Genomic DNA, 71,678 nt, shown 5'->3' on the forward strand with positions numbered 1-71,678 from the left:
GAACTTGGAGAAACTAGTTCAGACCTCTTTCACCACTGAACTTCTCTGGTTGACTGAAGTACAACAGTAGGCCTGTGTGAGGTGGAGGGAACTAAGACTGGCAGGACAGCTTACACCATGGCATTAACCCCTTCATGCATTAATTTAACTTAAGCATATTGCTTATATGAAGCTGGTTATCCCACAATACATTACCAGAATATAAATGACATTGAGTTCCTAGAAGTTGACAAAAGAAAGTTAGTTTATAAGTACAGCTTCAGCAACCATATGTATCAATACTTACTGTTTAGTATTATTTTTTTGCTCTGATATACCTGAATCACCCTTCCAAAATGAAACAAGCTGTCTAATTGTTGCTCTCAAAGCATCTTGAACCTGTTTATTCCTCAGGCAGTATATGAATGGGATCAGAAGAGGAGAGACAACAGTGTTTAGAACAGCCACCCCTTTGCTGAAGCCTAACTCACTGGTCCCTCTTGGTTTTATGTACATGAAAATGCAACTGCCATAAGTGATGGAGACCACAGTGAAGTGAGAAACACAAGTGGAGAAAGCCTTTTGCCTCCCTGCAGTTGATGGGATGTGCATGATGGTGCAGATAATATTGATGTAGGACACAATGTTTATGGCTAAGGTCCCAAGGAGAGAAAGAACAGCAATGAGGAAACTGAGGAGCTCCAGCAGACTTGTGTCGGCACATGCAAGTTTCATCAGTGGTCCATTGTCACAGAAAAAATGGTTGATGGTGTTTGGGCCGCAAAAGGGCATCCGAAATAATACAACTGCAGGAACGATGATCAGCAACAATGCCCCAGCCCAAGACCAGAGCACTAGCAATGAGCAGATCCGATTGTTCATGATGGTAGAGTAGCGAAGAGGGTTGCAGATGGCCACATACCTGTCAATGGACATTGCTGCCAGCAGAAGGAACTCTGTGGTTCCCAGGACAAAGTACAGAAAGGACTGTGTGAAGCAACCAGCTAGAGAGATAGTCTTCTGGCCCATGGCTATGTTGGCCAAAGCTTTAGGAACAATGGCACTGGTATACCCAATCTCCACAAATGCAACATGTCGTAGGAAGAAATACATTGGGGTGTAGAGCTGTTGATTTGCCAGTGTTATTAGAACAATCAGTATGTTTCCCATTATTGTCGAAAGGTATATCCCCATTAGCAGTAGGAAAAGGATAATTTCAAGTTCATGGTTGCCCGTCAAGCCCAAGAGTATTAATTCTCTCACCATGGTGTTGTTCCTCATTTTAGGCACATCTCTGTAAGTAAAGGGACACCAATCATTTCAATACTGACCATTTAAAATAAGGACAAATGGTTCAGCTTTGATTCTTGCATTGCCACTAATATCATGAAGTATTGGATCATCTCAGGGGTTGCAGTAATGGACTTTGGGCTTTCAAATTTCAGCAGCACCCTGTGTGATGCCAACATTTGGCACCCCACCACCTCTGGCCTTCATTATAAGTTATTGCTGTGGTGCCCTCTGTGCCATCCTCTCAGCTCAGCATCCAATGTGGATGAACTGGCTGTGCTCCCCTGAATCCACCTCTGTTGGTTGTCAGCCACAGGCAAGCTGATGGCTGTTCTCTGTTGTGTCTTTCCCTCCACCCACCCCATATCTGGTAGTCAATGATCTGCTGTCTCTGTCCAAAAGGACTCATAACTACCATGTAAACCAGCCTTCACTAATGTGGTGTCCTCCAGATTTTTTGGACTACAACTCCCATTATATCCGGCAAGCACATAAATGTACCATAAAGCCTTAATCAGTTTCTGTTCTCATTTATTCTTCCAGCTAAAGATGCAGGTTGTTTTTGTTTTGTATCATGCCATTCAGAATTTATTTATATATCATATATTTCAGAACAGTTTCTTTCATATAGAATGTGACAGTCCTTCAGATACTTTGCTCTCAGGCTATTTAGAATGGCATGGATTAGGGATGGGGAACCTGTGACTTTCTCGATAACGTTAAGACTCCCGCTGCAATCTTCCATGACTATTGGCCATGCTGGGTGAGGCTGACGGCAGTTGGAGTGTAGCAACATCTGGAGAAAAACAGGTTTCCCTTACCTGGAATCCAAAGCAGAAGATTTTCATTGCACATGGGGGGGGGGGTCCTGGAAATATTAAAAGTTGATGTTCCATCCCCAGCAGACCAATGAATTAGTGTAGGCCCCTCTAGGTCACCATCCAAAGGCTCATCATAATCAATTCCATACATGATCTAATCTAAATGATGTTGTAAATATGCATGCATGTACAATCAGTTCCCTTTTAAATTTTTTGCAATACTTCGCAACACTTCTTGCACTGCCAAAACATGAGGTTGTAGTGAAATACTCACCAATTACCAGTAAAATCAAATTAGGGAGGAGAGACTATGCTCTTATTTTCACAAATGCAAACCAAGTTGTTGGAACCTGTGGCTTATGATGGTGAAGAGTAAACCATCAGTTGTGATGGTGGCAATGTTCTCCTGCTAACTAAGTAAATGGACCTTAGGCTCCCACTCCCTGTTTTCACAACCCATGAACATGCCACATCCTTAACGCTTTGTGGAGGATTACTTGCTTGCTTTCTGCACAAACTAGTTACCTTAGTAATATTTTGCTGCATTGGTGAAGACTGAAGCAATCTCTAGGTGCTGGTTCATGTTCCTAAACACATGATGCAAGAGGTATTCACTCTTTGCTTGTTAGGATACACAAGGGACATGCATATTGCTTCTCTAAAGAGCAACAGACTTATTGTTACAGATAGGTAGCCGTGTTGGTCTGCCATAGTCAAAATAAAAAAAATTCCTTCCAGTAGCACCTTAAAGACCAACTAAGTTAGTTCTTGGTATGAGCTTTCGTGTGCATGCACACTTCTTCAGATACACTGAAACAGAAGTTGCCAGATCCTTCTATATAGTGAGAAGGCGGGGAGGGGTATTACTCAGAAGGGTGGTGGGAATGGGTGATTGGCAGATAGCTGAGATGAGCCTGTTGACGACTCTTAACGACTGCAATAGGTCTTACAGGAAAAGACTTATTGTTAGTTGTATGAAAATTGCTCAGGAGGGCTTCCCATAGGCACCTGGTTGGACAAGATGGGACTTTGGCCGAATCCATCACATGCTCTAATGTTCTGCAAATGACATGCAGTGTAATGGCTTGGGTCTCTCCGACACACGCAAGACGACTCTGGCAGTTCATTATTTCAGATTTATTAATCAAATAACAAACCCTGGGTCAGAGCTCAGCTAGGCTTTGGCATCATCCGATGGCACAGTTGCAGGAGCTAAGCTCTGCCCCCTTTTCACCCAATAGGAAAACCCCCACCTTCTCTTCCTTTCCTTTTCACGCTTCTCGTAAAGTCTCGTGACCCTATGAGATTTTTGAAAGAGAGCACTGCTGGTGTTCTTGTGTCCGAGTCCATGTCTGAGCTGACAAGCTGCATTCTTTCACTCTGGCTCTCCCTTCCGGTATCTCTGTGCTCAGAGATCGCTACTGCTGCTCTCTGTAGATTCTCTCTCTCTCCCCCCCCCCACATTCCATTCCTAGCTGCTCTCTCTCTCTGTTATTTTCCTCATTCCCTGTCAGCGAAGGAGCGTAGCTGACATGTAGATTGCCTACCTAAGCTTCACTTACCTATACTGAGCTTGTACAATATGATGTGATTCCATGAATATTGTCATAACCAGGCCTTCTATGGCCCACTGCATTCAGTTTTATAATCCTTCTCCAGGCCAGAAGTGAAATAGACATTAACAGAATAAATAAATAAAAATAAGATGAATCTGTTAGAATTCCTGCTCCATGATTGCAGTCATGGGATTGTTGTCTTTCACGTGACATTATATGTTTTGACTCCACAGAGTGGGAAGTGACAGAGACAGGATGTTTATGTTACTGTGTTCCGTGAAGTGGGACTATTGTCCTTTGTTCTTTTTTTCTCTCTCTTTGCTGTCTGATGCTAGAGAGAGCGGGAGCTATGTTGCAGTGCTCCGTGTGTGTTTATATGTAAATAAAGTAGATTAGCCAAAGCGCTGAGTTGCTGAGGTCTGTCACGCGAAATGCGCAAACTCTGCGGATCCCTAAGTGTGCCGGTGTCAGTTGGCATCGGTCGCTGTGATGTTTAGGCTGAAGAAAGCTTCATAATGATCGACCAGGAGGGAGGGAACATGCCAGTTGGGCATGTGTCTCTGCCAGGGTCCTACTCGAGTGTAGGCTGAACTCCTGACAGAATCTACCCCACACAATACGACACAGAGGGACAAATTTGGTGGTGGAGGATATGAATGTCACCAGTGGGTGTGAATGTCATGAGGAGAAGGGCTTATGCTTTTGGGCACACTGAAATGGATTGACTGTACCTGAATGTTCATAAAATGATGGCGGGGGTGGGGAAGCTGGTTATCCATAGGCAGGAAAGGACTGAATGGGCAATGAATGGTGAAGGAGAAACACAAGGGAATGTTTAGTGACTGAAGAGAAGGCTGGATTGGGAAGATGTAGGGAACTAATAGAGCAAGGGACCAAGAAGAGAGGGAAATCTGAGGGAAACTCACAACATTTAATGTCTGTAGGCATTATATGCTAAGGTATTTAGTTGCGAGAGGCAAGCGTATCAGAGCTACATAAGGCCACTCAAAGTGAGTGAGGTTAACTTGGACACAATGCATTGTGCATAAAAAGCAAGGGATTCCACAAATTTACACAATTTCCTATCTGGGAAAAGGAGAAGATGGGCCAACCAGATTCCACACACAGAACTTTATCAGATCTATTTCAACATTATATATGGGACAGCACCTTCCACCTTCCAAAGGGTGCTCATTAATGGTTCATCTTCATCCTGGAGAAGAGTGACTAGTGGGGTGCCACAGGGTTCTGTCTTGGGCCCGGTCTTATTCAACATCTTTACCAACGACTTGGATGATGGACTCAAGGGCATCCTGATCAAATTTGCAGATGACACCAAACTGGGAGGGGTGGCTAACACCCCAGAGGACAGGAACACACTTCAAAACGACAGATTAGAGAACTGGGCCAAAACAAACAAGATGAACTTTAACAGGGAGAAATGTAAAGTATTGCACTTGGGCAAAAAAAATGAGAGGCACAAATACAAGATGGGTGACACCTGGCTTGAGAGCAGTACATGTGAAAAGGATCTAGGAGTCTTGGTTGACCACAAACTTGACATGAGCCAACAGTGTGACGCGGCAGCTAAAAAAGCCAATGCAATTCTGGGCTGCATCAATAGGAGTATAGCATCTAGATCAAGGGAAGTAATAGTGCCACTGTATTCTGCTCTGGTCAGACCTCACCTGGAGTACTGTGTCCAGTTCTGGGCACCACAATTCAAGAAGGACACTGACAAACTGGAACATGTCCATAGGAGGGCAACCAAAATGGTCAAAGGCCTGGAAACGATGCCTTATGAGGAACGGTTAAGGGAGCTGGGCATGTTTAGCCTGGAGAAGAGGAGGTTAAGGGGTGATATGATAGCCATGTTCAAATATATAAAAGGATGTCATATAGAGGAGGGAGAAAGGTTGTTTTCTGCTGCTCCAGAGAAGTGGACATGGAGCAATGGATCCAAACTACAAGAAAGAAGATTCCACCTAAACATTAGGAAGAACTTCCTGACAGTAAGAGCTGTTCGACAGTAGAATTTGCTGCCAAGGAGTGTGGTGGAGTCTCCTTTTTTGGAGGTCTTTAAGCAGAGGCTTGACAGCCATATGTCAGGAGTGCTCTGATGGTGTTTCCTGCTTGGCAGGGGGTTGGACTCGATGGCCCTTGTGGTCTATTCCAACTCTATGATTCTATGAAATATATATAATAGCATAATAATATAATTTGTTACATATAATCAAAAGACAGAAAAAGAATTTTAGTTTATTATTTACTTATCATTTGCTATTTAAAGCCTTATCCTAATTCTGGCTGCATAAAGTTCCTTACAAAATATACAGGTCAATGTTATCTTGCAGTTTGTTCCACCCATAGTTAACAAAAAGGGTTCAATTTTTCAATAAATTGATTACTGTGTTGTCTTCTTCCTCACATGTTAACCAGATCTGCCAATTTAACCATATGAACACCCTCTCATAACAGCATTAATCGATCAGCCAGTGTCAGAAAACAAAGATTATTCTCACTGCAGCTGATTATTGTACAGGCAGCTTCTTGTAAATGAATGGCCATCTCTCAATGCAGTAAAATAAGTCAATAATAAACATAACCAAAAGGGATTAGTTGGCAAAACATAGTCTCTCATTTCATTTATTACATGAATTATCAACTTCCAAAAAAAATGTATGTTTTGCATTTGCAAAAAATTATATTGAATTTCATCTGTTTTTTCTTATTTTATTTTTCTAAACAAAGGTATATGTTTTACTCATGTATGGTACTCGAATATAACTGGCATTCAGATATTGAAAGAAATCAAGATTCAGATTTCGAATGGGTGTCTCCATGGTCAGTGCTTAATATTAATGTTTATTCTGGTGTCAATTGAACCCCAAATCATCTTGAGTCCTTCCTAATGGCAACAAGCTGTCTACATGCTCCTCTCAAGGCATCCTGGACTTGTGTGTTCCTAAGGCAGTACATGAATGGGACAAGAAGAGGAGCCAGTACAGTGTTCAGAAGAGCCACCCCTTTGCTGTAGTCCACTTCACTATCATGGTTGGGTTTTATGTACATGAAAATGCAACTGCTGTAAGTGATGGAGACCACCGTGATGTGAGAAGCGCAAGTGGAGAAAGCCTTCTGCCTCCCTGAAGTGGATCGGATGCGCATGATGGTAGAGATAATGTGGACATAAGACACAGTATTTACAGACAAGGTCCCAAGGAGGGAGAGGGTAGCAGTGACGAAATTGAGGAGATTCAGCAGACTGGTGTCGGCACATGCAAGTTTGACCAATGGCCCATTGTCACAGAAAAAATGGTTGATGGTGTTTGGGCCGCAAAAGGGCATCCGGAATAGTACAACTGCAGGAACGATGATCAGCAACAATGCCCCAGCCCAACACCAGAGCACCAGCAATGAGCAGACCCGATTGTTCATGACGGTTGAGTAGCGAAGAGGGTTGCAGATGGCAACATACCTGTCAATGGACATTGCTGCCAGCAGAAGGAATTCTGTGGTTCCCAGGACAAAGTGCACAAAGGACTGTGTGAAGCAACCAGCTAGAGAGATAGTCTTCTGGCCAGTAGCCATGTTGTCCAGTGTTTTAGGAATAATGGCACTGGTATACCCAATCTCCACAAATGCAACGTGTCGTAGGAAGAAATACATTGGGGTGTAGAGCTGTTGATTCACCAGTGTTATTACAATTATCAGTATGTTCCCCATTATCGTCAAAAGGTATACCCCAATTAGCAGGATGAAAAGTATAATTTTAAGTTGATGGTTGTCCGTCAAACCCAACAATATAAAGTCTCTCACCATGGTGTTGTTCATCGTTGTTGGCACTTCCCTAAAAGGAATGGGAAATCAAACCTTAGAGCTGTGTTAGCCTTTAAAAAATCAATTTTAACTCTCTGCAATCGCCTGAGTGTGACTGTTTCTGATATCATGAAGAATTGGATCAGACCAGTAGATCTGTTTCAGTCCTTTAGAGACCCTACTCCCAGACTATTTAAATCAGAGATGGCCTTCCAAATATTATTGGACTTAAACCCCCATGAACCCTGAGTTGGAGTCCAGTGACATGTGAATAATCACAAGTTTACCATGCCTGGAACAGAACCAAAGCAACATATTTTCATTGAACTTGGATGGGTGGGTTGACATGGGAATTGTCTGCACTGATATGTCCACCAAAGCAGGCCCTTGCCAGTTCCCATCCAAATGCTCTTCAAAGACATCTCCATATATGATGCATCACAATAACAATAAGCATAGCTAAATCTAAATGATTCTGTGAATAAGCATCTCATATGCAAAATCATTTTCTTTTACAAAAGCAAATACTTTGCATTACCTCATTTCATCACCAAAGGCTGTAGCAAAGTACTCACCTCTTAACATCAACTTAGAAAAGGGGGTGGTGTTATCATTTGTATAGATGCAAAGTTGGTTGCTAGAACTTTCAGGCCATGGTGATGACGCTGACATTCTTCCACTAACCAGGGAGATTGAACAATTGTAAAGATTTCTCTCCTTAAGCCTATTTTTTGTGTGGCCTCTGAACATGCCACGTCCTTAACACTTTGCCAAAGAGTCTTTGCTGTCTTGGCTCACAGACTAGTGACCTCGACGATATTTTGCATTTCTCCTTCTCTTTGCGCCAGGAGTGAACACTGAAGCAACCTGGCTCATGTCCTTAAGTGCTGGTTTGTGTCCCTAAGCACATCTCACAAGAGATATCCAGTCTTTGCTTGCTAACAATACACAGTAGACACGAATGTTGCTTCTCTAAGGTGCAACAAACTTATTGTGCGTCATATGAAATAGGGTCAGGCTGAAACCAATTGTGTGTGTGGGCTTCACATAGGAACCTGGTTGGCCATTGTGGGAACAAGATACTGGACCAAAGGGGACTTTGGCCTAATCTGGCATTGTTCTTCATAGAACTATCATATTTTGGAAAGCCAGATACAGGGCATGACCCCATAAATAATAAATAATAAATGATGATGATGTTGATGTAGTGTTGTGGCCTGCCATTGCCAATTGCAGCCCAAGGGAATCAAGAGACCTGAGAACTCTCTTGCCAGCTAGAGGACTTGAATTTGGCCCGCCTGCCACTGGCATCTTGCTGGGGAGGGGGCTGTGACATGGTGTTGGTGAGTGGGGAACCAAACATAATGGATACATAGACAAAATTGACACCATCTCCCCAGCACTGTGATGGATCCTCTTCCTACAGGGTGACTGTGGTGGGTCATTCGCATCCCTGATTCCTATTGGTTGGGTAGTGGACAGGGGCATGAAAATAACATAATTGGAAATTTAAAACAAAAGTTTATATGCCAGATCTGAAGTATCTGCAGTGGCCTTAAAGGGACAAGACACACTCCCCAAAACAAATCTATGTTCAATGGACCCTTTGCACGGGGGGGGGGGGTAGGAACCACACAGCACGACTCCATACATCCAAATGCGTAATGTATATATGGTAGACCCCCACCCGCAGGCATAGCTTATACAATACCATAAAACAAACAAAAATTAATATAAAATTTATTTATGAGAAATTGATATCAAGTGATATAAAATTTATATCAAAAAGTGAGAATTTGAGGGAAAGGGGTGGGGCTTCTGCTACTTTAAGTCTGATGACTGGTAATCCCTTTATTTTGCTTCCCATCCCTGCTGTAAATAAGATAAAAAAAGATCAAAAGTTAAGTGGCTTTTCTGCTCCTTCAGGGACCAAAGTGAAGGTCCCTAGAGCATCATGATGAACTAAGAGCTAATATCTGTTGCGCTAAATGCTTGCTTAGGGACATGAAGCTGCACCATTGCCTATAAGATGTTGCGTCTGAGAAGTAAAGACTAAATATCCTTTGCACTATCTGCTCAAGGACCTGAATGGGTACCATGGAGATAGCCAGGCAATAACATTACAGAGATTGCTGGAATGCAGATTGCTGAGAATATAGTTATGGTCCTTTTGTTTTGCTTAGACAGAAAGAGAAGGTCTCTCCTTCATTGGACCTGAGAGGTCATAGCTCCAAGGCAGAGCACATATTGCGTGCAGAAGGTCCCAGGTAGGCATAGATGGGCCTTTTTTTCATTCCATGTTGAATTTGTACATATCTCCCTGTTATAGTAGGCTATTCTTACATTGTTATGGTTTTATGTTCCTATGTTCTTAAGACTTTGCTTTTATTCTACAGAAAGAAGAATGTAGATGCAAAACTTTTGGAAACCAGGAAAAAATGAATGTGAACATTTCAGTTAGGTCAGTTGGTTAGAAGGTAAAGGTAAAAGGTAAAACGTAAAAGGTAAAGGACCCCTGGATGGTTAAGTCCAATCAAAGGTGACTATGGGGTTGTGGCATTCATCTTGCTTTCAGGCCAAGGGAGTCGGCGTTTGTCCACAGACAGCTTTCCAGGTCATGTGGCCAGCATGACTAAGCCACTTCTGGCACAACAGAACACCTTGATGGAAATATTTTAATGTTTCAATATTTTAATTGTTGTATTTTAATCTTGTTTTTAAGTTGTATTCATTATACTTGTTTTTATTATTGCTTGTTAGCCGCCCTGAGCCCAGCCTTGGCTGGGGAGGGCGGGGTATAAATAAAAATTATTGTTATTGTTATTGTTATTGTTATTGTTATTAAACCAGAGCCCCCAGAAATGCCATGGACCTTCCTGCTGCCTATTTATCTACTTGCACTGGTGTGCTTTCGAACTGTTAGGCTGGCAGGAGCTGGGACAGAGCAACAGGAGCTCAGTCCATTGTGAGGAACATGGTCATGGGTTCAATGTCCATATGGGCCTCCTGCATTGCAGAGGATTGGACAAGATGACCCTCTGGGTCAATTCCAACTCTACAATTCTATGATTCTATGATCTTCCTGTTAATGTGAAGTGCAAGAGGTGTGCAGTTTACTCTGGTTTCTCTTCAGATTGTATAAATCGTTGGCCTTTGCTGAGAATTTACTATTGAGTGTCAATGGAGATGACTTTAAACTTGTATTTAAATATTGTGATCCAAAATCAGTTACTGCATAGAAAATAGGACGTTCTTGTTTTCTTTCTTGGTAACTAATTGTGAAGCATATGATTATTTAAAGCACTGTTTAAAAGAGGCATTTTTGTGTCTGCACTGTGTCTTTTGCTATCAAATTGCATGCGATGAGCCAGGGTATGGCCAAACTAGATGGCATGAGAGAGATGTGAGGAAAGCATTCTGATTCTGACTTAACTGAAAAGCAGGTTGAGAGGTTGTGGTCAGGGGGAGAACAGTGGTGTAGAAGAGGCATCACAATTCTGGTTATAAAGTTCTAGAGGCTAACTAAGTATAGACACGGCTTAGCATTTAAATTAAAGATGGATCTGTGTCTGTTCCAGCAAATCACCTATTGAATCTCCTAGCAACTGTACAGCAGAGACCTGATGGCAAAACAAACAAACAAACAAACAAACAAACAAACAAACAGCTACTTGAATTTAAAATGACTTATAGACATTGAACCCAGACTCTTCATTTCTCTTCATTTTGCTTCTAGGAATGTGCCAACAATGAGGAACAACACCATGGTGAAAGAATTCACACTTTTGGGATTTACAGACAGCCGACGAGTTGAAATTTCCCTTTTTACCCTCCTGCTTGGCATGTACATTCTGACAATAATGTGGAACACTGTGATTATCACAATCACACTTGTGAATCAACAGCTCAAAATCCCAATGTACTTCTTCCTAAGACACTTTGCAGTCTTGGAGATTGGATTTACCAGCACTGTCCTTCCGAAAGCATTGGGCAATATGGCTAATGGCCAACAGACTATCTCTCTACCTGGTTGTTTCCTACAGGTGTATCTATACCTGGGTGTGGGAACCACAGAGTTCCTTATGCTATCAGTCATGTCCATTGACAGATATGTGGCGATCTGTAACCCTCTTCGCTACTCAACCATAATGAATCATCGAACTTGCTCAGTGCTGGTGCTCTTCTCTTGGGCTGGAGGATTTTTGCTCATGATGGCTCCTGCAATTACATTACTTCAATTGTCCTTTTGTGGCCCACATGCTATAGATCATTTTTTCTGTGACATTGAACCACTGATTAAACTTGCATGCGGGGACACAAGTCTCCTGGAACTCGTGTTTCTCCTCAGTGCTATACTCTGTCTCCTTGGCACCTTGACCATAAATATTGTCTCATATACCATTATTATTTTCACCATTTTGTGCATCCCATCAACCACAAGGAGGCAGAAGGCCTTTTCCACTTGTGCTTCTCACATCATAGTGATCTCAATCACTTACGGCAGCTGCATTGTCATGTACATTAAACCCAGAGGCACAGGTGAATTAGCATTTACCAAAGGGGTGGCTCTTCTGAACACTGTTGTGTCTCCTCTTCTGAATCCCTTTGTTTACTGCCTGAGGAACAGACAGTTCCAGGATGCCCTGAAGGCTGGATTTAAGGCGCTTGTTGGATTTTTTAGGACAAGGGAATAGAACCGACCTCAAATCACACATGAAAATCAGAGATCAACTTTGGAGCAAATTGGAAAAGCTTGCATTCGCTGGATTTCTTTCAGGGGTGAATATCAATTAGAGACTGATGTTGTATGTCAGAGAATGTCTAATATGGTCCATGCAGAGGTGGATTTAGGGGAGCACAACTTGTTCTGCCATACTGGGTGCAGAGCCTCAGGGGCACCACAGTGGGACATGGCAACTATGACGTAGAATGGAATGATGTGAGAGATGGGAGAACACAGAATTTTGGCATCACACTGGGTGCTACTGAAATTTGAGAGCCTAGGGTCCACCACTGGTCCATGTCAGCTGTTTCAATTTACGCTGGTGTTTAAGAGGATCCTATTTATGTGCCATCTGAGAAGCTTTAAAATATGGAATTTTTGTAATGTTTCTTTGCATTTTTGTAACATTTTTTTGAAAGTAAATCACGTAGAACAGATTTTTTTGAAGTATGAAAAATGCAAAAGAAATAAAATAAAAAAACCTATGTAGCCTGACTGTATCGTATTTATTACAGAAGGGCCCTAACTCAGGGGTGGAGCACTTGCTCTGTATGATGAAGGTCTGAAGTTCAACATCAGACATCTCTTTTTGACAATTTTTTTACTGATTTCCCCAAAATTTTACAAATTTACTTAAATTTCAATATATATTTTTCTTAAAATTTTGACTTTCCATCCTTAACTCCATGTTTTTATTCCCACCTTATACCTACTGCTTTATATAACATACTTTATCTAATACAATTATTCTCTATTTCACTTATCATTGTTTTCATTCTACTGCTCATAATTCATATATATATATATATATATATATATATATATCCATTCTCTTTTGTAATTTAGAATATTCATTTAAACAACCTTAAAATATCCATGACTTCCTTTCTTCTCGTTCCATAGTTTATTTTGCATATCATAAATCCCTGCATATTCTACATAAACTAAACCATTCAGTATTCCATTATTACATCCATCAAAATTTATATACACTATTGAATTTATCTTAATGCTGCCCATGTTTTCAAGTGTACACAATTTCCCCTCGTATATTCAATAAACATTTTCCAGTCTTCTTTAAATGAATGTTCTTCTTGTCCTCTCATTCTATATGTTAGGTCCGCAAGTTGCACATATTCCATCAGTTTAAGTCGCTATTCGTCTTTAGTTGGGAACTCTTTTTTCCCATTTTTGGCCTAACAAAACGTGGCCTGCCGTATGGCCTACATAAATAACCTTTTTTTGACACTTGGGAATTTCTGTCTGAATTATCCCCAGCACTCTGGGTTTTTCGGGGGGAAAGTACTTTTAGGCATTCCCCCCCCCCCAATTCATTATGGATTATTTCCCAATCCTAGGTGGGTCATAAGGAAAGGGTTAAAATGAGTGTGATGTGATTGGCCAGTGGAAACTGATAGGGGGAGTTAGAGTGAGAGTGGGAGTTGTGTAAAAGTCAGTTGAGAGTTGGGATTTGGAGAAGGAAGAGGGTGGAATAGTTTGTGGGTTGGTCGAGTTGTGTTGTGAGAGAGTGAGAGGAATTGTTAGGTGGAGTCAGATAGTTAGTTGGGATAATCAGTTTGAAGTTGTTAGGAACGAATAGGACAGTTAAGGAACTAAGATCAAGAAACTGCCAAGAAAAATTAACTGAAACCATAAGCTTGTTCATGCCTATAAAATAAACTTGATTATTTGTTAATGTTAACAACTGACTGGACTCCGTGTGTACCTGTGAGAAATGGGTTGGTGGCAGCGAAGAAAGCAATTACAGTGGTGGCACAGGGTCAATAGGCCGTCAAACGTCCGGGGACCCTGTGTGATCGCCACACTCCCCAAAGGGTCTCCACCCTTCCGTGAACAGTTCAGCTCTTTTATCTCTTATTTTTGCTGTCAATCTTGCCATTTCCACACAGTCCATTAACTTCTGAAGCCATTCCTCCTTGGTTGGTTCTTCTCCTTCTTTCCATTTATGTGTGTACAGGATTCTGGCTGCTGTTGTTTCATACATAATTACAACCTCGGGTATCTCCAGTTTGGGCTGAAAGAGAAACTCCTGCCTGAAATCCCAGAGGGTCATTGCTACTCAGTACAGTGGTACCTCGGGTTAAGAACTTAATTTGTTCTGGAGGTCCGTTCTTAACCTGGAACTGTTCTTAATCTGAGGTATCACTTTAGCTAATGGGGCCTCCCGCTGTCTCCGTGTGATTTCTGTTCTCATCCTGAAGCAAAGTTCTTAACTCGAGGTACTACTTTCAGGTTAGCGGAGTCTGTAACTTGAAGCGTCTGTAACCTGAAGCGTCTGTAACCCAAGGTACCACTGTATAGAATACTGAGCTGGATGGACCAATCTTACCAGATTGGGAAGCTGGTACTTTCTGTATCCAGAAACAGATGCTCTGCTACCGAAAAGTTGCTTGAGAACTGCCTCAATTTTACAAAGGGGTTTGGGGCATCAAATCCTTACATATTCCTCAAAGTGTGGTTGCAGTTTAGCTCTCTCAATGGGATGGTGGTGGTACGCATAAAACAGCTACAGACAGATTCAGGTCTACCTGACTGTATAACATTTTGAACCTTTAACAGCACAAGTTGGCACAATTCAGACTGAGCCTTTTTGATATTCAGACAAATTATTAATTAGTGTTCCATGGTGGCTGTCAAACGCAGTCAAGCGTCAAATGGCAGCTATCAGATATGCAGACTAATTCATTGGCTAAAAAGCACACCTATGGCGTGGTGTGGTGCGTTAGAATGTTTAGACTGTTGGGCTAGGACCTGAAAGTTCAGGGTTCAAATCTCACAGCGATGAAACTCCCTGGGTTCCTTGGTACAGAAAATTAACCTCAGCCTGCTCCACCTCACAGGGTTATTAGGAAGACAATTTGGGAAGGTTAGAACCATGTGCACCATCTTGAGGTCCTTGAAAGAAAGGTGAGGCAGAAAGGCAATAAATATATAAATAAATGCTCAGTGAACCTTCGGCAAAATATTCATGGGATATCCCAGCCAATATCCGAGATCGAAACTCAGAGGAGAAAGGAGACGGTGAGAAGGAGCAAAATGATTTCAACTCTAGATCACAGAATAATAATCAGCCACATAGTAGCCACATAGTAGCCACATAGGCATACCTTGTCCCTTATGGTCTAGTTTGTGGTTGTGTGATGTGAGCCTCTTGCATCAGATGTTTTTTAATGCTCTTCTGGGAAGCAAAGCTAAAGTCCTCCTTGGTGTATTCTGACAAAATTAGAGCTAATAGATCTTGTGGTGAATGCTGGCTTGGGGATCACCATTGCCTAGAAAAGGCCACCCTCAAGCATCAAATCTGCACTTTCTGCTTAAGAAACAGAATGGGTACCATTGCATATCATAAGATTCTTCATTGTAGTGAAGGTGGAGAAATGCATGACATAAAATTTGCAGGGCTTGTTTTATGAGGTATGGAAGGGGGGATTTTCTTGAAAGCATGGAGGATATAGGCACCACTCACCGGAAAATTTGTATTCTGTATTGTAATGTATTTTGTACTGTGGTTCTAACTTTATTTGAATGTTTCATTTTTAGTTGCTAGCCTCCATGGGCTCATGAGATAGGAAGGGGAGAGAATAAGAATTCTTAGTTAAAAGCGGAGTCCAAAAAGTTCTACTCCTAGGACAAGTACTTCTGCCTGTGCAAAATATCCATCTTGTGCTTTGAACTGAAAATGTATCGCAGAATTCAGAGAAGTGTGTCCTCTGATCAATAACTCCCCATGAATAAGATTGCAGAATTTCCCTACATCCGCAGCCCCAGATTCAATAGTCACCACTTCCTATTAAAAGGATCAGGAAGCAGATGACGTTAAAGACCCCCAGATAAGAGCTTTGAGGGCCATTGCCCTTCAACTTGCAAAGCACTGGGCTAGATGGAGAAAAAGTCTGACCTTGTATAGGGCAGCTCCCTGATCTGCTTCTATAAACTTAAAACACTTTACTGGAATAGATGTGCATGGTTGGAGGCAGTAATATTTTTGCCAGTTGCGATTGAGGGCCACTGACCTGATTCATCAGGGCTCTTCTTGTGTAGTTAAGACCTTGTTTTTATTCCACAGAAGGAATAAAGTAGATGCAAAACTTCCAGAAACTGGGAGTGGGAAGAAAATACAGTAATGTGAATATCCTCCGGTTAATGTGAAATGCAAGAGGTGTGTATTTAGCTCAGAACTGACTTTTGAGTGTGAATGTAGATGGCTTGAAACCTGTATTCACATCTTGAGCTCCTAATTTTTTTATTGTTTTCTTTTTTGCATATGTGCCTATAAGCTTATCCACCTTTGATTCCCACTCTGCCCTTGGCTCACCTGTGGCTCCTATAAGGGAAATGGCTTCTACTGGCTGGCTAAACAAGTGAGGGTAGCCAATGGGCTTCAATCCTCAAGGAGTTAGAAATTTCCCCTTCATGTGAAGACAGGTTCTGGTAGATTGAGCAGATAAGACCAACAGTGGATCCAAAAGTCAAGAAGGTGGTGACTGCATGTGTTGTAGAGGGAATTGAGTGGCAGATGGGGCTCATCCACCTGGGAAGATAGCCCAACCAGAAGAAGGAAAACTCTGGTCCTAAACCTCCACTGTCTTGGGGCTACATACGCATTCATGAGAAAGGCTTTGGGAATAAACCAGCGGAAATATTCATACCTGCTGCTTTGATGGACATCACTGGGCGATCCAAAGGTACCTTTGCCATTCTTTATGCTTTTGATGTTTTGAATATTATTAGCAACTCAGTCTGCCTTACTATTTCTGCCTTATGATCACAGCCAGCATATCTTACCTCATAAGAAATTCTTTCCCATTGCTGGAGTAATGGTTGGTTTACTTTCAGTTCTTTCATCTCTTCAGTGGCGAGCAACAGGAAAATGGTTAGAGATTTTTCACGCAGAGGATTCCCTCATCTGTTTATAATTCTTATTGTCAACCATAAATCAGGCATTTTGCTCTACCTTAGACAGTTCAATGTCCACTTTTCCATTGTGTACTTCTTAATGACAGAATGTGGTACATACAAATTTTCAGACTGTAAATTTTCACTAGCAGGTAGAGGGGTCTCTCCAAGTTATATTTTTCCTTGTCCCAGAAGTGTTTAAAGAAGGGAGGGTGTGGGTCTTTCTACCTAGAGAAGGTACCGGTATTTTTGTGACTCCTCAGCTTGCCAGCTCATTCTAACTTCTGTCTGAGCCACCAGGCACAGACAGCATAAAAAGCCTCAATTAAAGCATTTGAGGTTGCTCACAAATCCCTTCTCTTTCTGAGTGATTAAAGGTCAGCCCATCTCTCTGACTATTATCAATCACCACAAAATTATCTTCTGTCAGGGGTGAGCTAACAGACAGCTGAACCGCAATTCTTCTCTCTTGAAGTCGCCACCTGGAACTGATTGTATGTGAGGCATATTATTATTCACAACAGTTTTGACCTGATTTTTTTTTTTGGGGGGGGGAATCAAAATGGAGTAGCAAAATATATTTAAAGTGGATTTGAAAATTTTGTTCCTAGTGGTTGATTTCTATTCACTTTAGTTGCAGGAATGTGCCCAAAATGTGGAACCACAGCATGGTGAGAGAATTCGTACTTTCGGGCTTTACAGACAACTGAAGAGTTGAAATCTTGCTTTTTACCTTCATATTTAGCACGTACCTTTTGACAATGACGGGGAATGCTGCGATTGTTATAATCACTTGGCTGAATCGCCAGCTCAACACCCCAATGTATTTCTTCCTCCGACACTTTGCCTTCATGGAAATTGGATTCACCACCTCTATCATTCCTAAAACATTGGCCAGCATGGCCGCTGGCCAGAAAACCATCTCTCTACCTGGTTGCTTCACACAGACCTTTTTGTACTTTGCGTTTGGAGCCACAGAGTTCCTTCTTTTGGCAGTCATGTCCATTAACAGGTACATGGCCATATGCAAACCCCTTCACTACACCACCATGATGAATGCTCGGGTCTGCAAACTGCTGGTGGTCTGCTCCTGGGTTGGGGGGTTGCTGTTTACTATGGTCCCAACAGCTGTGCTGTTTCAGATGCCCTATTGTGGCCCAAACACCATCAATAATTTTTTCTGTGACAGTGGACCACTGATGAAGCTTGCGTGTGCAAACACGAGCCTCCTGGAACTCAGATTTCTTCTCATCGCTGCACTCTGTCTCCTTGGGACCTTGACCATAAACATTGTTTCCTACGTCAACATTGTCCTCACGATCCTGCGCATCCCTTCAACCACTGGGAGGCAGAAAGCTTTCTCCACCTGCGCTTCTCACATCACCGTGGTCTCCATCACTTATGGTAGTTGCATTTTCATTTACATAAAACCAAAAGGTGTTGGTACTTTGGACTTCAGCAAAGGGGTGGCTGTTCTTAACACGATTGTGTCCCCTCTTCTGAATCCATTCATTTACTGCCTGAGAAATAGGTCCAGGATGCACTGAAAGCTGGATTTAGACAGTGTGTTGGGTTTCATTAGAAGCCAAGATGATTGCCATCAGCTGAAACCTTAAAATCAGATATTAACTGTGACAACACTGTGTTTGGAAAACATCAAACAAATTAGATCAAATTTGTTGTCAAAGAGCATAGAATGTTCACATCAGAGAGTATAGAATGTTCACATCACAGAGGAGTTTCAGCTATACATAAACAGGATACCAAGTGTTAAATGTCAGGTGCTATTCAGTAACCTAGACCGAGGTTGGGAGATTTGTTTAAGCATGGAGTCCACATTACATTCTGGGTACCTTACCAGTGGTTGGTGGGGCCGAATGGTTGTCGGGTGGAGCAATCAATGAAAATGTTACCTTTGTGCAGGAAACTAGTTTCTACACTTACTCCCACATCTAAACACCTTTAAACATCCATATCCAGGCAAGCAAGAGGCATTATCAGAGTTCAAGTATACCTCCCAGGTAGGCAGATACACTCATGAAATGTGTGAAGCAGGGACAGTGAAGGACAGTGAAAAGATCTGTGACTGGGGAGAGCCCTGGGGACCAGCTAGAGAGGCATGGAGGGCTACATCTGGCCCTCAAATCTGAGTGCCCCCAACTTGCACAATTCCAGCCCTTAGCAAAGGCAAATCAACCAGGATGATCAGAGCTGAGGAATAAACTTGCCCTTTAGTGGCAAATGCCTTAGAAATCATAGAATTGTAGAGCTTCAAGGGACCGTGAGGGTCATCTAGTCCAACCCCCTGCAATGCAAGAATCTTTTGACGAATGTGGGGCTTGAACCCACAACTCTGAGTTTAAGAGTCTTATGCTCTACTGATGATGAGATGTGCTTAGATCTGAGATTCTAATGGTTGGGTTTAATTAAGTAACTAATCATTGAATATTTACATCTCACTTTTCCTCCAGGGAGCCCAAGATGGCACACTTGGTTTTCCTCTCTCCCATTTTGCCATCACAACAACCCTGTGAGGTAGGGTTAGGCTGAGAGCCAATGAATGGCTCAATATCACACAATGGGTTTCATGGTTGAGTGGAAATTTGAACCCTCATCTTCCAGGATCAAGTGAAACCATTTTAGTATGAACCCATGGCTGTCCTCCAAAAATATGAATCTTCATGAACCATTGATCAAAATGAGAACCCACAAATCGAATAGTGGGCTGGATATTTCAAAGCAGTGGTTGACATAGTTCCATAGACTACAGATGCCCTTGGCTCAGAGTATGTAACTCTGATCTGTAACCACAATTAAATTTCACTCATTTCCATTCTAACTGAGCAGGACAGGGGCATTTGGGAGACGTTAGCAGGGACCTCCAGGGTTGGGATGTCTGTTATTTTGTCCATCCTGTCAAATGTATGAATGTATATTTGGTGGGTGAGGATGATTTTCTATGTTGTGTTTCTGAGTTTTAGTCTGGTGCTATATAAGAGGACACCTGGCTTGCCATTAGTATGTGTGAAAAGGATCTAAGGATCTTAGTAGACCACAAGTTTAATATGAGTCAACAATGTGATGCAGCAGCAAAAAAAAGGTAATGCTATCCTAGGCTACAGCAACAGAAGTCATGCTGGCCACATGACCCGGAAAACTGTCTGCGGACAAACGCTGGCTCCCTCAGCCTGTAAAGCGAGATGAATGCCGCAACCCCAGAATTGTCTGTGACTGGACTTAACTGTCAGGGGTCCTTTACCATTACCTATACAGTATTATTATTTCCACTATCATACACATCAACCACAAGGAGGCAGAAGATTTTTCCACTTGTGCTTCTCACATCATCGTGATCTCAAACACTCACGGCAGTTGCATTTCCAATTATATAAAACCCAAAGGCACAGGTGAATTAGCATTTACCAAGGGGGTTTCTCTTCTTGACATGGCTTTGCCTCCCCTTCTGAACCCATTTGTTTACTGCCTGGGGAATAGACAGGGTGCCTTGTAATCTGGCTTTGGACAGCGTGTTGGGTTTTGTGGCTACTCAAGGAGCTTGAGCTCAAACATCATCTCAAACATCAAAATATGTAAACCTTGCAGCCGACTGGATAAACCTTGCCTTTCAGTAACACAGGATTTCCTACAAGGAAATCCTTCAAGTTAATGATGTCAAGTACTGAATATTCTGTGCTGATTGTGAAAAGCTATTCAATGACAGAAATCAGGGTTGAGGGACCATGAAACTCACCAGGTGCTAGTGGGCGAGTCACTGCCTTTCATCCTACCTCACCTGACAGGCTTGTTGTATGAAAAGTGAGGAAGACAAAACCATAGTTCAAGAAGGACACTGACAAACTGGAACGTGTCCAGAGGAGGGCAACCAAAATGGTCAAAGGCCTGGAAACGATGCCTTATGAGGAACGGCTAAGGGAGCTGGGCATGTTTAGCCTGGAGAAGAGGAGGTTAAGGGGTGATATGATAGCCATGTTCAAATATATAAAAGGATGTTACATAGAGGAGGGAGAAAGGTTGTTTTCTGCTGCTCCAGAGAAGCGGACACGGAGCAATGGATCCAAACTACAAGAAAGAAGATTCCACCTAAACATTAGGAAGAACTTCCTGACAGTAAGAGCTGTTCGACAGTGGGATTTGCTGCCAAGGAGTGTGGTGGAGTCTCCTTCTTTGGAGGTCTTTAAGCAGAGGCTTGACAACCATATGTCAGGAGTGCTCTGATGGTGTTTCCTGCTTGGCAGGGGGTTGGACTCGATGGCCCTTGTGGTCTCTTCCAACTCTATCATTCTATGAAACTCACCAGGTGCTAGTGGGCCAGTCACTGCCTTACATCCTACCTCACCTGACAGGCTTGTTGTATGAAAAGTGAGGAAGACAAAACCATATGCACCACCTTTAGTTCCTTGGAAGAAAGGTGGGGGTAGATATATAAGAAGGGGAGAGGAAGGAGCTCAATAGTTTCAACTCATGACCCCAGGATAGTAACCAGCCACATAGAAGCCCTATGCACCATGACTCTTCCATCGAAGCTTGCAGTAGTAGGACAGTAGCCTCTTACATCAAATGTTCAGCAGTTTTTTCTGCTCCTCTGGGAAGCAAAGCTCATGTCCCTGTTGTGGGAAAACAAACTAATATCTCTCATGCTAAATGCTGCCTCAGGAAAAAGAAGCTGCATTCTTGCTTAGGAGAGGTTGCAACCAAGAAGCAAATAGCTCATGTTCTGTCTCCCTTAAAGAACAGACTGGGTACCATCGCTTCTCATAGGGTGTTTCCATTTTGCAAAGAAATGCATGTCCTAAATTGCAGAGTTTTGTGTGGTTAAAGAAGAAGAAGAAACTTTCTAGAGACCACTGAGGCTACAGACATCACTGTCTGAGATATTGTATGTTTTATTTTAATTTATTCCATTATTTTAACTGTGCTTTAAAATTGCAGTCCAAAAGATGTGCTATAAAATTACATCCTGTGTCAAAATGAGAGAATTATATTAAAAGAATTTATTGCCTTATTTCCGTCACAAATATGTTTGTGTTCCTGTTTATGGAATATTAAATTAAATTCCTTTTTAATGTACCATTTTCTACTTGGGACCTGACTGTGAAGTATACAACACGCCTTATTATTCACAGCACTGTGGATCTGATTGCCAGAAAAGGAAAAACAACACTTGCTTAGTATAGTTTATAAAACATTGATACTAATGAATGATTTCTGTTTACTTTAGTTGTAGGAATGTGCCCAAAATGAGGAACAGCACCACGGTGAGAGAATTCATACTTCGGGGCTTTACGGACAACCGGCAAGTTGAAATCTTGCTTTTCACCCTTCTGTTTCCCATGTATCTTTTGACAATAACTGGGAACGCTGTGATTGTTATAATCAGTCAGGTGAGTCCCCATCTCAACACCCCAATGTATTTCTTTCTTCGACACTTTGCAGTCCTAGAGATTGGATTCACCACCTCTGTCATTCCTAAAACATTGATCAACATGGCCATCGGACAGAAGACCATCTCTTTGCCTGCTTGCTTCACACAGTCCTTTCTGTATTTTGTCCTGGGTACCACAGAGTTCCTTCTGCTGGCAGTTATGTCCATTGACAGGTATGTGGCCATCTGCAACCCTCTTCACTACCCAACCATCATGAATGATCACTTGTGCTCACTGCTGGTACTCTGCTCTTGGCTAGGGGGGTTGTCACTCATTATGGTTCCAATAGTTATCCTTTTTCAGATGCCCTTTTGTGGTCCAAACACCATCAGTCATTTTTTCTGTGATAGTGGGCCACTGATGAAACTTTCATGTGCAAACACGTCTCTATTTGAACTCCTCAGTTTCCTCATTGCTTTGCTCTCTGTCCTTGGGACCTTGGCCATAACAATTGTGTCCTATATACGCATTGTCTCAACCATCATGCTCATCCCTTCAACCACAGGGAGGCAGAAGGCATTCTCTACTTGTGCTTCTCACATCATAGTGATCTCCCTCAGTTATGGTAGCTGCATTTTCATGTACATAAAACCAAAAGGCACTGGTATGTTAGACTTCAGCAAAGGGGTGGCTCTCCTGAACACTGTTGTGTCTCCCCTCCTGAATCCATTCATTTACTGCCTGAGGAACAGGCAGGTCCATGATGCCTTGAGAGCTGGATTTAGACAGTGTGTTGGACTTTGCAAGTCCCCAAGGTGATTTGGAATAGGACTGACATCAGCTTGAACATGAATATCAGGCCTTTGGTTTGCCTCCCAATAACACTGCAAGGATGGGATACCATCTATGGGTGAATACAGTGTCTGAAAAATGTCAAATAAATGCCAAATCAATTTCTGGCATAAAGTTCTGAAATCAGCGGACTACCTGTTGTACATTCTTTGGTGATTACTGGTAGCTGAGTAAGATTATCTTCCATGAAGATGGTCTTAACGGTGTGTCCATAAGTGACTGCGGAAGTTGATTCTGGTTGTGAGTGAGAGAGTGGGGAAATGTATATTACATATTTACACACACAAATACACACACACACACACACACACACACACACACACACACACACTATTATAGGGTTTCATTTTCACCCTCTGCACACAGCACCAGTGAGGCTGAGTTATTGATTACTTGGGCCAGATGTCAGACAGCAATGTTCAAGGCCATGTTAGGGAGGAATGTGTGTATGTGGTCTGGGAGGAAGCAAGCTCATCATCATCATCATCATTATCAATCTTTATTACAGTCCAGAGACCCAACAAATCGTTACAAAGCAATGCACAATTCAGACAGCCTACCTCCAGGTAAAACAAGCATTTTGTTCAGACTTAAAGATAGGGATCATTGGTTCTTGCAACCACTGATAAAAACTTTGCCACTGCTAATGTTCTAGCACTTGTCTGGCATAGTGAGCCTCTGATTTTCCTGAGAAATGTACAAGCAAGGGTAATATCTGTTCAGCCCTGGTTTGCTCATATTTCGCACAGTGCAGTAAAATATGTTTTATAGAATTGATGTCTTGGGCACACGAGCAAAGTCTGTCCTGGTAGGGTACTCCTCTCAACCTGCCATCCAACACTGCAGAAGGAAAAACGTTTAGTCTGGCTTTGGTGAATAACCTTCGGTAATTCGGTACTGTAAGGTTTTTAATGTAAGGTGTTAACTTAAAGACATGCCCATATTGTACTCCTACTGCCAGCGGACTACAGACTGCGTGCGATTGAGATCGCAAGTCACTGTGTGTATTATTCCATAATCTTTGCTTTAACATCTATAAGGCGCCTTCATAACCCAGGTAATACAGTTGGGGAGGAGACAGACCAATAGAGATGGCTTTTCTAGCCATGGTTTTCTGCCATTTGCTGACAAACTCCTAATTGGCCAGATGTTGATACAAACCCTTCCCTAGTTCAAACACTGAAATCCTGATCCAATGTTTTAGGGCAGCCCACCATGCTTTAGTTGAAATTTGGCATTCACCAGCTTCTAACAGAACTATGGAGTTGGGGACACAGTTGGGTACCTGCAGCAGAGATCGTAGAAATTTTGCCTGAAAGATGTCTAGCTTAGGCAGGTCCCCATTATGCCAGACATTTGTAGCATACAGGAGTTGGGAAACGGATTTTGCTTTGAAAACCCTTAAGGCTGCTGGAACATACTTGCAGCCCTTTGTGAAAAAGAATCTGGGTATGGCTAGCTTTCTTTGACTGTAAATTACAGATATGGTTTAAGGTGTTATATAGTGGTAAGAGTGTACAGGGTTCAAATCACCTCTGAGCCATGAAACTCACTGGATTCCTTGGAATAGTCAGTTCATCTCAGCCCAGCTCACCCCATAGAGTTGTTGTGAGGGAAAGGTTAGAACAGTGCTTTCCAAACTATGTGTCACAACACGTTAGTCCGTCGGCTACAGTATATACTGCAAGGGCTCCCTGCACTCATCCCGGGACTGGAAAGGTGTTAGATAACCTTCGGTTTGCTAGTAAAACTGAATTAAAAGGTAAAGGGACCCCTGACCATTAGGTCCAGTCGTGACCAACTCTGGGGTTTCGGCGCTCATCTCGCTTTATTGGCCGAGGGAGCCGGCGTACAGATTCCAGGTCATGTGGCCAGCATGACTAAGCCGCTTCTGGCGAACCACAACAGCGCACGGAAACGCCGTTTACCTTCCCGCCGGAGCGCTACCTATTTATCTACTTGTACTTTGACGTGCTTTCGAACTGCTAGGTGGGCAGGAGCTGGGACTGAGCAATGGGAGCTCACCCCGTTGCGGTGATTCGAACCGCCAAACTTCTGATCGGCAAGTCCTAGGCTCTGTGGTTTAACCCACAGCGCCACCCGTGTCCCTATGGGATACATAGAATATCCCAGCCAATATTCCACATCAAAATTCAAAGAAGAAAGAAGGCAGGGAGGAGCAATGTGATTACAACTCTTGATCCCAGAATAGTAACCAACCACTTAGAAGCTACATATACAGACTGTGAACTTCACAAACTAGTTTGTGGTAGTATGATATGAGCCTCTTGCACCAGATTTTTCTTTCTTTCTGCTCTTCTGGGAAGCAAAGCTAAGGTTCTTGGTGTATCATGAATAACTTGGCTTGGGGACAAGAAACTGCAGCAGTTCCATAGCTGAGCCCCATACACAAATATTCTTCCAGATTAGTTTGTTGTGGTGGGAATCAAAGCTCATGTCTCTGGTGTATCCTAATAAAGTGAGAGCTAATATCTCTCATGCTAAATGCCTATGATGAGTGGTTGCCTCTTTAAGCTTCAGAGAGTGAATAGCTCTCCTGCAAGCTGAACAAGGACACGAATGGGCAACATTGCATGCCGTAGGATTCTTCATGGTAGCAAAGAGATGGATAAATGCATGGCATAAAATTTGCAGAGCTTGTTGGCTTGTGATGTAAGGAAGTGGAAAAAATCTTTTAAAGAATGGAGGATATAGAAATCGCTGGCGGGGAAATTGTATGCTACATTGTATTTTCCTTTGTATGGGGGTTTTAATTTTGCTGGACTGACACATTTTTAGTTGTTAGCCTCCACAAGTCAGGAAAGGGAGGAGAGATAATATCACTGTTTGGAGTTGGATCCAATGATCTCTGCACCAGGATTTGTCTACTTTCTCTGTGCACCCTCCTGCTTTCCTAGATCTGTTCTGTGGGCTCCCCAAACCCTCTGGATTAGATTTGGACAGGTGCAGAGAGAGGAAGTCCTGTTGTGCAGGCAGAAGTACTTCCACCATTGGGACAACTTGATTGGATACAATGTAGTGACAATGATACACTATGCATGTGAAATACACATATTGATGTGTTTGGTGTGGTGAAAATATATTGTGAAATTGTGTGTCCTCTAATCCACCACTGTGCTCAGATTCATATATACTTTTCTTCAATGTGGAAAGCACTAGTCCAAATGGAGACGTCTGAAATTGTATATGTTTCTTTAAACTCAAGGTACTTTCTCAGTCCTGGCTTAAAGGTACATGGCTGGAGGTAGTAAGACTTCTGAAAGCCAGTGGCTGAGAACCACATGAGGGGGAGAATGCTCTTGTGCTTGGATCCAGTTTGCGGATTTTCCAGAGGTATCTGAGTGGTCACTGTGAGAATAGAATGCTGGACCAGAGGAGCCATCAGCCTTATTTAAGTATGAGGGCCACAATACATTTTGAGCAACTTTCTGAGGTCACATACCTATAGCTGGTGAGACCATACACAAAAGTTGGTAGAACAATTAAAATAATTTCTACCTTTGCATAGTAGGCTAGTCTCCACACACACACACACACAAACACACACTTCTGTCCATCTTCAATCCAGGCAAGGAAGATGCATTATCAGAGCTCAAACTTGCATCCCAGGCAGGAAAAGTTACTCGTGGGTGATTGTGAAGCAGGGGCAGTGAGGATGTGGCCAAGGGAATGGATGTGAGGATGGTGAGAGTGTTGAGGACTTGATAGAGGGGCCTGGAGTTCTGCATTTAAAACTGAAGTTCCCAACCCTTGGCTTAGACCAATTTCTGCCCTTAGCAAAGGCAGCTCAATCAAGGAGATGAAACTGAGGAATCAACTTGTCCTTTTGTGGGAAATCCATTCACAATGATTATACATGGCTTGGTCTGAGATTACCAAGCCTGAAAACATGAGGCAAAATGTTTAATTAAATAAGTAATCATTATAATTATAGGCCATCTCTCCTGCAAGTAGCTCAAGATGACACACATAGTGCTTCTCCACTCTCATTTTATCCTCACAAGAACCCAGTGAGTAGGGCTTTTTTTCAGCATGAACTCGCAGGAACTTGGTTCTATCACCTCTCAGGTGGGTGCCATTGCCATTCTAAGAGGACAAGGGAGGCATTCATGGTGAGTTAGGTTAGGCTGAGAGTCAGTGATTGGCCTAAGGCCACCCAAGGCTTCAAGGCTGAGTAGAAATTTGAAGCCTCCTATCCTAGGTATTAATCTGCCTTTTTAAACATGAAACCATGCTGGTTCACTCAAAATCTGAATGGGAACCCTCAGGTAAAAATAATAATGAAATAGGCTAGACATTTAGAAACAATTATTGTCCAACTCCCCTCAGTTATACCTGGCATGGTTCAGAATATCTGGACCTAATCCCTATTAAATTTATTTCCAGCCAAACCCTGTTTCCTGATCTTTTCCCCAACTTATGTAGCCCAGGCATTTCATTATCCCTTCCACCTGCCCATCAGAGTTCCTTTTAAGCCCATTCCCCAAATCTCTCCCTCTCCCCCCCAGCCCACCTCACAGGACTGAGAGAGACCCTTGTCTTGAAAGCCTCTGACTGAAATACCTTTTGCGTTTGTTCACATCAGTGCATGAAATCTGGAGACCTGATGGTCCCTGGAGAGAGGATTAACCCTGCTGAATTTCAGGCAGGTTGCTAGCCACCTAAACCATTTGTCCTCCAGGTTGTTGTTCTTTTAAAGTCTGTACTACACTGATGTTTTTAATATTGCACTGTATTGTGTACTGACTGTGTACAATGTTCTAGATGGTGCTCATTGTGTCCACAAGACCTAGTGACACACATATGGAAGTACTAATAAAGAAAGGATCAGAAAACAGAACACAGCTATTTAAAAAATTGCAGTCCTAACCTAACAACAACAACAAAAATGGCTGAAAATATTTTTTATTGAATTTTCCATAAAGTCCCATTTTATATTTGGAAGTATATAAAGCACATGGTACATATGATCATGAAGGGCATGGTGCATAAAAATATTTGCAGCACTGTTTAAAAGTAGCATTACTGCGCCTACACAATGTGTCTCTTGCTACCAAAATAGACAAGACAGGACAGATCATGGACAACCTCAATAACATCAGAGAGATGCACTGATTTGGATTTTCTGGACAAAGAACATGAGAAGCTGACGTCAGAACAGAGAGAGAGAGAGAGAGAGAGAGAGAGAGAGAGAGAACAATTGTGGTTACAAGGTTCTAGAGGTTAAGCAAGGATGGGCATGAGTTGGCACCTGATCCAGAGATTGCCCTAGGTCAGTTCCAGCAAATCACCTTTCACATCTCCTAGCAATGGTACTGCTAAAACTAAATGGTGAAAGAAAACAAATAAAAGAATAAAGTTGAATAGAAACCCATATTTACAGTGGTTTATAAACACTGAATATTGACTCTGGATACCTCTTCTGTTTACTTCTAGCAACATGTTAACAATGAGGAACAGCACCATGGTCAGTGGATTCATACTTTGGGGTTTAACAGATAACCGACAAGTTGAAATATTGCTTTTTAGCCTCCTGCTGGGCATGTATCTTTTGACAATAATATGGAATATAGTGATTATTACAGTTACACTCGTGAATCACAGTCTGAACACCCCAATGTACTTCTTTCTGCGACACTTTGCAGTCTTGGAGATAGGGCTCACCAGCACTGTCCTCCCCAAAACTTTGGCCAACCTGGTCAATGGCCAACAAACTATCTCTCTACCTGGTTGTTTCATGCAGATGTATCTATACCTGGTTGTGGGAACCACAGAGTTTGCTCTGCTGGCGGCCATGTCCATTGACAGATATGTGGCTATCCACAACCCTCTTCACTACTCAACCATAATGAATGGCCGAACCTGCTCATTGATGGTGCTCTGCTCTTGGGCTGGGGGATTTTTGCTTATCATGGCTCCAGCAATTACATTATTTCAAATGCCCTTTTGTGGTCCAAATGCCATGGACCATTTTTTCTGTGACATTGGCCCTCTGATTAAACTGGCATGCACAGATACAAGTCTTCTGGAACTCATGGTTCTCCTCACCGCTGCTCTTTCTCTCCTTGGGACCTTGACTATAAACATTGCATCCTATATCAATATTATTTCCACCATCATACGCATCCCATCTACAATAGGGAGGAAAAAGTCTTTCTCTACTTGTGCTTCTCACATCATAGTGATCTCCATCACTTACGGTAGTTGCATTTTCATGTACATAAAACCAAAAGGCACCAGTGAATTAGACTTCACCAAAGGGGTGGCCCTTCTGAACACTGTCGTGTCTCCTCTCCTGAATCCGTTCATTTACTGCCTGAGGAACAGACAGGTCCAGGATGCCCTGAGAGCTGGATTTAGACAGTGTATCACATTTCACAAGAACCCAGTATGATTGGGGAGAGCATCAGCCGAACATAACTTCTGATATGAAAATACGTTTAACAGCCAGCTTAAAGGTTAAGGCTCAAGAGACTAATTTTAACACCTGGGACCAGAAACAAAGAAACAAATAGCTTCGCATTAAGACTTTTTAAAGATGGACATTCCTTCCCGCTTGGTGAAAAGCATGAAAGACTTCTCTCAGAGCCACTTTCCCCTGTTGCATCAGAATGAGCTTCCCTAGCCAGACTCCCCATTTGCAACTCACCCCAGGGAAACAAGGTAGCAGCTATGTTAAAAAAAAGTCAAACACACACACACACACATGAAGGCACAAGAAGCTTAGAACTTTATTTAAATGCCTTGCAGGATGGCAAGGGAAACCCATGTAAAACTTCAGCACAGCAGTACAGCTAAAATTGATTATGTTAAACCTGTCAGATCGCCTAATATCTCCCAGTTTAAGGATGCCAGGATATATGCTGAATCTTATTGGCAGGAAGGGTTATGTTAAGTTGACAGGAAGGCAGTGCCAGATTTATGAATTTATTAAACGAGCTATAGCTTAGGGCCCGCCAAAAATAAATAAATCACTATTAATATACTTCTTAATTGTATTTCAGTTCAACAATTACTTTGATAAAATACACATTTTGTTAAGTTCAAATGGCTTTAGATACATATTAGGTTCATAAATTACCATATACTATTCAACACAAAAAACAGTGACAATTTGTTGTTGACAAAGGACAGCTGGACATATAAAGGGCCCCATTACCTTTAGTAGCTTAGGGCCTCATCAAACCTAAATCTGGCCCTGCAAGAAGCTGAATCAATCAGCTAGGACATTCAAATGCTCATCACAGATCCCTTTGGTATTCAATCTTACAAATGTTCCTAGATGTGTTTCTTTGTAAAGTAGTGGGAGTTGTTTGTTTTAGATATTAATATGTAAATAAAGCCAGGGAACTTCCCTGCAGAAAACATATATACAGTGGTACCTCTGGTTAAGAACTTAATTTGTTCTGGAGGTCCGTTCTTAACCTGAAACTGTTCTTAACCTGAGGTACCACTTTAGCTAATGGGGCCTCCCGCTGCTGCCATGCCGCCACCGTTTCTGTTCTCATCCTGAAGCAAAGTTCTTAACCCGAAGTACTATTTCTGGGTTAGTGGAGTCTGTAACCTGAAGCGTCTGTAATTTGAAGCGTCTGTAACCTGAGGTACCATTGTATAAACCCTGTATGTTTGTACCATGAATCTACCTTTCTTTCCTGTAATATTGGTCCTATTGCAGTGGTATTAAAGATGCTCTAGTCTTCTGGGGTTTTTCCTTTGAAATTGTGTGTGTCTTTTTATTTTTGGTAAATTCCCCACCTGGAAAACGGACCTTCAGAAGTGATTTTTTTTTCTCATGACACTTCTCAACTATGATTTTATTCCACCCCACTCCCTAATCCTGCAATCTTCAATATAGGCAACAGAATAACACATAAATATTTTAGAACGGCTTTTATAACATGCAAAATGAATTCAATTAGATAATAATAGAAATGACTTGCCATATTTATTGTTTCTTTCTTTGAAAAAAATTAAACCCACGATTCAGCCAAATAAGATAGTCACTGCCCTCAAACTTACAATCTAAAAGTTACAACACACACACACACACACACACACACACACACACACATTGAGAGGGAGAATGGGGAAAGGGCAATCAGCCACTAGTTCTCAGATACAAAGTCCTTATAACAATCAGCTGGAATGGAAATAGTTGGAAAAGAGGAGGGGCCAAAAGTTGAATGTTTCTTGGCCGAGTCAATGGAGTGACCCTGCCCCCCTCCATCTGTTGTAGCCTTATGGAATGTCTGCTGCCAAGTGATAGTTGAGGGAGATGGAGAACATTTCTCAGGAAAGCTGATGAAGTGGCTCTTCCTTCTATTACACATTGATTTATTATGCAGTAGGCTTCAAAAAACTAAAACTACCATTTGTAAATTGAATGTTTGGAATAGAATTCTCAAAACATGTGGGTGTTAGAATTACTGCTCCATGATTGCAGTCATGGGATTTTTGTCTATCACATGACGATGTATGTTTTGACTCCACAGAGTGGGAAGTGACGGAGACAGGAAGTTTGTGTTACTGCGTTCTGTGAAGTGGGACTATTGTCCTTTGTCCCCCCCCCCCTTTGCTGTCTGATGCTAGAGAGAGAAGGAGCCATGTTGCAGTGCTCCGTGTGTGTTTATATGCACTTAAAATAAAGTAGATTAGCCAAAATCCTGAGTTGCTGAGGTCTGTTACGGAAGCTGTGAAGAATCTGCGGATCCTTAAGCGTGCCGATGTCTGTTGGCATCAGTGGCTGTGATGCTCAGGCAGAAGAAATCTTTTGAAGCTCCCGAACGATCGACCAGGAGGGAGGGAACATGCCAGTCAAGCATGTGTCTCTGCCAGTGTCCTACTCGAGAGTAGGACGAGCTCCTGAAAACGGGAATGTTTTAAAAGTTCCTATGTTTCCTGGATGTAAGGAAAGTTTCAATATGTTTTTCAAACTCAGGAATGCAACAGGGAAAAAGAAGGAAAGAAGGATACATGGTTTCTAATAGGCTACTGGGCAGAAGGAGGATGCTGTCTCCAATGTTTGTGTGTTTTCTTTCATCCTCCACTGAATGGCGATGGTTATCAGGGCTGGAATTAGGTTTGATGAGGCCCTAAGCTACTGAAGGTAACGGAGCCCTTTATATGTCCAGCTGTCCTTTGTCAACAACAAATTGTTGTTTTCTGTGTTGAATTGTAATTTATGGACCTAATAGGTATCTAAAGCCCATTTGCACATAACAAAATATGTATTTTATCAAAGTAATTTTTGAACTGAAATACAATTAAGAAGAAGTATATTAATAGTGAATTTTTTGGGGGGCCCTAAGTTGTATCCAGCACTGATGATTACCCTTCCTTCCTTGGTAAGCTTGTCTTCAGCTTCTTTGTGGTGCATGGGAGTCTGGACATGGTGTCTTTCAGCACCTCCTTGACCTGCTGATTCCTCAGGGTATAGATGAATGGATTGAGCAAGTGGGTGACAATACAGGTCTGGAGGGTCACAGCTTTCTTGAGGCCAAAGGAAAAGCCTTTGTTGGGCACGATGTACATAAAGATAGCACTTCCATAGAAGACGGAGGCCACCGTGATATGGGAAGCACAAGTGGAGAATGCCTTTTTCCTACCTGTTGTAGATTGGATGCGGAGGATGGTGGTGATGATATACAGGTAGGATACCACTGTCAGCATCAGAGAGCTCAGGAGCACAATGGTCGAAAGGGAGAACTCAATCATCTCCAGGAGGGCAGTGTCAGCACAGGAAAGTCTTATCAATGGCTCAATGTCACAGAAGAAGTGGTCAATTATGTTAGGACCACAAAAAGGTAGCTTAGAAATAATGATGATAGGAGAAAGTACTGAAAAGAAGCCCCCAAACCAGGAGAGAAGCATTAGCTGGATTGTCAAGCGTATATTCATTATGATGGAATATCGGAGTGGGTTGCAGATAGCAACATACCTGTCCAAGGACATGACAGCCAAGAGGATGAATTCAGTGGTGCCAAGAAAGAAGTAGAAATAACACTGAGCGATACAGCCGGATACGGATATGGCCTTCTTCTTTGATAAAAAGTCCTTCATCATCTTGGGAGCAATGGCTGTGGCCACCATGGCATCCAGGAAGGACAGGTTACAGAGAAAGAAATACATGGGGCTGTGGAGTCGGCGGTCAACCCATGTTGCAGTAATGATGACCACGTTGCCAGTGATGGTCAACATGTAGACCAAAAGGAGCACCACAAAGAAAACGATATCCACCTGCCAGTCTACCGAGAAGCCCAGTAAGATGAATTCATTGACTTTGCTTGTGGTTTGGTTGTTTTTGTACATTTGGGAGGTACCTAAAAACATAAACTGATTTCAATGTGTACTCGTTAAGTAAATGCACTGAACTCAATGTACTCAGGAGATAAATATCTCAAGCACAGATGATACTTCGATACAGAAGTATAGAGAGAAGAGTGGGTGGGGGGAAATGAACAAGGACTTTGTTTTGTCTACTCTATTAGATGTCCCCAAGTCCTACTTTTATGAGAGAGGGATATAAATGTATGCAGGGTTCATTTTTTAAAAAGGATTTTGAGTTTCCAGCTTTAGTATTTTATCTGTGGATTGATCGACCTACATACTTTATTTTTTATGTACACTGCCCAGATAACCTTAGTTGTGGGATAGCATAGAAATACCATGAAAAATGAATACATAAATAGTTCTGTGTTAGTCTGCAGTGTGACAGTTCAGAGGCTACAGGAGGGAAACATTAAGCTGTAGCCTAACAAATTTTACTCACTTTCGACCTGTTTAAATTAAAGGACCTTGCTTAGTCGTGCTCAGTAATCGCAATGAGGCAAGTCTGAGTATAATTAATATCGGATACAGTCCACTAAGTACTGAACTTACCAGTTGTGTTTCCTCTCTTCTGCCTGTAAAGATATGAAGAAAAAGCCATTTTAAAATGTGTTAAATAATAAAGTAGAGCGCATAAATCTCATCCCATCACATAATGAACATTGTAAGCTCCTGGCAATTGTATTCAAAAAAGCAAAACACAAAATCAAATAACAGAAATCAAAGCAAATGCCAACATAGAAAAGTTGTGCTTTCTGATGCAGCCTTAGGAGCAACAATGCAGATTTCAGAGCACGTCTATGTGAGTTTTGATGATGTTTGTGTGCTGCTTTTAGTAAAAGTAAAAAGCGGGAGGTGGGAGGCGCAGAATAATAGCAAGAGAAGGCATTCATTCTCACCGTTCTTTGTCCCTGGTATCTACAGGATATCTATGTGATGAGGTGCTTCATTGGTGGTTTCTAACTCAAATTCTCATAAGTCTTCATTTTCTGTATTTCATGAAGAGATTCCCAAAGGGATAATGGTTGCAAACAATTAAGAGCTGGTAGGCAAAATGTTAGACGCTTTAGACCAGGGTGGTTAATTTGTCACCATCTAGATGCTGAAGAATTCCCAAATCTTGCCAGCCCATCAGCATAATCAACATCAAGGGATATTGGGAGTTGAAGATTCACACTATGTGGTTTACAACTTCTATTTTCAATACTATTCTATTCTATTTTGTATTCTAGTCTATTTTCAATACTAACAGTGCATGTCTACTCAGAGGACACTCCCACTGAATTCAGTAGGACTTTCTCCCAGGTAAACATGTACAGGGCTGCAGAGCAAGTCCCACTGAAATTAATGTAGCTTTCTTCTGAGGAGACATGCATAGAATTTCATCATTGGGGATTCAAGATGGTTGAAGCACAGTTCAGAATTGTTTTTCTTGGGCGAGAAGCAGCAGATCTCCTGCAATAGCAGAAAGTTTGTACTACTGCTACTAGATGACCTCTGAGGTCCCTTCCAGCTCTCTGATACTAGGTAGGAGACAGTGTGTCTCAGTGGTCACTCAAGATTTGTGCATGTGGGGGGCACAGAGCCATTAACTTTGACCCATTTTTGGTACTCTGCTGGTCAGGGCAGCAATGCACCTACACCTATGGGGCTACGAAAATCCTGAAACTCCTTCAATCCCACTTCTGTCCCAACAAACGCAGTGCTACCACCACTAGGACACTGTTGTATCAGCTCTCATGAGCTGATGGTGATCCTTACTTCTCTCTCTTCTAAGGTCACATGAGTAAGGATTCAAAGAATTGGAACAGTAATGCGAAAGTGTTTGCATTGGAATAGCAGGTGAAGTGGTGAAACAGCCATGGAAATGACACTTTGGGGAGTAAATGAGACTTGTGGCTTTGGGAGAGTTACATGGAAGAGATAGAAAGGCTGGAGAGTTACACATTTTGCTCTTGGGCTTGAGGTTCCCCATCTTCCTTCTCTCGGCGGTGCTACATGAGATTCCCATGGGGGCTATTATCATCTAGGGTTGCCATATTTCAAAAAATCCAGGCAAAAAAGTTATTGAGTTGTTGTTTCCCCCCCCCCCCCCAAAGTTGTTGGAGCTGCTTTTTAGCTATTTGGAGCTATTTTTCGATAAATCGGCAAAAACAACACTGCCGACATGACTTGCCATACGTCTTGGATATGTCCGGGGAATTATGGGCATATGCCAACCCTATTTACTCATTCTTTAAGCATCAATTTCATCAAGCCTGACAAATGATCGTCATATTGAAATCAGAGGTAAAGTTGTTCCATTTTCATTTCCTTGGCTGATAGTCAAGGAAAGTTCTGTTCTGCTGTATTTACTGACCCCAGCAGGAAACGATACTGAGCATGCTTCATTTTTGTGAACAGAGAATTTGAGGAGGAACCATTTCACCAAAAATTATCCAGGAAGGGGATCTTGAACAATTCGCTGAGGGTGGGGCTCGCCATTACCACAGCTTCTTCTCTCTCCACCCACAACCACCACCAAGCTTGCAAGTGGGGGGTGGGCAGCAGCAAGTGTGTTGGGAGCCTGGCCATTATTTTTCACTCCTCACAGTACCCAGATCTATTGCTATTCTAGGGCATTTTTGTGGTGATGATGAGGGAAAATTTACTACCCTCCACTCAAAATGATGGGAAATAATTGGGAGGAAAGTCTGCTTCCTTTATTGGGTATGTGTGGATGACATGATTTGTGTGTCTCCCCCCCCCCCCAGCCTTCTTGTCACCTGACCCAATTTTATACTTCTGTTACTTTAACCTAATTTAGAGGTAACTCATTTTATGAAATCACTTGTTTTCACTTATCCCCTCCCAGAGGATCAAAGTAAGGATGAGGCACTTTTCGAACAAAACTAGAATTTTATTTACATAATCTTGATGAGAGATACAGATTAATGGGTTCTCTAATAAGGCACAGCTCATTGTTTCACTCACTCTTTACAGAACTTTATTGAAATTCTCACTTTGAACCTCTCTCTAAACACAACAATGCCTTCTAGAGTGGCTAGTGGTCTGGTCACACTGCATTGTCTCTTGAGACAGATGGGTGCCAACATCAACCAATAAAACACTCCCAGTCCCTTCTAAGATCTTTATGTTTCCCTCATGAAAATGATCTGGCTTGCTAACTTCTAATTCAGCCCTAAGCAGGCTCTGAACTGTGCCCTATCTAGGTGCTCTCTAAGCCCTAACAAACATTCACTGTCAGAAAAGCCCTATCTGATATTTAAACTGTTGTGTTCTAACTCACTCCTCTCTCCTGATTTGACAATAATAGACACAGTCTTGATTGGTTTCTGGGTCAATAGGAGGCTAACCCGGGGTCTGTCTGTCATACCCAGTTAGAAAAAGAAGAAGAGGAGGAGGAGGAGGAAGAGGAGGAGTTTGGATTTGATATCCCGCTTTATCACTACCCTAAGGAGTCTCAAAGCAGGTAACAATCTCCTTTCCCTTCCTCCCCCACAACAAACAATCTCTGAAGTGACTGAGGCTGAGAGACTTCAAAGAAGTGTGACTAGCCCAAGGTCACCCAGCAGCTGCATGTGGAGAAGCAGGGACACAAACCCGGTTCATCAGATTACAAGACTACCACTTTTAACCACTACACCACACTGGCTCCCAGTTACCCAGTTTTCTATTTATAACCATTTTACACGTGGTGATATCTTGCATTTTCAATGTTCATGCAATCGTTTGCTGGTGATATAGTAGCTGAAAGACAGGACTTGCAACCACCCCCAAAAAATACCTTCAGCCCAGAAGAAACACCACAACCAGCAGTCCATCACATACTAATCAACCTGTACAAACTGAATCATGATGGTGCAATGAAGAAAGGAAAGGATACATCAAAGAGCTTTCCTCTTCTTCAGACAGTCTTTGAAGGCCTCCTTGACCTTCTCATTCCTTAGACTATAAATAAAAGGGTTCAGCAATGGGGTAACCATTCCAGTAAGGACAGCAACTGCTTTCTGGACATCCCGAGAGCGTCCCTGGCTGGGTAAAGAGTACATGAAAATTGAGCTGCCATAAAAAATGGAGGCAACAGTGATGTGAGATGCACAGGTGGAAAATGTCTTTTGCCGACCTTTGGTGGAGTGCATGCGCAAGATGGTGACGATGATGTAGATGTAAGAGAGAAGAGTGACAAACAAAGAACTGAGGAGCACCACTGAGGACAGGACTGAAGCCAAAGTTAGATTGAAATGTACATCATTACAAGAAAGCTTTAGCATTGAAGCATAATCACAGAAGAAATGGTCTATAATATTAGAGCCACAGAAGGATAGTGGATAGAAATAAATGAATGGGGCAACAGGAGAAAGGAATCCAGCAAGCCAGCAGCCAAAGACCAAATAGGCACAGACCCATCCATTCATGATGATGGCATAGTGAAGTGGTCTGCAGATGGCAACATAGCGATCAAAGGCCATCACAGCAAGAAGGATGGTTTCACACGTGCCAAAGACAAAGTAGAAGTAGCATTGAGCCACACAGCCCAAAAAAGAGATGGCCTTGCTCAGGGAAACCATGTCCACCAGCATCTTGGGGATAATAGATGTGACAAAGAAGACTTCCATGAGTGAGAGGTTGCAGAGCAAAAAGTACATAGGGGTTTGGAGATGCTGGTCCAAACATACCAGTGTGATGATGGTGATATTCCCAGCTACTGTTATCAGGAAAACAACAAGAAGCACCACAAAAATGATAAGCTCCAGGTGTCTAGGGAGTTGAAAACTAGTTAAGATGAACTCGGCCACTTGCTCCATGCTGCTCTGATTCCTCAGTCCCATGGTGAATGTGGAGTTGTGGAATGATCAAGCACAAGAAACACATTCACACACATGCAATCCATTGGTCAAGGATGTGCTATGTGAAGTACTTTGTTTTGTCTCTCCTGGGTTTTCCAACGTCCGGCTTCAGTGGATGTCCCCAAGCTTTAATCTTATGAGAGAGGGAGCAAAACTTTTCTCTCTCAACATTCTTCACTGGTCTTTATGTCTATGGCCACTCTTTATTTCTCCACTGTATGTTGTATCCAACTAATTTTTACTCACGGTAGACCTGTTGAAGAATAAAGGAGCCCAATCATGCTCATTAATTTCAACTAATATAGTCTACAATCCATTATTGCCTACAATCTATTGTTTGCTGAACTTACCTGTTGTGTTTCCTCTCTTCAGCCTTTGAAGAAATAAATAAAAAACTATTTTAATATATGATAAAAAGCAGAGCATTCAAATTTCTTCCCATCCAACAAGGAACACTGGAATCTCCTAGCAACTGTATACTGAAAAAAACAAAACAAAACTCCCACTAATAACAGAAATTAAAGTGCATGCAAGAATGTGTTCTTTTGATGTGGCATTAGGAGCAACAATACAGATTTCAGAGTATATCTGTCAGAGTTCTGGTAATGTTGGTGTGCTGCTTTTTCTGGAAATAAAAAGGGAAGATAAACACAAGGAGGCAATAGCAGGAGAAAAAAGCTGTTCTTAGCACTCTTTGTCATGGGTATCTATCATCTACCTGATGAGATAGATGCCTTCTTAGGTGCTTGTAAACTCAAATTCCCAGAAGTCTTCGTTTTCTACATTTCATGGAGAGGTTCCCAAAGGAATAATAGTTACAAACAATTAAGAGCTGAAAAGTACATGTTTGATGCTTTAGAACCAGGGGGTTAACCTTTGGCCATCCAGATGCTGCAGAACTCCCAAATCCCAATAGCCCAGGGCAGCAAGGTCAACCACCAGGGATGCTGGGAGTTGAACATCTGTAGGGCCACTCCTATTTTTGATACTATCAATGCATTAGCTATGCATATCTACACAAAGGGAGCTCCTTCTGAATTCAATAGGACTTACTCCCAGTTAAACATATATACGGTTGTATCATACCAGGGAGCAAGTCCCATTGAACTCTGTGGCTTTCCTCTGAGTAGACATGCATAAAATTTCACTCTTGGGGATTCAAGGTGAATCAAGCACACTTCAGAATGTTTTCTCTTGGGCTAGTAGGAGCAGATTCCCTGCATGAGAAGGTTTGACCTACAGTGGTACCTTGGTTCTTAAACTTAATCCGTTCCGGAAGTCCATTCCATAACCAAAGCATTCCAAAACCAAGGCATGCTTTCCCATTGAAAGTAATGCAAAATGGATTAATCCATTCCAGACTTTAAAAACAACCCCTAAAACAGCAATTTTACATGAATTTTACAATCTAACAAGACATAAAATGAAAGCGATAACCAATGTACTGTACTATAAAATAAATAAGACAATGTTGTAAATGATAAAAAATAATTAAATTCTTACCTGCACTGATGATAGTCATTGTTTGGATGGGAGGCTTTCATCCATTTCTGCAGTCACACAATAATCAATCAGTAGCCTCAAAAACAGAAATGCAAAATAAATAGCAAAAACAAAAGCGCCAGTACAGTGGTACCTTGGTTCTCAAGCTTAATCCGTTCTGGAAGTCCATTTGACTTCTGAAAAGGTTTGAAAACCAAGGTGTGGCTTCTATTTGGTGCAGGTGCCCCGGAAACAATAGCTGACAACCGCATTGGACATTCGACTTCTGAAAAACATTGAAAAACCGGAACACTTACTTCTGGATTTTCAGCATTTGGGAACCAAGGCATTTGAGTACCAAGGCGTTTGAGAACCAAGGTACCACGATACAGCTAAATTACCCTTGAGGACCCACCCCGTTTTCTGATGCTATTATTTTAATGTGCATTGCTGTTACTAAGTAGGAAACGTGTTTCCTGGTTGGGTACAGATGCAAATAACCTCCTGTCATTGGCTGCATTGTGCTGGTCAGGACAGCAGTGGAACAGGGAGAGGCAAAGTCTGTAAGGTCAAGAGTGCTCCAGGTTAGTGGTGACCCTGTTGGGTCATCTGCACCTGTGGGGCTACCACAAACCTGGGGCTCCTTCAATCCTATTGGTGCCCCAACAGATATGCTAGGACACTACTGCATTGGCCGTACTGAGCCACCAGTGGGATATCTTACCCCTCTCTCTTGTTAGGTCACCCTACTGTGGACTCAAAGCATTGCAACAGTAATGCCAGGTCATTTCCTTTGGAATAATGGGTGACGGGGTGGGACAGCTGTGCTTGCTTGTCCTCTCACCAGGAGAGTCATTGATGCTCACTGGGAGGAGGAAGGTGGCTAATTTTGCAGAGACCAGTATCTGCATGGAAACACAGAATTGTAGAGTTGGAAGTGTTAATGGAGAAATCTGAGGGCTCCCTTGGACAAAAAACAAGGACACCAGCCAGGAATACCAGAGCAAAACAGCAGCCAGTAGGCTTGGTCTTTATTGAAGACTGTCGCGACAGGACTCCCACCTGCCACAAGGTGAAACAAGATGGAAGCCCCAAACAAAAGAGAACCCAAACTTTTATTAGCTGCTAATCCCCATGTTACACCCCCCCCCCAAACTACATCACTAATACATCATGAAAGGGGAGGTCTGGAGGCAGTAATCAAAGCATCCTGGACCCTGCCCCATGGTTCCCCTTGCCCTCCACCAAACACCCATTAAGTGTAACAAAAGAGATACTTACATTTCCCTGTTTCCCAGCCAAGTTAATCACACCCTTTTGTCTTCATCTGGGTTTGTTATTTCTGGAATGGCTACCTGTCTGGCACTCAGGTATCAGGATGCCAGGAATTATCACTCAGGCAGAGGGGCTGCTGAGTAGCTGAGCTCACATGTCTATATGTATTTCTGAAGTTTTCCTGGTGAGCCCGTACATAGATACAATTATCAGTGAATTGTTACATTTGGTATTGTGCAGCAGAGGCCCTTTGAATAGATAGGAAGAAACTGTAATGAAGTGTTTTGTGGGGACAAATCACAAAAACATGAGGCTTGAACTCATAACCCTGGGATTAAGAGTCTCATGCTGTACTGACTGAGCTATCCCAGCTCAGTCAAGAGGAGGCTGCTTGCAGAATCAGCTCAGCCCAGTGGTTCCTTCGACCAAAGCATTGCTTTGATCCCCTAATCACTTCCAGGGGTCTGAGACCGACAGGCACTGACTGGCTTTCTTTAAAAGAAAAAGAAAGGGGAAAATAGAGGGAGGAGGCTGCTTGCAACATGTCAGGAACATTATTTCCCAGAGTGACAGGGAGGGCTCCAAGGACCAAGGGGGGTGACAGGCAGAAAGAGACAGAGGCTTGCTTTCTTCAAAAGTGAGGCAAGCCACTCACATCCTGGAATGCAGGTCGTAAATTTCCAGGACAGCGTAAGGCAGGCAGAGGGGCCGCAGCTTTCAGACATGCTCTCAGGGGAGGAGGAGAAAACTGGACAATCTGCTCCTGAGTCTCCTCATACTAGGAGGATGAGAAGAGTCCAGGCTTGGTGTCACGCCAACAGGAGGAGGAGCAGATGGTGGATAGCCTGTTGGAAAAGAGCCCACCCTCCAGTGGGCTCAACTGACCCATCGAGTGAGGAAGATTGAGCTGTGTGCTTGGACTGAACTACTGTGTAAATACCGATAAATCTTAACGTTATAAAACCAACAGCCTGCTGTCTCTTTGGTGTGAGAGGGAGATCGTAAATCCTGACATGACATTTGCTCAGGAATGGGTCCCTTGGGCAGGTCCTCTGATATAAGCCTGCTGACATCCTCCTTCTATTGCCTGGGTTGAGAAACTTTATTGATCCGAGGGCAGGACTCTTATCTGGGCCACATTTACACTCATACTCCCCTCTCTTCCATCCAGACAAGCAAGAAGCAGAGTTCAAGGACACATTCCAGATGTGGAATAACATGTGTGGGTGTGAAGCAGAGCAAATGAAGGGTGTGGCCTGAGGAGAGTTATGGACACCAGATAGAGAGGCTTAGTGGTCCACAAATTTGGTACTTCAGTATGAGGCTCCCCTTCCCTTCAACAGGTCCACTCTAAGTAGGTTTAATATTGGATAGAACTCAAAATATTTGTTTTGTTGTTTCTTCACATTGCTTCAAAGGCAGGGAGGCTTGCAAAGAGAGCTGGCTGGTGTAAGGGTAGATGGTGGACTCCATTTCTGGGCCTGACTCAACATGTGCCTTTGCTATTTGAATGGGTGCTTCCATACACATATTCTTCAATTTAAAGTTTGCCTTACGTGTGTGTTGGGGACTAGTTTCCACCAATTGTCTCCCCTTTATATATTCACAGCTAGAAGTGTTTGCTTTGGAGGAGGCCTCAAGGGACCATGATAAACTTAGATAATGAAGTGATAGTTGGCATCATTTATCTGTTTTGTAGGAGTTAGAAGGGAAAAGAAAAATTAAGGGGAAAGGAAGTATTCATGCATACCTGTCAACTGTTCCAGAACACAAATGGAGTATATTTCTTCCTATATGCATAAAAAAGTAAGGTTATCATCACGTAGTCTCCACTGGAGGTTTTCTAGTCACACATCACAATCCTGAATTTGCATGAAGTTAGGGCAGGGAAGGAGAGAGAAAATGAAGGCAGGTTGTACACAGTATTCAATCCTAGTAACATGCATGATCTTTGAAGCTCCAGGTTCAAGGTATGAATTTAGAAGAAATATTTTATTAACAAGCAAACACCCATATATGTACAACATCCATCAGCTGAACTTAAAATTCTCCAACAGAGCAGGGGAGTTGCTGAATGAAGCAAGCGTGGGATAAAGCCCCTGATACGTAATATTTGTGAATTGTTAATTTTTCTTACCTGTCAACTTTGATTTCTCTCAATTTCCCATTTCTCATCATCATAAATTCAGTTCTCTACATTTCCATATCGGTTTTCATTTTTAAAAAATTCTACTTAAAATTCATCACCATCATTTTATTGTACATTTCTCAAATACAAACATTTTTGCAAAGCAAATGTCACTAATATACACATTTATACGCACACTTCACTCTAGTACGTGCATTTTGTACATATTACTTGGTGGAACAACAGCATTGCAAAATTTGAGAAGCATACTTTTGGGAAAATGGTTGTTTTTTGGTTCACCTATTTTCTTTTGGAAGCCAGAAATAGGTAGGTTCTCCCCTCATTTCTATTAGCCACACATTCAGCATTAATGAAAGGAAACTTAAAGACAGATATCTCTTTGAGTAACTAAATTTTGCCTCAGAGTTCTAATGCATATAGAGTTCTTCATGCATACAGCTGTAAATGACTAGGACCCATTCCACAAACACTGAAAACAAAGCTTTAATGTGTGTGGACGATGGATATGATATCACACTGAATGTGCAAGTAGGACTTTCATGTAAATAGTATCATATAAACACCTCTGTTAAAGACACTGCATGACATACAACACAAATCAAAATACGCCCCTATTTCTTTGCTTCCCTTGTTGTGAAATTAATGTCCAAGGGATTGTGGTAACCATCTCCTAGATGACGTATGAAACACAGATGGTATATTCCTTCTGCTTATTAAACTTAGAGACAAAGTGGATCTGGATTCATTGCAGGGATGGTGGGAAAGATTCAATTCAGCTTGCATTTAAACACTTTCTGAAATAGCATGCATACTGAAACTCAGCTGTCTTTAAGCCACATAATGTGTACAAATATGTGTCTCTAGGAAAAAGTTTGTGATAAAGAATAATTTAAGGATGTTGACAAGGCGGAGCATGCGCAGAGGAGGGCAACCAAGATTAGCAAGGGTCTGGTAACCAAGCCTTATGAGGAACAGATGAGGGAGTTGGGTATGTTTACTCTGGGAAAGAAGAGACTGAGAAGAAATATGCTAGCCTTTTTCTACTTGCAGACTTTTGTGTCTCAAATTGTTGCAGTGCCCCAGAAGTTCCGTGGCCAGTGCAACCCAACCAGTTTTGTTCCCCTAGATTTGCCTTTGCGTCTTCAAACATCTAAAGGGCTACTACCACTTGGGGAATATAGAGCAAGCTTGTTTTCTCCTGCTCCAGAGAGTAGGACCCAAATCAACGCATTCAAGTTACAAGAAAGGAGATTTTGGCTAAGCATCAGGAAGAACTTTCTCACAGTGACAATTATTTGATATTTCAGCTCAGTTCTAATGAGAACTCTCTACACTACCCCCTAAAAACCCTCTGCCATACTCAATCCCAATAAATTTCTCAAAGAATATCAAATTGCAGTATAAGTCACAATAAGTTAAACTCCAAAGTCATGCAGATAACAATCATATACACAGTTATGACAGTTGTCTGTCTGTATCAAATGGAGCGTGCTCTGCTTGGCTTGCTCTGGTCCATGGGGTCACAAAGATTTGGACATGACTAAACGACAAAACAGGGACGCGGGTGGCGCTGTGGGTTAAAGCCTCAGCGCCTAGGACTTGCCGATCGAAAGGTCGGCGGTTCGAATCCCCGTGGCGGGGTGTGCTCCCGTCGTTCGGTCCCAGCGACTGCCAACCTAGCAGTTCGAAAGCACCTTCGGGTGCAAGTAGATAAATATGGACCGCTTACCAGCGGGAAGGTAAACGGCGTTCCATGTGCTGCGCTGGCTCGCCAGATGCAGCTTGTCATGCTGGCCACGTGACCCGGAAGTGTCTCCGGACAGCGCCGGCCCCCGGCCTCTTAAGTGAGATGGGCGCACAACCCTAGAGTCTGTCAAGACTGGCCCGTACGGGCAGGGGTACCTTTACCTTTACCTTAAACGACAAAACAACAACAAATCAGATGGAGCTCAGTTTCTACAGAAGTGTGAGAAGGATAGAGCACTCCAGTAGTTTCAGGCAGTGGGAAAACTCATGAAGATGTCAGTAGCAGTGCCAATATATACTTTCCCTGGTGTGGGAGTTATTCAGGAGGAGGGGGAAAATTAAATTTGAGACTGCATCCCCAAGAATACTAGCAAGGGATCTACAGGATATTTAATCCTACTTTTCACCCTTTATTTCAGCAGCTCTAATTGCCAGAAAACATGGACTGGAACACACAGAGTGACGGTCAAACCCCAGTTACCCAGTTTTCTATCTACGGTCATTTTACACGTGGTGACTGAATTGCACTTCCAACATTCTTGCAGTGATTGGATGGTGCAATTGTTTAATTACCTTCAATGAAGTTGAAAGAAGGGGTCGCTTCTTCCTATCAAATGACATCAATGCAGAAGAAACAACACAACCAGCAGTTCAACACCGTTGTTCGCATTCCAATCAACCAATACAAACTGAATCAGCAGGATGCTATGACGAAAGAGCAAGATGAATGGAAGAGTTACTTCATTCTCACAGTGTGAATCTCCTTTTCTTCAGAAAGTCTTTGAATACCTCCTTGACCTTCTCATTCCTTAGACTATAAATAAAAGGGTTCAGTAAAGGTGTAACAGCTGCTGTAAGGACAGCAATGCCCATCTGGACATCTTGGGAGTATCCCTGGCTGGGTAAAGAGTACATGAAGATTGAACAGAGATAAAAGATGGAAGCAACAGTGATGTGAGATGCACAGGTGGAAAATGTCTTTAGTCGACCTGTGGTGGACTGCATGTGCAAGATGGTGGCAATGATGTAGACGTAAGAGAGAAGAGTGGCAAACAAAGAGCCCAGGAGCACCACCGAGGACACGACATTCTCCAGAGCCAGGTTGAAATGTACATCATTACAAGAAAGCTTTATCATTGGGGCATAGTCACAGAAGAAATGGTCAATGGTGTTAGAGCCACAGAAGGATAGGTCCAAGAGCAGGATGATGGGGACAAGTGTAGTGACGGAACCACAAACCCAGCAGCCCAAGACCAGATCGGTGCAGACCCATCCATTCATGATGATGGTATAGCGAAGAGGTTTGCAGATGGCGACATAGCGATCAAAGGCCATCACGGCAATAAGGATGGCTTCACTGCCGCCAAAGGAGAAGTAGAAATAGCATTGGGCCACACAGCCCGAGTAAGAGATGGCTTTGTTCAGAGAAACCATGTTCACCAGCATCTTGGGGATGATAGATGTGACGAAGAAGACCTCAATGAGTGAGAGGTTGCAGAGGAAAAAGTACATGGGGGTTTGGAGGCGCTGGTCCAAGCATACCAGTGTGATGATGGTGATATTCCCAGCTACCGTTAACAGGAAAACAAGAAGCAGCACCACAAAAAGGAAGAGCTCCCATTGCCTAGGAAGTTGGAAGCCAATTAAGATGAACTCGGTCACCTGTTCCATGCTGCTGTGATTCCTCATTTCCATGGCCAAAGTGGAATTGTGGGATGATCAAGCAGATGAAACACACACATATACACTTTAGGGTTTGTATGATTTAAGGAAAGCTGTTTTTCATCTCTTCCAGTAATCTGGGCACTAACAGGGTCCCCCTCCCTTACAGTTGCCAAAAGGCTTACACTTAAAACCAGAGCATCCCAATCTTCTTAAGGAATACGTGTTTTTTTTAAAAAAAAATAATCAACATTTTCTCATACATTACTAGTGTTCAAATTTCCATTGAACCCTGTGGGAATGACTTCTTACTGTACTTATTAAAAAACAATTTATTTTGCAACGTTTATGTACTGCTTGGTTGTATTGAAACCTCTAAGCAGTTTTATTGGCTCCTAGACATCAAAAATTTGCCCTTTAAATACCTTCCTGGAGAGGAGAGCCTCATATGCATTTTCAGATCAAGCGCTAAAACAATTAAAATGCTAACTTTTTGCTATGTAATGATTGGATTGTGTAGTATAGCACAGATAATAGTGTGTCTATTATTTGCTTCGTTAAATTTACTGGTCACTGTTTTACTAAAGTAATTCTAAGTGACTTACAATATATAAACAAAAGAACAGAGACATTAAAACCAACAAAAAAGAAAACAAAGAGAAAGGTAAACATTACACAAAAAGCAAAGTTACCCATCTTGATCGATAAGTTAAATAAGAGATAAGCGTTCTTGTGTAGAGTAAATTTGTAGAGTGTTGCCTAAGTATGGTGCAGTTATCAGCTGAAAGTCTCAAACAGAAGTGATATAAGTTTTCCAAGTCCATGAATCTTACCAGGGCTGGGTGCCTTTCCTAATCCTCTCTATAGAATACCAGCAAGGCACACTTTATTTAAAGGTACCTTGGGAAGATGACAATTATACTGAGATGGAACAGACCAGGTTTCTGCTGCGTGAATCAGTCTTCTCCAACCTTGTGCTATCAATGTGTTTGGATTACAATTCCCAGCAGCCCCTTCCAGTTCCAAACAGTCCCATGTTCAATCCTATATTTGGGTTGGGTTGGCAATTTCTCCAGCAATTTCTCTGCCTGGACATGGTAGAGGTCGCCCCTGGGACCTTATTCGGGCAAAGCAGACAATCTATGATTCAGCTACTATATTCTCCTACTCTGAAACATGTGTGCTGGCGTGATATTGACAGGTTGCATTCAAAAGGAGAAACATCTTATAATACTATTTCATCAATTATTTTCCAGAGGGAGGAGTTATTTTCCAACAGTTCATTTAGAGCGGGGCTCACCTTTAGCAACAGTAAGCACTTTTCTTCTTACTGTTTGTGGAATGCTCTCCCCAGGGAGGCTCGCCTGGTGCCTTGCTTTTATATATTTAGGTGCCAGGAAAAAAACCATTCATCCTCTCTGTACCTTTGGCTAATTAAATAATCTATGGCCTTTGAAACTGTGTATGTGGTTTGGGGGAGGGTTTCATTAGTAATTATGTTATGCATTGTTGTGTTTTTATATAGGTGACTCCCCACTTATCTTGGGGTTACGTTCCAGGCCCCCTCATGCTTAAGTGAAATCACATAAGGTGGGGAGCACCCTTTAAACACCCTTTAAACTCCCTCTCTGCCACTCTCTCTTCAACCCATACCAAAAATACTGTGTCCAAAAATATCCACAACTAGAATTGAAGCTCTGGGGTGGGCTGGAGGCTGGAGGACGTGTGGAAAAGTGACTGCTGCTGCTGCGCTGCCCCACACATCGTCTGTTAGTCAGGGAGGCTGAGCAGCCTAAACAAAGCCCCACTACACTTCTGGTCTCTAAGGGGCTTCCTCTCCGAGCTCCAGGGAGGGTCTCCCCATGAGCCACAAGGACTCTCCAGCTCTCTCCCACCATTTCCAGGTTTGAATTGGATTATTTGATTATTTCTCAGCACTACGTGTATACGCAGTTGATTATATTGATCGTGTGTATGTGGAGGGGATGCCTGTACTGCAAACTGTCCTGTGATCCTCAGATGAAGTGCGGTATAATAAATAAATAATAATGATTACAATACATTAGCATATCTTCTTCTTTCTCCTCCACCCCAAGGTTGCAAGTGGGGTCGGGCACAGCAGCAGCAAGTGTGTTGGAATTCTGGCCAGGAGTTTTCATCCTTCCCAGGATCCCAGACTTAGTGACATTAGAGGGAAGGCAGGGGAACATTCGGCTCCACCCTGTAGAGCACAGGTGGCCAACTCCCAAGAGACTGCGATCTACTCACAGAGTTAAAAACTGACAGTGATCTACCCCCTTTTTTAGGGTTCGGGTCAAAGTTATTGAGCTTTTTCAGGGAGAAGGTAAAATGTTGAGCTTTTTTTAGGGGAGCCACAGTTGTTCAGCTTCTTTGGGGGGAGCCAGTGATCTACCAGTGATCTACTGCAGACATCCAATGATCTACCAGTAGATCACGATCTACCTGTTGGACATGCCTGCTATAGGGCAACGATTGACTGTTGGGTGGGACACCTCACTTGGCAATCACGTGGCATCATTATGAAGTCACACGATTGGTAGTTCTGCCAAGGTGCCTAAGTCACAACTTCAAGGAACATCACTGGGAGTAAGAAGTGGTTTTCACTGAATGGGGACTACTTCACCTTCCTTGAGCAAGGTGTGTGCCAACATCTGATCAGCTGCTGGACATTGGAAAGCAAACCTTCCTTGAGCAAAGGAATAATCAGGAGCCTGCTTTAATCTCGTAATAGTTCCTTTGAAACCGCACCCTTATCTGCCCCATAACTTATGCAAATATCACATCATGTGTATGGTGGATGGGTGCAGCTTTCCCTGAAATGGTTTGAAGATCCCAATGGGGGCACCTGGAACACCATATTTGGCCCATATGTCAGAGATTCCCCATCCGTGTTCTAAAGGAAAAAGGTGACTACTACCATACATGCACCCTAAGAACATGGAAAATACCTGGAGAAAAGTTTGCTCAATGTTCTCCATTTTCTGGGCATGTGTGTGAGAGAAAAGGTGCATTTTTTTGTTTGTTTTTTAATAACCTTCTTGTCATATGACCCAATTTTGTATTTCCGTTTCTTTAACCTACCTCACATAGTTGTTGTGAGGGTGGAATGGGTAGTGGGGAGAACCATGCAAAGCACCCTGTGCTCCTTGGAGGTAAGGTGGAATTTAACCCATCCAGTGCTTTTTTCGGGAGTATGCAGTGGTACGCATACCGCTAAACATTTTGTGAATCTAAGTTTGGCCTCGTTGAGGGGCAGTATTTCAATAAGAGTAGGAAATACCTAAACATTTTTTTTTAGAAAAAAGCACTGACCACATCACCCTCCAACTTGCCCTCATTCCCCAGGCAATTTGTAGAAGAACAAATCAAACCAATGACAGTTCAACAAAGGAAGAGCAGGATGGATCAAGAAGTTGCTTCATTCTCAGAGTGTGAATTTTTTCTTCTTCAGACAGTCTTTGAAGGCCTCCTTGACCTTCTCATTCCTTAGACTATAAATAAAAGGATTCAGTAAAGGAGTAACTACCCCAGTAAGGACAGCAAGGCCCATCTGGACATCTTGGGAGTATCCCTGGCTGGGTAAAGCATACATGATAATTGAGCTGCCATAAAAAATGGAGGCTACAGTGATGTGAGATGCACAGGTGGAAAATGTCTTTTGTCGACTTTTGGTGGAATGCATGCGCAAGATGGTGCCAATGATGTAGACGTAAGAGAGAAGAGTGACAAACAAAGAGCCCAGGAGCATAACTGAGCACAAGACATTCTCCAGAGCCAGGAGGGCCTGCACATCACTGCAAGAAAGCTTTACAAATGCAGTGTAGTCACAGAAGAAATGGTCTATAATATTAGAGCCACAGAAGGATAGTGGGTAGAGTAAAATGATTGGGGCAACAGGACCAAGGAAGCCACCGATCCAGCAGCCCAGGACCAAATCAATGCAGACCCATCCATTCATGATGATGGCATAGCGCAGTGGCTTGCAGATGGCGACATAGCGATCAAAGGCCATCACAGCAAGAAGGATGGTTTCACTGGCGCCAAAGAAGAAGTAGAAATAGCATTGGGCCACACAGGCCAAGAAAGAGATGGCTTTGTTCAGAGAAACCATGTCCACCATCATCTTCGGGATAATAGACATGACAAAGAAGACCTCCATGAGTGAGAGGTTGCAGAAGAAAAAGTACATGGGGGTTTGGAGGCGCTGGTCCAAGCATACCAGTGTGATGATGGTGATATTCCCAGATATTGTTATCAGGAAAACAACAAGAAGCACCACAAAAAGGATGAGCTCCAAGTGCCTAGGAAGTTGGAAGCTAGTTAAGATGAACTCAGTCACTTGCTCCTTGCTGCTCTGATTCTTCAGTCCCATGGCCAATGTGAAAGTATAGAACAATTAAGCAGTTGAAACACGTATACTTTAAAGTTTGTGTGATTCAGGGCAGGCTCTTTTCCCACTCTTCTACTGTTCTGGGCACTAACAGGAGCTTCCTCGCTGACAAGAATTATCAAGGTGTCTTCTGCTGACACCACAACTAATTCTTCGTTCCTTCTGTTTTCATGCAAGCTGTAGAAGTTTAGAACAGATAGCTCAAGGTAGGTTTTTTTCCAGATCATGATTCTGTAAAATTGTCATTGATTTTGCGGTACCACATGACCACTCTGCACTTGGAAAATGACCACCATTCTTCACTGCACATTGCTTGTAAACATGTGTTGTTCAAGACAGTCAAAACTTCGCTGGACCTTATTAAAAGAAAGATAGCTGCTTTACCTTACCTCTAATTATGTGTTTGTTTTATTTCTATTGCTTCTTTATAATATCATTTACAAGATAACGTTGTTGATCACAAACAGCCTTATTTCTCATCTATACCTTCTTCTCTTTTTAAAACACAAACAAACAAACAAACCACAGCATCCTCAATCTTCCAACTAGGGATGGGGAAGAAATAGGAAAAAAATGCAATGAGATACTGACATTTTTTCAGGATGACTTAAACAATAACAACAACCACAATCTGATTTGAAAATGTGGGAAACCAAACTTCAGAATGTGAAAAGTGAGGAACAGAGAGAAACCAAAATTCATACAAGCACTCATCCTTATATTCAACCAAATACAAAAATTCAGCATTTGTACATAGATCATTAAGGCTGCAATCCTATCCCCATTTTCCTAGGATTAAACCTTGTTGAACTCTAGGAGACAAACTTCTAAGAAGACTTTATACGATTTCATAGTATATCCCTTCCTGAAGAAATACACCCAGCCTCATATGTATAATCAAATAAGGACTTTGATAGATAGATACATAATATTCACAGTAATAGATTTGTGGTTCCATTTCAAACTGCTTTGTAGATTTTGCTTTTGGGTTTTATTCTAACTTTATTGCCTATTTAATGATTTAATTATGTAGAAGTATAGTATATTTATTTTTGGACAATGACTTGTAGAGTAGGTAGGAAGAAAACAGAATGCACAAAACACAAAATAATGCATTTATACTGCACTAGATGTCTCTCACACAAAAGATAGTCATGTTCAGCCCATAATAAAAAAAATCTATAAATACATTTATAAAGAAAGCAAATCAGTAGAATATTCTGTAATATGCCTGGCATAGCCATGGTGAGATTATATTTCATGTAGATTTCTAAATCCTATAATCTTACCACAGCTGATTGTCTTCATTCTGTTGACATAATATCAGTTGAGCAAGCTTTATTTAAAGATGCCTTCGGAGGATGGTCACAATGCTTGAATCAGCCTTCTACAATCTGTGCTCTTGTTATGTTTGGATTACAATTCCCAATAGGTCCTGCTCAGTTCAAACCGTCCAAACATCAACCATCACAGACCCTCCCAGTGTCCCTATTTTCCTGGGACATCCCTGATTTGGAGAAGCCATCCTGGTTTCTGATTTGATCCCAGAATGTCCAACTTTTCCTTAGGATGTCCCTATTTTCGTTAGAGAAATGTTGGAGGGTAGGGAATTATCCGACCCCTAGGCCATTTTAAAGCAATCTGGTATAGGTAGGTTTTTTTAAAAAAATGTTTAATGTTTTATTATATTTTTATATATGTTGGAAGCTGCCTAGAGTGGCTGGGGCATCCCAGTAAGACGTGTGGGGTATAAATAGTAAAATTATCTTTCTGGAATGGGATGTCTTTATTTTCAACAGAGAAATGTTGGAGAAAAATGGCACTGCCTTAAATAACCTGGGAGAATTACCTCGAGTTGAGAACTTTGCCCCAGGATTAGAACGGAAATCTTGTGCCAGCGGCACAGCGGCAGCAAGAGGCCCCATTAGTGAAAGCACGCCAATAGTTAAGAACAGTTTCAGGTTAACAATGGACCTCTGGAACGAATTAAGTTCGTAACTAGAGGTACAACTGTATTCAGAAGCATGATGCTTCTGGTCCTGGAGATAGCATACAGTCATTATGGTGAGTGCTATCATTGGCTAATGGTCATGGACTAGTGGCCAATGGGTAGTGCAGTGTTCAGAGGGCCAGACTAGGACCCGGAAGACCAAATCACTGGGTGACTTTGGATCAGTCACTTTCTTTTCCTCGAATCCGCCTTGCAGGATTCTTGTGTGGATAAAAGGGGGAGGGGGACAACCATGAGCTCCTTGGAGGAAATGTGGGATATAAAATGCAATAATACTTGCAATGAAATAAATAGAATAAGATTTTACCTATATGAATGTTGTTAAATCATTGGGTTTTTGTGTGTGGGGAGGGGGAGTATATTCTTTTTATCACAAATGTATTAGTTTGATGTTCCACTTTACCACTTGACTCTTGATGGAAAATCTAAGTCTGTTGCTTTTCAATTAAAAACAAACAAACACACACAAAACTTTTCTGCCTCATTCTCTGATTATTGTGCAGGTAGCAAAGCAAATGCTAATTGATTTCCCCTTTCCAAACCAACCTCATTATCTGCTTCCCCTGATGTACCAAGAGAACAAAAAGTTTGCTACTAACTCTTCAAAACTTTGTTGCCTGATTAAGTCCCATGCCTATAGACTAATTTTGTTCAAATTTCTGCAAGATACCCCCAGTGGCCTACAAAACTTATTGAATTAATTAAAGTGCTCTACAGTCTGAAACTTCTGCCAAGGGAGATGATCAAAAGGATTTTGCTAACTTTTCTCCTACTATAAATGCAGTAACAGGTTTTTTCCCCTGCTATAAAATTATACATATATAATTTTTTTTTTTGTGTGTACACATATCAGGAGCTTTAAGATGTTTGATTTCATATGCTCATCCTAACTTAGACCCCATCTGCGCTATTCATTTCAAACAGTATCATACCACTTTAAGCAGCCATGGCTTCCCCAAAAGCATCCTGGGAACTGTAGTCTGCTAAGGGCAGGGCAAGTTGTTAGGTGACTCCTATTCCCCATTCTGGACTACAGCTCTCAGAGTGATTTAACAATCAATCCCTCTTCCCAGGAGCTACGTCTCCTAAGAGCCTCTTCAAGCCTTTGGTCTCCACTGCACCGGGTAACAAGAAGAATTGGGCCAAACATTCAAAAGTAAAGTCCAATCCAGTTCATATCTCCCTCCCTCCCTCCCTCCCCCTCTCTCTCCCCCACACACATACATTTCAAGATGGGAAAGGGGAAAACATAAAGGAAGGAGTAATTCTGAATTGCCCCCAATCTTCATAATGGTACAGCTCCATCCTATGTTCACAGTTAGGACTGCACAAGCTGAGGCACTCAATACAAGCTAGCTGCTCTCAAAGTTGTTTCTGGGGGAAGGTTCAGGTTGAATTAGGCCTCATCAAATTTTGATTGTGGAGCTGGTTTCCACGTTAAGATTTACCTTCGAGACATCACATACCGGTTGTGTATCCCAGAAAAAAATGGGACATGCTTTTTTTCTCTGTGCAAGATCACAACAGCCATTTTGCGTGCTGTGAACTCTCGCCGTCTCACCTCCCCAAAAAGCACTTTTATCAGAGTAGAGTGAGGCGTGGGTCACATGACTCGCCTGGGTGTGCATCCCAGAAGATACACATCCTGGTATCAGATCTCCAGAATTCGGAGGGTATGACATCAGAGTGGTTTTCTTACATCACCCCAGTGCCTTTTCCCCATCCAAAGCTGATTTTTCACACAGTAGCTATCACTGGCAGATTTCATGAGAAAACTATTAGAGGAGGAAAGGATCATCAAGTTTGTCCACCGTTGATGCAATGAAGCAGATTGTAACAAGCAACCATATCTAGCAACAGATCAGCCATTTTACTATTTTTTCACCAGGATACCTGATAGGAGCCTCTTTTGGGTTCCTCCGGATGTGAGCTTAGGGCTGTAGCCATCTAAATTCTACCCTGAAATTAACTGGTCTAAATTGGCAGCTATATTAATTTCAATGGGTCTACTCTGAGTAGGACTAACTTTGAAGAAAACTCGTAGTATTATAAAAGGAATTGCTCAGATATTGCAAGTGTGTGTGTGTGCGCGCGGTTTATTAGAATTCCCCCTGAAAAGGCAAATCCAGATTAAATGGGGGTGGGGGAGTCTGAATGCCAACAATGTTGTGTAGATGCTGGCAAAAATGTGTATGAAGAAGAAGAAGAGTTTGGATTTGATATCCCGTTTTATCACAACCCGAAGGAGTCTCAAAGCGGCTAACATTCTCCTTTCCCTTCCTCCCCCACAACAAACACTCTGTGAGGTGAGTGGGGCTGAGAGACTTCAGAAAAGTGTCACTAGCCCAAGGTCACCCAGCAGCTGCATGTGGAGGAGCGGAGACGCGAACCTGGTTCCCCAGATTACAAGACTACCGCTCTTAACCACTACACCACACTGACTCTCTCATGCATTAAAAGTACACGGTGACCTGTTTTATGTGATTTGTTTCTCTCACAAATTGGACTTTTCACAATAGGGTATTCCAACCAGAAGGCCCAGTTTTCACAAGAACTGAGATCGCATGAGGGTTGCTAGTCAAACCTTTGCAGAGCTGCAATTCCCAGCACCCTCAGTAAACTGTAGTTCCCAGAAATTTTGGGGAAAGCCATGGTTTTTAAAGTGGTATAGAAGTGCATTAAATGTATGGTATAGGTGTGGCTAGTGACTTGTAACCACCCTGGCAGAATATATGAACAGGGGCACAGGCTTCCTGCCTCAGACGGTTGTTGTGCTGACAAAACTGCATAGTGCTGCCCCCTAGTGGCACTTAAAGGGTTATTTAATCTTCTACAGTAAAGAGTTCTTCCTTGAAAAAGATACAGTGATTGGTATGTGTGAAAGGAATAAAAACACAATTTCCTCAAAAAAGCTTAAGTTTCCTTAGAACAACCATACTGGGAGTAAGAGTGATTACCAGTATCCAGTTATGTAGAACAGAGTTTTCTGTTGCTTGAAATTCAAGAGGCACACATGATATGCCAAGTTCATTGACTTTTGGAAACCATTTATTATTTTAAAATAAAGTGGTTTATTTGGGCTTCAAATATACCACAAAATGTTTCATGAGCCTATTTTAGTCAGTTCACTTTTCCCCTTCCTCTCGTTGTTTCAAACTCCAAGAACTTAAAAACATGTTTTCAGTCAAAAGCATATTTCAAAGCATCTTTCACCTGCTTGTTCCACAAAGCTGTACACAGAAGTGATCATAAGAGGACAAACCACATTGTTGAGAATGGCCACAGCCTTACTGAAAGGCTGTACTGCTCTGGTTTCATGTACATAGAGATGCAGCTTCCATCGGAGCAAGGTGTTAAAGTGTTGTGGTGAATGCTTCCTACCATGAATGGCCACATATGTTCCAGGTTGGCTTGCTCTAGATTTCCAGCCCTGGATGCAGATTTGGCCTACAAGGCCTCAAACCAGGTTTTTTTAAATATATAAATAATAATAATAAATTTTTATTTATATCCCGCCCTCCCCGGCCAAAGCTGGACTCAGAGTGGCTAACAACAAGTAAAAATAGTACAGTGTACATAAAATCACACAGTCAGTTAATTAAAATACATTCTAAAATGAGTTCAGAATCAAATTAATGGCAACCATTGGGTTAGAGTTCTATGAGGATTACAGAAGGAGAGAGGGAGTAGACTGTGCCTTGGCCAAAGGCCTGGCGGTACAGCTCCGTCTTGCAGGCCCTGCAGAAAGATGTCAAGTCCGGCAGGGCCCTAGTCTCTTGTGACAGAGCATTCCACTAGATATGGACCATGGCCGAAAAAGCCCTGGCTCTGGGCAAGGCCAGCCTAACCTCCCTGTGGCCCGGGATCTCCAAGATGGTTTTATTTGAAGACTGAAAGGTCCTCTGTGGGACATACCAGGAGAGGTGGTCCCATAGGTACGAGGGTCCTTGTCATCAAAACTCAGTTCTGGCACCTCTCAGGTGGGCACCATTGCCATTATAAGAGAGCAAGGGAGAGGTTCATGATGGGCTCTGGCATCTCTTTTTATAGAAAAATAACACTGCCTATGCCTTACCTTGGTATGATGCAGCTATCAGCACCAGAAATATAATATAGACTTCCTGTGTCACTTAAAGCTTATCATGGCTGGGTGTCTTCCATTATCCTCTCCATGGAATACTAGTGAGACAAGCTTTATTTAAAGGTCCCTTGGGAGGAGGATGTTCAATCTTAAATAGAATAAAGCTGCGTTAATTTGCACAGATTAGCCTTCTCCAACCCGTGCTCTCCACATGTTTGGACCACAGCTCCCAGCAGCCACTGCCAGATTCAGAGCGACCCAAATTCAATCTCCAGGTTAGGAGCTGATGATTATTCCACTCTTTCCCAGGCCTATCTGAAATTGGTAGCCATTGAACCCAGGACTTTTTGTGTGCAAATCAGATGCTTTACCACTCAGCCCTCCCTGCCCCCCACAGTGGAATGTGTTGCACCCATAACTAAGGACAGGAAACAATTGGCCAAGTGCAGGAAGTCCCCAATTGTGTGGGTGGGTGGGTGTGTGTGTGTATGTGTGTATATATATATATATATATATATATATATATATATATAAAAATATAACAGACTTCCGGGTTAGTGCCATCGGCGAATGGCGGAGTTCCTCCGACCGGAGGAACTGGCTCCGTGGAAACTGGGTCTTCCCGCCGCGGGAAGGTGGGGACCCGCTACAAATCCCAGGCGGAGGAAGCCTGGGAATGTAGGGTTCAGCAGGGCACCCTACTCACGGGGAACCCCTTTTTGGGATTCCGGAGTGAAGTGGGGTGAGCAGCGCGGTGCTGCGAACTGACTGCTACTTTCACAGAGTGAAGCCGCACAGCCATCGCCGGAGAGCGCTGACTTTTTCCTGTGGACAATTGGATTTAAAACAAGTACCCATGAGTAGAAACGGAAAATTGGATCAAGAAATATCTTAATTTGACATCGAAGCGGGAAGGTTCAAAACAGGAAGTCCGCCTTCCGCTTTTTGTATATAGACTAAAGCAAAAACCTTGTAAGCTAAAGCCTGGAAAGTCGTTAAAAAAGCCTAAATTTCCTTCATTTATAACTACTGAAACCCCCTTGGAAGCAGGAGAAGGGGGGGGGGACTTTGTGTAACGCCTGCAGGAGAGGGAGTGAAGAAAGATAAGTTTCCACCGTCTCTAACCTGGGAACGGGGTGTCAGAGACAGAAATTGTTGGAGAGGTTCATTGACTGTGAATGGAATACTTTGACAGATAGCTGAAGAAGAGAAATAAACTGATTCCAGTGTTGCCTTTTGCATTCTAAAGAAACAAAATATCTGAAAAATGAAAGTAATTTTCCTTTGTTGGACTTGCCTTAAAAAGATGGATACAAATAGAAATTGTCTCCTCTAGAGGGAGCCTGCTAAATTGTTGCTGCAGTCTACTTGAGGATTCCACAGCTGTGAGATTAAGATCGTGGGATTAGTCCTTTTGACCTTGACTAAATATGAGCTGGAAGGAAGTTTTGGTGCTTGCTTTATGCAAGACAAGTGCTTTGTTGGAACAGATGCATGAGAAGATGGATTTGATGAATGAGAAAATGGATTTGATGACTGTTGTGGCCAATAACTGTGGACAAATAGTGAATAGTGATACAGAAACCATCCAGGATCCAACTCAGGAACCTGTATTGATTGGGCAAGTGCAGAAGATAATGGAGGAGGCTGAGGTTGCACCTCAAATAATACAAATGGAGAGGCCCAAGGCCCTACAGGAGCATAAGCCGCTGTTTTTGAAGATTGAAGTTGGAGTGGGCCAGGGGGAGTCTGGAGCTGAGGACGCTTTTAACTTTGGAGAGACTTCGAAATATGCTCGTAAATATTTTTTGGATTATATTGATGACTGTGGGGAGTGGGACTGTGGGGAATGGGTTGGTTTGATGAAGGGAGACGGAGATAACTTTGGGTTGGAACCCCCCAGAGACCTACTCCTCAATGAGAAAGGAAAGAAATTAAGAAAGAGACCAACAAAAGACAAGGAAAAGTGCAAGTATAAACAAGAAGAAGAAGATCTGCAGAAGGGACATGGAAGAGACTTAAGGGCCTCGGACATAAGATTACCAGGTTGATAGACTAGATGGAATGGACAGTAAGAACTGACATGACCCGAGACCAGGAAGAAGAGACGTTGGATGAAGATTGGAAGAAAATTTATAAAGAAATTTTTTTTTTATTTAGGGAATTAGCCTAAAATTAATGAATATTAGGGAAAATGTTGGAATGAAACTATATGACTCTAGCAGAAATGATATCAGGAGTTATGTATAACTGAGTATTAAGTTTTAAGTTTTAAGGTATTTTATGGTAAGATAAGGTTAAATAAATTAAGGTAATTTGAATAACAGAATATGGGGAAAGATGGAAAGGATCTGTCGAGTTAATTAATAGGTTAAATTGTTAAGATAAATCATCTAATAAAAAGTGAGAAAGATGGAAAGAATTTGCTGAAAAAACTAACTAAACTAGAATACAAAAAGGGAGGTGTGAGGAGGTCAACGAAACAAGCAAATGGAAGTTAAAGATATGTAATATGGGATTTGTGTCTTTTTCCCCTTTTTTATTTTCTTTTTTGCTGTATTGTTGTATCGGTTTTTATGTTTTGTGTTTTTTCTTCTTTTTATGTATTGCAGTGTTGTTGTTTCCCCCCCCCTGTAATTCTGAAATTATTAATAAATATTATATATATATATATATACACTGGACCTGTCAGCATGTTGAGCAAACTAGAAAGAGTGGTTATATATGTTGCCCAAGGACCCTTTTAGAAGATGGCAAAAATGTATCTTTGGATCTCTGTACATCAGTGGTGGTTAACTTTGGTAGGACCACAGGTTAGCTACCCTTGCTCTGTCTATAGACATCACCCCTCTCCTTTGCCTGTTTAAGTGATGGTCTGCAGTGATTAAAAATGGGTCCATTTTCACAATAGGGTATTCCAACCAGAAGGCCCAGTTTTCACAAGAACGGAGGTCGCATGAGGGTTGCTAGTCAAACCTTTGCAGAGCTGCAATTCCCAGCACCCTCAGTAAACTGCAGGTCCCAGAAATCTTTGGGGAAAGCCATGGTTTTTAAAGTGGTATAGGAGTGCATTAAATGTATGCTATAGGTGTGACCAGTGACTTGGAACCACCCTGGCAGAATATATGAACAGGGGCACAGGCTTCCTGCCTCAGACGGTTGTTGTGCTGACAAAACTGCATAGCATTTCGTTATATTTGCTGCCCCCTAGTGGCACTTAAAGGGCTATTTAATCTTCTACAGTAAAGAGTTCTTCCTTGAAAAAGATACAGTGATTGGTATGTGTGAAAGAAATAAAAACACAATGTCCACAAAAAGCTTAAGTTTTCTTAAAACAACCATACTGGGAGTAAGAGTGATTACCAGTATCCAGTTATGTAGAACAGAGTTTTCTGTTGCTTGAAATTCAAGCGGCACACAAGAAATGCCAAGTTCATTGACTTTTGGAAACCAATGATTATTTTAAAATAAATTGGTTTATTTGGGCTTCAGATATACCACAAAATGTTTCATGAGCCTATTTTAGTCAGTTCACGTTTCCCCTTCCTCCCGTTGTTTCAAACTCCATGACGTCCGTCTTCTCTTTTATAGAAAAATAACACTGCCTAAAACTATGATTCTATGATCTTCCGAATATGAAATAAGGATCTGGTGATAATTCAGAGGTTTTCCACACCAGTGAAGGCTTTTGTTTTAACGCGAAAACTATTTATTTGGACTTCTGAAACTCCATAAGAAGTAACATGGGTCTATTTTAACCATTTCATAACTCCCATTCCTTCAATCATTTCAAACTGCATGAGTTTCTCTGCATTTTTTTAAATACATGCTTGTAGGCAAAAGCATTTTTCAAAGCATCTTGGACCTGCTTGTTCCTCAGGCTGTACACAAAGGGGGTCATTAGAGGACAAACCACATTGTTAAGAACGGCCACAACCTTGTTGAAGTTTTGCCCACCATCCCGCTCAGGTATGATGTACATAGAGATGCAGCTTCCATAGGTGACAGTGACAATGGTGATGTGGGAAGCACAGGTGGAAAAGGCCTTCTGCCTCCCTGCAGCACTTGGGATGTGGAGAACAGTTGAGATTATATTGACATAGGACACAACGGTGATAGCTAAAGTCCCCAGTAGCGTAAACACCGAAAGAATAAAGTCGGAGACCTCCAAGAAATGTGTGTCACCACAGAGAAGATGGAGTAATGGTTTGCTGTCACAGAAGAAATGGTCAATGATGTTGGAGCCACAAAAAGGAAATTGAATGAACAGCATACTTTGGGCCACAATCACAGCAAGCGACCCAATCCAAGAGAAGAGCACCAAAAGTGTGCAGAACTTCTCATTCATGATAGTGGCGTACCTTAGGGGGTTGCAGATGGCCACATATCGGTCAAAGGACATCACAGTCAGCAGGAAGAAATCTGTGGTGCCCAGGAAGAAATAGAAAAACGATTGGGTCATACATCCAGCATACGAGATTGTTTTCCTGCCAGATGCAAGGTTGAACAACGCCTTTGGGATGGCAGCAGTGGTGTATCCAATCTCCAAGATGGCATAATTCCGCAGGAAGAAATACATGGGTGTCCTGAGGCGGAAATCCATGAGAGTGATGGTGATAATTATCATGTTTCCCGTTACAGCCATCAGGTACATGATTAAGAAAAGGACAAAGAAAAATATCTCTAGTTTGCCGTTCTCAGTGAATCCCAGCAGTAGAAATTCATTGATCTTTGTTTGGTTCTCCATAAAGTCTTGACTTTCATGAGTTATCTGCTGGCAAAAGGTGAGTATAGATAAGTCTCGTCATCCTCATCATCATCATTATGAAGTTAAGCCAAGCCTGCCTGGATCAGACCACAGAATCATATAGTTCAGCCTCCTGTTTCATACACTGACTCAGAATCGGAGTCATAGAATCACAGAGTTGAAAGGGACCACAAGGGTCATCTAGTCAAAACACCTGCAATGCAAAAATCCTTTTGCCCAGTGTTTGACCTGAACCCAAGACCCTAAGATTAAGAGTCTCATGCTCTTCCAGCTGAGCTAAATAATCAGGGGAAATTCACACAGCTGGATGCAAATGACCATACCTGCAAAGATAGAGGCAAAATGTCCATTTACAAGTGCCATTTTTATCCAAAGCACACATGCAAAGAGTCAAGCACACATGCAAACACTGAACTGATCACTTGCAAAGTCCTTGTCTGACAACATATCTGCAAAGAAATTCATTGGGACCACCAATATTTATTGGTAATTGACATTCACACAAATGGTTAGTACTTCTACTTAATGAAGACTTAATAACAGTGTTTGTGAGAAAGTGTGTGAGGAAGACAGTTACTGAATTTGCACATCACCATGCTCAGTCCTAACTTAGGCTGAATGAGGCAGTTACCTTATGGAACAGAAGCTGAACAGTATCAGTGCAATGTTGAGGATAGAGTTGTGGATACCACAAGCCCTGCCATATATTCCTTCAGCTAAAGTTTGACAGAGGACTTCACTGTGTCACCAGTGTTGATGTAAGAGTCAGCTGCCACAGTATATGCAGTTTCTGTAGCTGGAGGGAAGGTGACATCCTGCCCTTTGCCTCATGCTCCGTAATACCTCATCTCACCATGTCCATTGTATTGTGACTGCCTCTGCCCTGAAAGAGAGTCTGACTTCACTGTGACAATGGTTGGATTACCAAAATCACAAGCTTAGCCAAGGGGATTGTGGCAGGAAATTGCTACAACAGCTTTGCTAACTGTCATGGAGCTCAGGTCAGAAAATTACCATGTACGGCGTCTGTGGCTTGAAGTCAGAGTACATAGAAGCCTTCCTGTCCAAAATGGTTGTGAGAGAGCTCTAAGATTTCAAAAAGTGTGTAATTGGAGTCCAGCCACAGTGCCTAAAGGAACACAGGTGGAAGGGAGGGAATACTATGAATATAATGGCAAAAGATGTCAAATTCTGCTATATATAGTAATAGTAATAATAATGAGAAGTGCAGGTTGGAAAGATCTTTTGCTGACCTTTTATGGAGTACATGTGCAAGATGGTTGCAATGATGTAGACATCAGAGAGACCCATGACAGACAAGGAGATGACTAACACCGGTCCAGACAGAATGCCCTCCAGAGCCAGAAGGAGCTGCACCTGATTTCAAGGAACTTTTATCATTGGAGCATAGTTGCAGAAAAAATGGTCTATGACATTATCACCACAGAAAGAGAACCAAGTCAGCAAAAGCGTGGGAGCAAAGTTGTTAAGGAAAGCGTCAACATTCTTCACATTACATTGTTGTTAAATGTGTGTTGTTGAAGGCTTTCAAAACAGCTAATAACACATAAACGGGGGGGGGGGAGTGTCATTTTTCAAAAATTTCAGCTCTCGAAATTTTGGAATGCTGTTCTCCAGCCAAGTAGTAGGTGCAGATGTGCATATACTAGGATAAAAAGTCCATAAAAATGCACACATTGGTGACAATAACATGTCAAAGTTCATTATATTATGATAAATTGCTTTAAAAAAACATGTAGATTAGGAAGAAATGTGCACATTAGGGGAATTTTTTTCATGAAGACTTAAAAAAATATGTAAATACAAGCTGATTTGCCAAAATTTTGTACTAGTTAACTATTTAATCATATAGTTTGGCACTGATACCACCCTAGATATGTCTCTCTCAGAAAAAGGAATAATTGATGTGTTTGCCCATAATGAAAATAAGAAAACGCTGAATACCTTTATAAAGCAAAGCAGTATAATATTCTATAATATGCCTTACCTTGGTATGATGCAGCTTTCAGCACCAGATCTATAATATGTTGAGTTCCTGTGTCACTTAAATCTTATCATGGCTGGGTGTCTTCCATCATCCTCTCCATAGAATACTAGTGAGGCAAGCTTTATTTAAAGGTCCCTTGGGAGGAGGATGTTCATTCTTAAGTGGAACAAAGCTGTTTTAATTTGCACAGATTAGCCTTCTCCAACCCGTGCTCTCCACATGTTTGGACCACAGCTCCAAGCAGCCACTGCCAGATTCAGAGGGTCCAAAATTCAATCTCCAAGTTAGGAGCTGATGATTATTCTACTCTTTCCCAGGCCTATCTGAAGTTGGTAGCAATTGAACCCAGGACTTTCTGTGTGCAAATCAAATGCTCTACCACTCAGGCCTCCCTGCCCCCCCCCCAGTGGAATATGTTGCATCCATAACTAAGGACAGGAAACAATTGGCTAAGTGCAGGAAGTCCCCAATTGTGTGTGTGTGTATATATATATATATATATATATATACACACAAACATACACACTAGACCTGTCAGCATGTTGAGCAAAGCAAGAAAACAACTAGAAAGAGTGGTTATATATGTTGCCCAAGGACCCTTTTAGAAGATGGCAAAAATGTATCTTTGGATCTCTGTACATCAGTGGTGGTTAACTTTGGTAGGACCACAGGTTAGCTACCCTTGCTCTGTCTATAGACATCACCCCTCTCCTTTGCCTGTTTAAGTGACGGTGTTAGTATCTTCAGCTCACAGGCAGAGGTACCTGGCCTTCCCCGAGGCAATTGAGCGAGATACTGTGTTTACCGTCCGTCTGCGACCTCCGGCAGGCTAGGTAAACAAACCCGGCGATTCTTCTCATTAGTCGTGAGATAGAACACACCCTCTGCTTCTCTGCTTCTCTCTCCCTCCCTGCATTCTCCCAGGGAGGAGAAATGAGACAGACAGGAGTCCTTTCTACATGTTTTATTCCTGTCACTCAACAGTACATAGAAATGTGACTGCACCCTTCAGTCTCCATTAGAAGAGTCACACACTCCTCCCCTGTACTTCCAGTACAGGTCATATAACACACTGAGCTAACATCCGGTGCTCAGTACAGAGAATAGGCTCCACCTTTTCTCCAACAGTACATCTGCAAACCATAACATCCTGTTTTGCATTCCAGCCATCTGGAGCTGGCTTTTGCCTTGGTGCTTTTTCCCAACATCCTCCCCCAAAAGCATCAATTGGCAAAACATGATCCAGAGAAGAGAACAAACAGTTGTTATACATATAACAGTCCCCTGTTGTTTCAGTTCCACCCTTGGAACTCCCCACCACTGGTTTCACCAGTGTACCTCTCTGGTTGTCTGGCTTCCAAGGAATGAGTGCCTCTGCATTACCTTGGCTTGCTACTCTTTGTTGTGTCTTTGTCTCTGACTTAGACACTGCTTTAACCTGCTTTGAGTTGTTAACAATAGCAACACATGCAACAGCTAAGTTAGCAAACTCTTTTGAGTACCTCTTTGATGGTACACCCTTTGTGACTCTCCCAGACCTGCGTTTGAGGTTCTGATCCTCTGTGCTCACTGGTTCAACCTTTGGACTCTGTTGAGAACCAGTAGCTATCAGTGGTTCTTCCTTCACCTGTGAAGGTCTATCCATTGTGTGAGATTTTCTCTCAATGACCGTTACAACTGAACTCTCTGAGCTATCACTGTCATCGTCAGTACCACTGTAATCTGTGACATCAGAAAAATCATCATCATCATCATCTGAATTGCCACCTGTGGGAAATGTTTGTTCTACAACCCGCTCTTGCTCTGGAGCACTCTCTAGGAACTTTGTGAGAATCACCTGACCAGATTCAGACAAAATTACTCTGTAGAGACCCTTTTCATATCCCACAAAAATGCCTCTGGCATTCTTTACTCCACCTGGAGCTTCTGTTCTCACATGAGACCCGAAAACCTTAAAATAGGCAACAGAAGGTTTTCTATTGAACAGCTTCTCAAAAGGAGAACATCCCAACTCTGTTGAGACCTTTCTCAACCACACATGAAGATAGGACGCTAGCGATTCGGCCCAATATTCATGTGGCAAATGTGAACTCAGCAATTGCGCATTCATCCCCTTTTGCAATTCTTTGTTCACTCTAACACAGACCCCCCTGTTCCACGCTTCTGGCGAAACAGCAATTTTGTGGTCTATCCCTCTTCCATCCAGGAACTTCTGAAACTTCTGTAACAGAAAAATTTGCTTCTCATCTGTGAAAAGACAATCAATGTTAGCATCATGCATATTTTTAACCTTGTCACAAAACTCCTGAAACTTTTCTAAAGTTTCTTGCGGTTTCTCCATCATATAAACCCAAGAATAATTAGTGAAACAATCCACACACAAAAGGTAATATTTTGCATTGCCCCTAGATGGTTCTAGAGGACCAATCACATCAGCATACACCCGCTGAAATGCTCTGTCGACCTTCTTGGTCACCTTCCTGGTGCTCACACTGGTCACACCTGCAAGAGAGATTTCGTTAGAATCAGAAGAATTACATTTCATGTAATCACTTTGATCAAAAGTCAACAAATACAGTCCATCTTTCTCTTTGGCAGTAAGAAACAGTTCTCCATCTTTGTAGATCTTGCAGCTTTTAGCATCATAGGTCAGTTTCAGTCCTTTCTTTGCAATCTGCGACACGCTCAGCAGATTAAATCTCAGTTCTGGAACCAGGTAAACATCACTTATAGTCAAGTTCAGACTCTCAAGATACACAGTCCCAATTCCAGTCGCTTCCAACTCTTGACCGTTGGCCTGTTTCACAGCGAAGCTTTGCTTCTTCAACGTCGTAAACAGTTGTCTGTGCGGGCACATATGAACCGTCGCGTCCGTGTCAATTATGAACGAGTTCCCAACATCTGGCGTGGTTCCTTTCGCCATCATAGCCTTTGCAGGTTTCACCTGGCACTTGGTACGGCTTTTGCCTGACGCCTCAGGCTTCGTAGAGCTGCTCTTTGCTCCTCTTGACTGGCGCGGCTTCTTACAGTTTCGCTGTAGATGCCCAGTCTGTCCACAATTGTAGCATCGGACAGCACTCAATGCTACTCCATGCTTCCCAGTAGCATCATCAGTGGGGGAATTAGAACTCTGTTCTTCCCTCCCCCTGTCAGCAACACCCATTGCACCTTGTTCAGGAACACCAACAGTTCCAACAGCCACAGTTCCTGCACTCTCCCCTCTGGGGTCAAAGCTCTCCTCAGCTTTCGTTGAGCTCTTAGGAACTTGGCCAGCATCATCTTGGCTCACCCCTTCTGGGGTAGTTATCCATCCAGACCCTGATGAATAACTGTCTCTGGTCAGGGGAGATGAGTTAGGCAAGTCTCCCCCCCTTCTTGGCATCCATTTTGAATCCAAGCCTCTCTCACTTTCAAACAAGCTGTAAAATCCAACAGTTGTTTTTTTCTTTCTAACGCAGGCAAACTGCAAGTTGTTTACGCTCTTTTGCACCTGGCAGCTAAACTCTGGCTGCTATGGAAAGTCCCTTCCAAGGGCACGTAAACTTGTAGCCAAAACACTCTCTGGTTTTGTTTCGCTTTCCCAGGCTCACACTCACAGTCCAGCCCCTTTGCCAGTAACTTTCCAACTTTCCGTTACTTAGCAACAATGCATTCCAATAGGACAGTTTATCAACCACAAGAATTTGTGGAATGCAGGCTTCAGCCTTTAAGCTGCAGGCCTCTTCCTCCCGGAGCTTTTGTTTCCGTTGAAACGCAGCTCCGTGAACCAGTGAATTAATCAAACTGTTTTGACACTTTTAGCCCGAAATGCAGCATACCTTGAACTTTGTTGCTCTGGAAAACACCTCTTCTTTCCACCAGCTGTCTGTCGAGCCTCTGGCTTCTTTCAGACGCTTCTCTTCCTCCTTGGAGCAGAGGGGGACAATCCACCAGCCTCTCATGCAGATGTCCGATGAATCGCAACCATCCGAAGGCTGCCATATGTTAGTATCTTCAGCTCACAGGCAGAGGTACCTGGCCTTCCCCGAGGCAATTGAGCGAGATACTGTGTTTACCGTCCGTCTGCGACCTCCGGCAGGCTAGGTAAACAAACCCGGCGATTCTTCTCATTAGTCGTGAGATAGAACACACCCTCTGCTTCTCTGCTTCTCTTTCCCTCCCTGCATTCTCCCAGGGAGGAGAAATGAGACAGACAGGAGTCCTTTCTACATGTTTTATTCCTGTCACTCAACAGTACATAGAAATGTGACTGCACCCTTCAGTCTCCATTAGAAGAGTCACACACTCCTCCCCTGTACTTCCAGTACAGGTCATATAACACACTGAGCTAACATCCGGTGCTCAGTACAGAGAATAGGCTCCACCTTTTCTCCAACAGTACATCTGCAAACCATAACATCCTGTTTTGCATTCCAGCCATCTGGAGCTGGCTTTTGCCTTGGTGCTTTTTCCCAACAAAACATACACACTAGACCTGTCAGCATGTTGAGCAAAGCAAGAAAACAACTAGAAAGAGTGGTTATATATGTTGCCCAAGGACCCTTTTAGAAGATGGCAAAAATGTATCTTTGGATCTCTGTACATCAGTGGTGGTTAACTTTGGTAGGACCACAGGTTAGCTACCCTTGCTCTGTCTATAGACATCACCCCTCTCCTTTGCCTGTTTAAGTGACGGTCTGCAGTGATTAAAAATGGGTCCATTTTCTACACACCTTCCTCCCAAAGAAATGCTTTGCAGATATTTAATTTATTTAAATGAACCGTACACTCCCTTACAGTGGAGTTTACAGTTTTATGGTGAGTGTTTTAGTCTCCTGAAATAGCTGTTTGCCAGTTCTTCATGCTTGCAGTGGCCTAACCACCATCAATGGATGCTAACTTTTCCTTGTAGCCCATCTCTCCTCTCCTCTCATTCCTTGAATGCTTTCCAAAAGTACATTATAAATATCTAAATGTGCACTCCCCCAGATATGGCTAGCTGGTATCACTGAGAGCAAAAGTAGGGAACTGAGGGTGCCGACAAGTGGTGTTTAATTTTAATTTTACTTTTCTCCAGAATACTGAAAAGGTTGTCATAAAAGTGATTTTGTCAAAGTGGAAAGTGTTTGTTCATTTCTAAAGAGAGCTGCTTTTTTCAGAAATGAATACAAATGACAACAGTTTTGCAAAGGAGTGCTGATTTAAAAGGTATATCATTTTACATTGATGTTTAAGTTAGGGGACTTGGTTTGTTAAAAAACCAACCATCCCAGTATTCATAGACTATCTGAAAGTACTGCAGGAAACTTTGCTATATAATAAACTTTAAACTTTATTATATATTTTCCTAAGCTCCAAGTCTACTCATTGACTTCTTAATAATAATAGTAGTAGTATCTATGCTGAAATTCCTCTATGAATCAAGGTGTGCTTCTTATTCATTTTCTGGGTGGTATTTAATTCTCTAGGGATATGAATACAAGGAACAAATTTATTAAACTGTGACAGAATAATTTCTGACCTCCAGCAACCTTAGTTGATTCTAGCAGATCAGAGTCCCTTACAGCCACCCAGATTTGACTGGTTGGCATAACTGAGGGCAATTGTGAGGAACTGAGAGTGGGGGCAAGTGGTGGGAATGTAAACAAAAAAAAATATTATTTTTATTTTTTGTGCACAGAAAAAGTTGCCATAAGAGTGATTTTGACAGAGCTGGAAGTGGTTGTGAAATGCCATGAGTAATTTCACCTCAACTCTAATCATGACATTCTACCTGTCAGAAGGAGGACCTTTTTCAAAAGCATGTTGATTTTAAATATACAGTATGTCTTTTTACACTGATGTTAAATTACACTTTTACACAGGACTTTTAAAAATCTAGTTTTCATAGGCCTTTTCATAGAGCATTGCTAGAAACTTGGCAGATAATTAATTTCAAAACTTTTTTAAACAGCTGATTAGTTCCCAAGCTCCAGTCTACTTATTAACTTCTTAAAAATTAAACCATCTAAGTTGAGATGCCTCCAAGGATCAAAACTTGCCTCTCACTTTAGGGTAATTAATTCTCTAGGGAATGATTGCTAGGAACAAACTTCTTAAACTTTTTAAAAAATAATAATGATGATGATGATGTTGACCTCTAGTAACCTTGGTTGATACCAGGAAATCAGAAAACAAGTGAATGAATACCAGATCTCCTTCTCATAGACCAGCATGTAGACAGTGGTGAAGTGGTCAGTTCTAAAGCGCAGGAACCTATCAGGACAGCCGCCCCCCCAACACAGGAGTCCACAACAGTGGGCAGGTGTGGACTATATACATCAGTGGTAGCCAAAACAGTGCCCTCCACATGAAGTTGGATTGTTGATACTGCTGTCCCTGACCAATAGCTATACATGCTGAGGCTGATGGGATTTGTAGTCCAACAACTTCTGAGGGGCATCTTAATGGTAATCCATGATCTGCATACAGGCACATACACATGAGGCAAAGGACACAGAATATATTGTCCAATGTATCTGAAGGTGCGTCTCCACCCCCATCGTTCTGCCCGGAAACTGAGGTCCAGCACCGAGGGCCTTCTGGCGGTTCCCTCACTGCAAGAAGCCAAGTTACAGGGAACCAGGCAGAGGGCCTTCTCGGTAGTGGTGCCCTCCCTGTGGAATGCCCTCCCACCAGATGTCAAAGAGAACAACAACTACCAGACTTTTAGAAGACATCTGAAGGCAGCCCTGTTTAGGGAAGCTTTTAATGTTTGATGTATCACAGTATTTTAATATTTTTTTGGAAGCCGCCCAGAGTGGCTGGGGAAGCCCAGCCAGATGGGTGGGGTATAAATAATAAATTATTATTATTATTATTATTGTTGTTGTTGTTGTTGTTGTTATTATTATTATTATTATTATTATTATTATTATTATTATTATTATCAGAAAGACTGCAATCCAATGCACGGTTTCCTGGAAAGGAGCCAGGAGTGGTTCATCCAGTGGGGCAGATTGCAACAGTGAGATCACTGCCACATACCAGGAGGGAGGGCAGGTGATGATGGTGGGGCTGTGTGGCCCCACCATCAGGGTCAATACAGCTCTCCTGCCATTGCACACATGCAGCCTTGACTTGACTGCCACCTTGCTCTTCCTCTTCTGGTAAATGACAGAAAGACTATGCTCAGCTCCACCTTACCAGGTCAGATGTTTGAGGAGTTAGCTCCATAGGAATGAGCAGTGCTTACTTCTGACAGCTGTGGTTCAATGGTTCTGAAATGAAGGGAAAGAGAGGTAAGCAACTAGGCCTTGGCCCAGCCATGCCACAGAGGCCCATACTGTGTGCTCTGATATGACTCCTAGAAACATGCCAGTTGACCCAATAAGGCAGGAAGCTGTTTATTGGACAATAAACTAGTGTGATTTCCTCTTCCTTCAGACTTATAAGTATGTAATGGACTTTTCATTTTTCTTTGACATTTTTTGGACTAGGATCTGGGAGATGAGGGCACAAATCCTTGCTCACTCTTGAGGCTCACTGGATGAAATTGAGCCATTCAAAATGTATCAGCTTTACCTACC

General features: G+C 42.3%; 9 protein-coding genes across 9 annotated transcripts; 4 read left to right on the plus strand and 5 right to left on the minus strand.

Moving 5' to 3' along the window:
• Positions 1–282: 282 nt before the first annotated feature.
• LOC308461912 (olfactory receptor 6E1-like) lies at positions 283–1,260 on the minus strand (the record flags this gene model as incomplete). The annotated part of the gene is made up of 1 exon (XM_080979082.1): positions 283–1,260. The coding sequence occupies one exon, from the start codon at positions 1,258–1,260 to the stop codon at positions 283–285; it is 978 nt and encodes a 325-aa protein (XP_080835208.1).
• Positions 1,261–6,538: 5,278 nt separating this feature from the next.
• LOC308461913 (olfactory receptor 6E1-like) lies at positions 6,539–7,480 on the minus strand (the record flags this gene model as incomplete). Its single annotated transcript, XM_080979083.1, has 1 exon — positions 6,539–7,480. One exon carries the CDS (start codon positions 7,478–7,480, stop codon positions 6,539–6,541), a length of 942 nt encoding a protein of 313 aa, XP_080835209.1.
• Positions 7,481–11,214: 3,734 nt separating this feature from the next.
• Positions 11,215–12,159, plus strand: LOC308461914 (olfactory receptor 6C74-like; the record flags this gene model as incomplete). Its single annotated transcript, XM_080979084.1, has 1 exon — positions 11,215–12,159. One exon carries the CDS (start codon positions 11,215–11,217, stop codon positions 12,157–12,159), a length of 945 nt encoding a protein of 314 aa, XP_080835210.1.
• A 5,707-nt stretch (positions 12,160–17,866) lies between these two features.
• LOC308461915 (olfactory receptor 6E1-like) lies at positions 17,867–18,652 on the plus strand (the record flags this gene model as incomplete). Its single annotated transcript, XM_080979085.1, has 1 exon — positions 17,867–18,652. One exon carries the CDS (start codon positions 17,867–17,869, stop codon positions 18,650–18,652), a length of 786 nt encoding a protein of 261 aa, XP_080835211.1.
• A 3,711-nt stretch (positions 18,653–22,363) lies between these two features.
• Positions 22,364–23,308, plus strand: LOC308461916 (olfactory receptor 6C74-like; the record flags this gene model as incomplete). Its single annotated transcript, XM_080979086.1, has 1 exon — positions 22,364–23,308. One exon carries the CDS (start codon positions 22,364–22,366, stop codon positions 23,306–23,308), a length of 945 nt encoding a protein of 314 aa, XP_080835212.1.
• A 5,503-nt stretch (positions 23,309–28,811) lies between these two features.
• On the plus strand, positions 28,812–29,756 carry LOC308461917 (olfactory receptor 6C74-like; the record flags this gene model as incomplete). Its single annotated transcript, XM_080979087.1, has 1 exon — positions 28,812–29,756. The coding sequence occupies one exon, from the start codon at positions 28,812–28,814 to the stop codon at positions 29,754–29,756; it is 945 nt and encodes a 314-aa protein (XP_080835213.1).
• Positions 29,757–32,689: 2,933 nt separating this feature from the next.
• On the minus strand, positions 32,690–33,670 carry LOC308461918 (olfactory receptor 6M1-like; the record flags this gene model as incomplete). The annotated part of the gene is made up of 1 exon (XM_080979088.1): positions 32,690–33,670. The coding sequence occupies one exon, from the start codon at positions 33,668–33,670 to the stop codon at positions 32,690–32,692; it is 981 nt and encodes a 326-aa protein (XP_080835214.1).
• A 16,483-nt stretch (positions 33,671–50,153) lies between these two features.
• On the minus strand, positions 50,154–51,580 carry LOC308461701 (olfactory receptor 6M1-like). The gene has a single exon (XM_080978835.1). It carries the CDS (start codon positions 51,243–51,245, stop codon positions 50,298–50,300), a length of 948 nt encoding a protein of 315 aa, XP_080834961.1. The 5' UTR covers positions 51,246–51,580; the 3' UTR covers positions 50,154–50,297.
• Positions 51,581–61,139: 9,559 nt separating this feature from the next.
• On the minus strand, positions 61,140–64,215 carry LOC308461919 (olfactory receptor 6E1-like; the record flags this gene model as incomplete). Its single annotated transcript, XM_080979089.1, has 2 exons — positions 64,132–64,215; positions 61,140–62,126 (listed from the first exon to the last, which is right to left on the minus strand). Exon 2 carries the CDS (start codon positions 62,100–62,102, stop codon positions 61,140–61,142), a length of 963 nt encoding a protein of 320 aa, XP_080835215.1. The 5' UTR covers positions 62,103–62,126; positions 64,132–64,215.
• Positions 64,216–71,678: the final 7,463 nt, after the last annotated feature.

The sequence above is a fragment of the Podarcis pityusensis genome (assembly GCF_964106645.2).
Source record: "Podarcis pityusensis genome assembly, chromosome: 13".
Lineage (NCBI taxonomy): Eukaryota > Metazoa > Chordata > Lepidosauria > Squamata > Lacertidae > Podarcis > Podarcis pityusensis.

Bases quoted from the DNA above. Each gene is read 5' to 3' on its own strand.
- LOC308461701 (XM_080978835.1), bottom strand. From the start codon at position 51,245: ATGGGACTGAAGAATCAGAGCAGCAAGGAGCAAGTGACTGAGTTCATC.